General features: G+C 41.0%; 1 protein-coding gene across 1 annotated transcript; it reads left to right on the top strand.

Annotated features, from left to right (window-relative positions):
- The first annotated feature begins 24,985 nt into the window (after positions 1-24,985).
- Positions 24,986-50,927, top strand: npffr1l2 (neuropeptide FF receptor 1 like 2). The gene is made up of 4 exons (XM_053610225.1): positions 24,986-25,380; positions 44,438-44,810; positions 47,852-47,951; positions 49,916-50,927. Exons 2-4 carry the CDS (start codon positions 44,462-44,464, stop codon positions 50,901-50,903), a joined length of 1,437 nt encoding a protein of 478 aa, XP_053466200.1. The 5' UTR covers positions 24,986-25,380; positions 44,438-44,461; the 3' UTR covers positions 50,904-50,927.
- Positions 50,928-72,089: the final 21,162 nt, after the last annotated feature.

Below are 72,089 nucleotides of genomic sequence, written 5' to 3' on the forward strand. Positions count from 1 at the left end.
GAGAGCTGAAGGGCTGCAGTTGGTTTACAAAAGGCAGTAGGCTTCTTGGTGCTTACAGATCACAGACAGCCTGGTGCTTTTGACGCTGTCCTCTAGCTCTTTACCTCATGTTGAGACGTTGTACCCAGTCACAACATGCTACTAATACACGGGCTCTAGAGACCGTAGGTCTTCAGCCTACCTACATCCGCATACTTACCTACTTTTTTTTTTTTTTTTTTTTAATGATTATTATTTATTACATTATAATGACTATGTCGATTATTGTTATTGTGCTTGCTGTAATTGTTTTTTTGTTTGTTTTTGTTTCATTTTAAACGATTTGTAAATAGAAGAATAAGATTTTATAAAAGCACTTTTAATCTTGATTTTAAGGAGGAAAAAAAAATGACGATAATGGAATATTGACAACTTGAATCCTAATTTTTTTTTTTTTTAACGGAATTTTATTGGGAGAGATAGAAATGTAAATAATTAAATATTTAGGTAAGATTTATTTAACTGGTGAGGAATAAAATCATGAACGATTCTTTTTTCGGGTTTTTTAGCCGTCAGCATGTTAAGCCCTCGATACTAGAAGAAAGCTGGTCCTGGTCAGTACTCTTTCTCTGACACTTACGGGCCCTGCTGTGTATCCTCTGTACTTAGTATACTGCTGTTCTTTAAATATTTTTTTTTTTTTTTTTTTTTAAGAAGTACTGTACTTAGACCGATACCTCTGAACAAGCACCTATAGCAGCTTCCTGTTTCAACACGTGGCCCAGACAGACTTGAGAACGAAACCTACAGTGATGCAGTTGGGAGGTTTTCACACGGTATATCATCACGTGACATGATATCGCTAGAATCCCGTACAACATTTGGTCAGACATGTGGTTTGAGCTTAAAAAAATTCAACAACAACAAAAAAAAAAAAATCAAATGAATTTCATATTTAAAAGCCCTCGTTCAAATGAAAGGCTGTGCATGTTTCTTGCACTGTAAACGGATTTTCAACAGGACATGTGATTTTACACCATAGCAAGTTTCATACGTGTAATTTCTTCTTAAGGTGCGAAACTCTTTAGATGGTTGTGTTTCAGGTTTGTGTTTTCTTGAAGCCACTTGATTTCATATTTGACAGACGTTCGATTTTTAACCATGGTGCTACCTGTAGAGGTCACTGTAGAAATGCAGAGCATAGCAAAAAAGCTATGTTGTTTTCAAAAAAAAAAATATTTATATGAGCCATTGTTTCGGGTTTAAATGTATAGGAAACGTCGATGGTGCTGACTGCGTTTTCAGATTTTCCTCAGTCATATTGAATGATGCTTACGATGATCATGATTTCAAAAGCACTCGGATGTTTTGGCAGTTCTCTCTCTCTCTCTCTCTCTCTCTCTCTCTCTCTCTCTCTCTTTCCTCCCCCCTTAAACCTAATTCCAAAATGGTACTTGAAGCAGATACTTAGAATCAATGATATTATACAGGTAGAAAATTTAACCTTGTACGCTATGGAGATGAATAGACTGTTAACCTTTTTTTTTTCTTTTTTTTTTTTTTTTCTCCCCATTCTCTTGATTATACCCAGGCATTCCTTCCTTCCTTCCTTCCCATCTCGCACAAACACACTCAAGATCAAATGCTTTTTGTCCCCATCTTCTCAGCACTCAGCATCAAAATCATGATCATGCCCAGTTTTACTTATTAAATAATGACAACAACAACAAAAAAAACAAAAAACAAATAACTGGCAGCTACATTCCTATTAGTTAAAAGATTGTTATTGGTTCTATTGTTTCCATGTCAAGTATGCAGTATGTTTTAAGAAAAAGAAAAAAAAAAGGAAAAAAAAAAAGTTTTTCTTTTGTTTGGTCTCTCCTTGTAGCTGTTTGGTGTATTATGTGAATACATAGTGTATGTGGTTAAAAACCCACAATACTGTTTTATGTTCTTTAAAAGTTAAAAAAAAAAAAATGAAATAAATAAAAGTAACTTTGCCTTCTTGTATTGCTTCATAATCCCATCTTGCTTGCGAATTTGTAACGACGATAAAAGACACAACGCTAATTATGACTCTAGCTAGCTGTCGCGAATACCTACCGGTTCCACCTCCGACGGCCGCCGAAGCACCTGGTGTATGTTCCGTCCCGAATGACCTTATAATTACTCACTGCGTATTGTATTTTATCTATTAAACTCCAGCTTATAGTAGGAAGGATTTTTTTTCTTTTTTTTTTTTTACACCAAGAACTTCAACAAAATTAAGAGTACACTGACAGTTTTTTGTAGAATTTCAGCCGCATCATAACTCGTAACGTAGGTGAGATCGATCATAATACAGCGCAAAGCGACACCGTCACCGTCGTCCGATCGGTAATACAATCCGACATAAACATCCGATGCAGAGAAGCGAATGCGAACTCGATCTGTGTTTGGACGATGATAAATTACAGCGTTACGTTTAACGTATTTCCTGGTGTACTCTGCCAATCATCTCAATTTGATCCATGGCATGTATCCCCCCAGGGAGCGAGTTCATTTCACTGTCTTATCTTATAAATACCTTTATACTTACTGCAAATGTGGACTTCCAAATGTCATGACGACGACAGCGAATGGACCGTCATTTTTGACAAGCGATAGCATGTGAGAGTTTACACGTGAAACCGGACGAAACACTGCCACCTACAAGTCTAGTCCTCCTTATGATTAATATATATTGTATGCCAGAGATACCCTTAAAATATACTACAGATATGACGGAAGGTACTATTGTGCAAACTATTCCAGACGTTTGCTGTGACCTTGACCCCATTTGGATCAATTCCAAGATCTAATCAGTTCATCAGCAGGTCATATATATATATATATATATATATATATATATATAAAATATATATATCGTACAATCACCATTCAACCATTTGTTCTTGAGATACATGTTAACGAGAACCTCAGATACTCGTGGATAGTAGGATACTCGTGCAAGAAACCTTAACCCTCAACTGTTCAGCTGTATCCTGTCGCAACTGCAGGTCAGTTTGGACAGTCAGTTGGCTGATTTTTCCTCACCATTTTCAAGGAGAAAAAAAAAAAGGCTATTCTTTTCTTCTGTAAAGAATTTCGAACTGCCTAACCAGTTCAAAAACTAGCCACATATGTAGGGATTAGTTCTTGTACCACTATCAGCATGAACAAAAAAAGAGCTGATGCCCCCAAGTGGTCATGTGTAATAACTTCTGCCAGTCTAAAAAAAAAAAGGCAAAAAAACCCCCCCAAAAACCTAAATATTTCATACAAGAACATTCGTATGTAATAACCTGGGGTGGACAATACTTCAGTAATAGTACTTTTTTACTATACTTAAGTAAGTAAAGCATAAATACAACAAAATAATACTGAAGTATTACTGAAATCGAATACGTATCGATCATAATTTCAAGAAAAGAAAAGGAAAAAAACCCTTGTATTTAGACTAAAAATCTCAAAGGCCTCTTCTCTTATCCAGCCAATGACTGTATGGTGTGAACTGAATAGGGTCAGTTTAACATCTAATTATTTCAAGCATCCAGTTAAGTTCATAAACGTAGAAAATATATATATATATATATATATATATATATATATATATATATATATATATATATATATATATATATATATATATATATCAAGAACTGTGCCAGTTCCTCATCAGCTATGACCTCCTCGTGCTACACAGTGCAGTTCGTGCTATACCTGTCTACACTGCTAAAGCGCAGGAACTCGGGTTGAAATCTAGTTCTGCTAGTTGGCTAACATCGACTAGCTACAATTTAAATCTCAACGCCAGGTTGGACTAGCTTCAGTTCCACTAGCTACCATAAGTGGCTAGGTACAGTAGCATGTCAGATTATAGCTAACGCTAAACTTGCCAACTTACTGAGAAAATCATCTCTCACTGTTTTAGATTCACAATAAAAAGTTACTTTAAACATTAAAGCACGACTATCGTATGTCGATCAGTTAAAAACATTTACTTTTTAAATAGAACAAGTGTCAGACGTTTGTCCTTCCCTGGTAATGACTATGCACGAGCAAGTATGCGTAACGTTTTGCAGATCGCTTCTATGTGTAAATGATTTCATTAAAACCAGCGCTTCGGATAAAAGTCGTAGCTCTACGTTTACTATATTAATGCCAGTTTATAGGTATGCTTATACAGTAAAACAAATCTACTAACGTACAGTTATGTACTCATGTCCCCAAGTGGTACTTGACACTTGACTCTCATAATTATATATATATATATATATATATATTATGTAATTATTATATATATATATGTCATAATTATTATATATATATAAATCAATTTACTACATAAACCCTCTTTTATAAATCCAAATCCTAGTATTACTTTTCAGAGTTGTATTAAATCTAACTAAGCATGTGCTACAGATCTAGGTGTACTACCATGGGCGTCCACGTGATGGCGTCAGAGTCATTTCTCTGAGTGTAAAAGGAACTGTGAGATTAGTTACGGATTGATTTCTTCCCAGTCACAAGCCATTTACATGACAAACTCAAACAGTTTCCGAGTCAAATCTTGTACAGCCTACACAGCAAATTTTAAAGTGTTAAATTCACACTCACACTGTCAAAATGAACACGCATCCAGAGTTTATACAGGTCCTCACATAATAGAGTTAAATTTACACTTTAAGTAGTGTTATTTTTTTTTTCTACACTCTCATAGTGATAAAAAAAAAAACACTGTAAGTGTTCACTGTTAACACCATTGGTGTAGGTTTTTTTTTGTTGTTGTTGTTTTTTACTCCTCACAGGCTCCATTTACGCTAAACAAGTGTTGAGTCTACACTAGCGGTGTCAATAGCTCAACACTAAGGGAGCTATTTTCAACACTAAGTAGCGTTCATACCCAGATTGAGGTAGTTAAATGTAATCTACACCCTGTATGCCTAAAAATGCATGCCTTTCAAATGCGTGTACTCGTACTAGTTAAAGAACGGCTAACACATCAGTTGCTGTATCAAGTTGAACTTTTATTTTCAACACAATATCTTAGATGTAACAGACCAGCATGAATTGACTCTCAGATGAGATTTCGAAGAGTGGCTATTTGCGCGCAGACTTTGACAAACAGAAACACTAACATTTAACCTAATTCAAAAGCTTTGCACGTAATTCCTTTACTCTGGGAGACTCACTGGTGAGACCAGTATCAGTGTTGTAGATTGTAGTCTAGATTGTAGTGATTGTATATATATATACACGCACAATAAAATACAAAAATACACAGAAGCCGGAGCAAACATACAATACAAGAAGACAGAGCAAATCTGAAACTATGACATCACATTTATTCATTCTAGGTAATGTATTTTTACAGTTAGTTCATATTAACTTGTGTAGTGTACCAGGTAATGTAGTTAACCAATACAACAAATTGAACCTTATTGTAAAGTGTTTCCATTATTATTATTTTACTGCATATTATTAAGAAATGGTAAAAGAATTCGTGGAAACATTTCCATTAAAGCCCATTTATAATGCATTGTAATGGCATTTTATTGGTAGTGGTGTCTAGAGCAGGGGTTCTCAAACTTTTCCAGGGCAAGGCCCCCCAAACGGTATTAACGTTTGACCGAGGCCCCCCTTTTGCAAGATGTCTTTAAAACACATTAAAAATACAGAATTCTGAATATATCCCCCTTTTATTTGTTTATTTTTTTTATTAATAATTACATCTTACATCACATTACATTAGGAATTGATTGTGTGTGTGTGTGTGTGTGTGTGTGTGTGTGTGTGGTTGTCTGAGAGTGAGAGTTTATTTTTCACACCAAATTGTCGAGGCCCCCGGGCGCCCCCTGGCGGCCTCCACTTTGAAAACCACTGGTCTAGAGCGCCTGTTGCCCTGACGATTGGATCACGTGGTTTTTTTTTTTCTTCTTCTTCAACTACAGTACTGGTTCAGTGCAGTGACAGAGTCATTATTTAAAAAAAATAGGGGCTGTAATACTTTTTACTCGTGCACGTGCTCCTGAAATCATTTCAAAGTTTGCACACATCTATTTTTAGTCGCGAATGCGAGTGAAACGCTCACACTGTCCAGCCCTGCTTAAAAAACACGTGAGAAGTGAACACGAACAGTTCATATCATACCTGGCCAGGACATAAGCGTTCAAAGCGCTTCTTCCCAGCCGTTTCGTGCTGTATTGACTGATATTTTCTCTGCACTGTCTACATTTAGAGAAGAGCGGAACACGCGCGTCACGGAAATTCCGCACGAGACTCGTCCGCGCGTTTCATTTTAAACAAGAGATCGCGCGTTTCTGAGTTCTGTTCACTTACACTTCAACTGTCAGAGAATATTCCAGAACGTCCTAATGTACGACTCGATCGAAATATAAGACAAATCGCATTTCATGGCCGTCGTCTGCCAGCGCAACAGGAAGCGGGGAAAATGACATGCTGCGTTATTTGCGTTAATATGTTTTAACGCGTTAAACATCAATCACGTAAATTAACGGGCTGTTTTTTTTTACGGCAGAAATCCTAAAATATAACAAAACCCAGGTCGAGTGAGAAACCTGATAAACCCAACCTTTTAAAACGCTTCCCTCAATCTGCCAGATTATTAGCCACCTAGCTAGCTGGCCTCCTGGCTCCTGTCGGTTCTCCGCCGTATGAGCTAAAAGAAAACAATATTAGCACCCTGGCCATTTTTGGAAAACTTACATGTGTTATTAGAAATTTTGAGAAACTTAAATCAAATATTAAAATGGATACGGATTAAGCGGTCCAAAAAGTATTACGCGTACACTGCAGTAAAATGGCCTACGCGGAGACAGAAATGCGGTGTAAGTGTGAAATTCCTGCTTTTAGACACGGGGGAAAAAAAAGTAGACGTGACACGTCGAGACGTACCAGACGACTTCTTAATGTTTGAGAAAATGTGAAACGCGGTTAAACGATACACTCACAGACATTAGACTGACTTTAAATCACATTTTTATAGCGGTCAGTGATGAGCCGTTGAGGACGGGTTCAGATAGCTGGACAGGCTTCTAGTTAGCAACTACACAAACGATGACAGATAATCCGTTACAATTCAAAAATTTTCGCTGCATCTGAAATAATTGAATTAACGGTACATGTATAAGTATATTTCCACACAGGAAGTCTATCAAATGCAAACTTTTAAGTCGTTTTACTCACCAGTTGTTGTTTTTTTTTTTTCCCATCCTCTGCGAAGCGAGAAAAAAAAAGATGGCGTCCGGAAAATTCTTCAGCGACAGGGCGGCATAAATACCCGGATGTCGGGAATAACACTGGCAGGTGCTGGTTATCTATAACTCTGTGATTTTACGCTGATGTACACCAGCTCCTACACTCACAGAGTTAACTTCTCAAGATCTTACACTAGAACTTCAACACTTCGCTCTGAAATGCCTTAACCCTGGGAAATTAACACTGAGGAATGTGCTGTGTAGTTAAAAATGGAGTCTTCCTCTGTCTTTTTTGGACAGGTGAGCTTGGCAGGGACGTACGGTACACCCGTCCAGAAGAAGCCTTCATGTGTCACACATTGAAATTCTTTCTTCGCTTATCCCAGCTTCTTATGAGTCATGATATGGCTGAACCCCTTGAGGTTCTCGTGATATTTTATTACAGGATACACCACAGCGCCTCGACTCCGAAGGTGTGCGCTAACTTTCGGTAAGCTCCGACAGAAGTTCCAGCTGTAACTGAAATGATAGGCTTATATGATTTCTGTACCAATACCTCGTCATATCTATAGTAACAGATCATTTACAGGGACCCGGCAGACGTCACACATAATCTAAGACTAATATATGGAGGGGGTGGGGGAGGGGGAGCGGGGGGGGGGTGTGTTTAACAAAGAATAGGTGATATGATGAAGTTCATTAACTTCGAGAGAGAGAGAAAAGGAGATGCAGGGGGAGATGAATGATGATAGCTGTCTCAACGTAAACAATAAGAAGAATCGACTTGTCTTGCAGACGTCCCCATCACGTCGAACGTGACGGTTAACAGTTCAAGCGAGACGTTCAGTAAGACGTGTTCTTTTTGAAGTGGAATAACACACTTCACGTTATGTCGTTGTATGAAAACGATCGACTTGACGCACCACCCTGGCCCGGATTATTTTGGTGTAACGGCATGGTCCGTCGTGTGCCGTTCCTTACTTTGTTACTATTACAGGATGGCGATGAAAAAAGGAAAGCTACATCTTTGTGGAAGTTATTAACTGCTAGCTCTCGGATACTAAGAAGAGCTTTATTAAAGGCGAGGTAGACTCAGAGAGCAGCGGTTAAGCCTACAGATAAAAGGCTCATAGACGGTGCTAGTATTAAGAGTAAAAGATGAACATGTGGAGTCCCTAAAGTGTCTGATTCGGAGGTTTAACCGTAGCGTTTAAGATTTTCTGACCCATTGCTACGGCGATAAGGGTGACATCTGAAAACGAGGAATTTCTATTTAAATCTACGTTTATTCATTTAGCAGACGCTTTTATCCAAAGCAAATGAGGGAATACTAGCAAAGCGGAGAACAATACTAGTAGAGCTACCCTGCAGGATCTTTTAATTGAGTTCTAGAGAAGCAAAGTGCGCAGAGTCGCGGAGTAAGAGCCAGAGTAAGTTTCTTATTTATATATATATATATATATATATTTTTAATAATGTGGGGTTGGTGTTTTAGGGGTTAGTTAAGTTCTCACGGAAGACGTCAGTCTTTAGCTGTTTTTTGAAGACGGTGAGAGATTCTGCGGTCCGGATTGAGGTTGGAAGTTCATTCCACCACTGAGGGACGGTTAGTGTGAAGGTTCTGGAAAGGAACCTTGAGCCACGCTGAGTAGGTAGTACTAAGCGTCGGTCGTTAACCGATCGCAGATTGCGTGAGGGAACGTAAGCCTTCAGGAGAGAGTTGAGGTAGGGGGCGCTGTTCCAGACAAGGTCTTGTACGTGAGCATCAAGGCCTTGAGTTTGATACGGGCGGCTACAGGAAGCCAGTGGAGGGAGGTGAAGAGGGGTGTGACGTGCGCAAGAACCCCAAATTGACGTCCCAATGGCAGGTTAGCGCCTTGCACTGGTGTGTGAGTGTGTGTGAGTGTGTGTGTGTGAATGAAGACCGTGTAAAGCTGTAAAATCATCTTAATATGCAAAACCCGAGGCACCTGCGTCATGTGAAAAGACTCTACTGGAAATGTATTAATAAATAAAAAGTGCCACTCCAGAGATCTGTTTCAGCTGAATTGTGCGCCACAGTGGTGCTGATCTCAGCATCAGAATACTGCCAGGCGTGGCTGTTCTTTCTCAAGACTATATTTTTCCTCACTGACTTCCTTTGCATGCAGGGCTTAACACACACCCTATATTTCTGTGCCTCAAAAATCCATTGAAAATCCTGCACACACACCACAGCTATACTACGATTACACTGTGAGTTATGGTAGACTACGTGAAACGCTTTCTTCAACAGGTCTCGGTACTAGTAAGCGTCGGGCGGGGGGCGGGGGGGTGTGGGGGGGGGGTGCGCTGCGTGAGAATTTTCTGCATTGGAGGGTGTATTTCACAGGTTTTCGTCTGTGCATGATTCAACCTCATGCATATGAGCAATCATCATGCTATATAATTATTGCAGACCATCAATCACGGTATTCATCAATCTAGGGCACCTCCGTTTGATTAGAACGTGCTGATCAAGAGCATTTTTTGATTACAGACAAATTCACACACTCACACACGCGCGCAAACGGTAGCAGAGCTGCCATCCGAGGCGCTAGCTTGCCATCGGGATCAACTCGGGGTTCAGTGTCTTGCCCAAGGTCACTTTGTCATGTGGAGTCATGTGGAGTCACGTGGGCCGGGAATCAAACCACCAACCCTACGATTAGTGCACGACCCGCTCTACCACCTGAGCCACAGCCACCCACAAGAACACTATGAAGAATGTATACGTACAGTATATACATTAGCACTTTGCTGCAAAGCCGTTTTTGGCAATTAAGAGCTTCGAGACATTTAAGATAAGAAAGTTTTATAGCGTCGTGGTTCAATTTTGTCCCGTTCCGCTCAGCAAATCGTTTCCGATTCCCAAGGTTGAAAGGGTTCTGCCGATGAACTGGCGATTCAAAATCTTCCATAAATTTCCCGTGCACGGGGTTTCGGAGTTATTTTGCGGTCGCCGTTTCATTGAAACGTCCACCGGTGTTTCTCACAGGTTGAGAATTTACTTGTGGTGGAGGTTTTTTTTTTTTTACGTGTGACGGTGAGGGTTCCGTAATGAACTACTCAAACAAAGGTTTATGAATAAACTATTTACTTCAAATGAATAACTACTCAAATTAAACGACTCTCTATATGGCAAGATAAATAACTAAGAAATAAATAACTACATATATTAAGAATTCAGTTTAATTAAATTTTATTTGTATAGCGCTTTTAACAATAGACATTGTCTCAAAGCAGCTTTACAGAAACATATAAAGACACGATACGGATTTTAAGTGTGAATTTATCCCTCTTGAGCGAGCCGGTGGAGCCGGTGGAGAAGGTGGTGAGGAAAAACTCCCTGAGATGATATGAGGAAGACACCTTGAGAGGAACCAGACTCAGAAGGGAACCCGTCCTCATCTGGGACACAACGGATAGTGTGAAAGTAAAAGAAAGTTCATCATACATGAAGTCTGTTTGTTGAACTAGTCCACTGTTCACCAAAGGAGACCTGAGGGTAAAACTGCATGTAGTAATTGCAGTCCCAAGGCCATCGCAGCAACCGTCGTCCCAGCAACCGCAGCGAGAACGTCCATGTGGAATTGAGGTCCAAAACCATTTCCGTGGTACTTCAAGCGGTACCGTCCTCAGCGATCTCCAGGCTGTAGGCTCCAAAACACAGGAACAAAACACAGACTGATTTTTGATGAACATATCATCATTTCAAAATATGTATTTACATTATGGCAAAAAAAAACTTTTCCAACGCCTCTCTGTAGGGGTATGCTTCAGGGGCATGCTTCAGGGGCAGGTCCATTGATAGAGATTCTGAGGCACGCAGTCAGGTGTTCGGGCATAAACCAATTACATCGGGGTAATGGTGGCTTGACGGTTAAGGCTCTGGGTTACTGATCAGAAGGTCAGACCTCAAATATATTTCCCCCAAATATATTCGGATGTGTCGGGTTAAACCTCCGGAACCAGAAGCCCACGGGGAGCTCCTTGATCGTTCTTATCAACGTGAACAAAATTGCATCGAATTGCATAGCGCATGTTATGCTGTAGAGTGTAGACTTCTCGCTAGGCAGGAGATCTTTAGAGGAGGCAGTGGGGAAATGCAGAGGGTGGAGGTAAACTGCTCGAAGCCCTCCAGGCAACATCTGAGCTGAAAGCAAAGCAGACGGAGACCTCGTTCAGACCTGTTCTCTTAATAAAAAAGTTATTTTATGTTAATTATGACTTTCTTCCTAATAACACAAGAGACGACGCAATCGACAGGAGAATCATCACAGTTAATGGAGAACATTTTGTTCCTACAAATCGAATATGTTCAACTTACTCCAGCTAACGTTAACCCTTTAGTTCAATTACAGATTTAACAGCCGAAGGAAGCATTAACAATAATGGACCACAATTAAAGTTTTACTTTTGTAACTTGAAATTTGATTATATTTGAACGTAAACGTCACTGAAGTGCTCAAACGTGAAATTACAATCGAATGTTTTGTACAACTGTCATGAAATCGACGTAATGGAGGTTAGGATGGACGCAAGTGCAGGTAAGAGCTTTTAATAAAGAGAGGCAGGCAGACAAGTCCAAATCATGAGACAATAGCGTGGTCAAAAACAGGCAATGGGTCAAGAGATCTGGAAACAGGGTTAAACGAGGCGAGGCAAGAACCGAGAACGAGAAATAAGATCAAAAAACCGTGAATCAAAACGAGGAACAGGGTACAAACGTTTGGTACGGTGATAACACTAGCAAAGAGTGAATGCCTCAAAAGTCCTTTTAAACTGTGGTGTGATTGTGCGTGAGATTGGATACAGGAGTGCGTGATTAGAATGAATGAGTGTTCTCTGAATCGCGGTCCATGGCGGCCATGCTTATAGGCCACAAGTGCAGGATGGGAAATGTAGTCGCTGGTTTGCTGTGATATGACAACAATCAAGTATTTAATCCCCCACATACACCCTAGAGAGGACAAGAAAACAAACTGACCTTCTGCAAATAACCAACACGCAAATGTAACACAATGTAATTTGTAAATTCAACAAAATATAATACATTGCATAACCTACAGTTAAAAAAATTCATTTCAATTCAATTTTATTTGTATAGCGCTTTTTACAATAGTTACCTAGAATTGAGTTACATAGAATTTCATATGTTAACAATAATATCATTCATAATAATGTTTGCTAAAAAACATAAAATACAGTATACTTCAGCGCTGTTAAATATAAACGAAGGCAAACATCAAAGGTAACCACCTTTAGGTAACATCAAACAACATTAAGCACTCTGCGACGTACAGCTAGACAGGCTTGAGGGTGAAAAATCTGACGAAAAAAACCCCAGTTTGGGCAGTAAATGTGTTTAACAACTGGCTTAAAACGGTGGAAGAGGTATACAGTGCATCCGGAAAGTATTCACAGCGCTTCACTTTTCCCACATTTTGTTCTGTTACAGCCTTATTCCAAGAGGGATTAAATTCATTATTTCCCTCAAAATTCTACAAACAATACCCCATAATGACAACGTGAAAGAAGTTTGTTTGAAATCTTTGCAAATTTATTAAAAATAAAAAAACAAAAAAAGCACATTTACATAAGTATTCGGGGATAGTCGGGCTATCCAAAAGAAAGCGAGGTAGTCGGGCTATCCAAAAGAAAGCGAGGTAGTCGGTCTATCCAAAAGAAAGCGAGGTAGTCGGGCTATCCAAAAGAAAGCGAGGTAGCCGGGCTATCCAAAAGAAAACGAGGTAGTCGGTCTATCCAAAAGAAAGCGAGGTAGACATTCTATCCAAAAGAAAGCGAGGTAGTCGGTCTATCCAAAAGAAAGCGAGGTAGTCGGTCTATCCAAAAGAAAGCGAGGTAGTCGGTCTATCCAAAAGAAAGCGAGGTAGTCGGTCTATCCAAAAGAAAGCGAGGTAGTCGGGCTATCCAAAAGAAAACGAGGTAGTCGGTCTATCCAAAAGAAAGCGAGGTAGACATTCTATCCAAAAGAAAGCGAGGTAGTCGGTCTATCCAAAAGAAAGCGAGGTAGTCGGGCTATCCAAAAGAAAGCGAGGTAGTCGGTCTATCCAAAAGAAAGCGAGGTAGTCGGTCTATCCAAAAGAAAGCGAGGTAGTCGGTCTATCCAAAAGAAAGCGAGGTAGTCGGTCTATCCAAAAGAAAGCGAGGTAGCCGGGCTATCCAAAAGAAAACGAGGTAGTCGGTCTATCCAAAAGAAAGCGAGGTAGACATTCTATCCAAAAGAAAGCGAGGTAGTCGGTCTATCCAAAAGAAAGCGAGGTAGTCGGGCTATCCAAAAGAAAGCGAGGTAGTCGGTCTATCCAAAAGAAAGCGAGGTAGCCGGGCTATCCAAAAGAAAGCGAGGTAGCCGGGCTATCCAAAAGAAAACGAGGTAGTCGGTCTATCCAAAAGAAAGCGAGGTAGACATTCTATCCAAAAGAAAGCGAGGTAGTCGGTCTATCCAAAAGAAAGCGAGGTAGTCGGGCTATCCAAAAGAAAGCGAGGTAGTCGGTCTATCCAAAAGAAAGCGAGGTAGTCGGTCTATCCAAAAGAAAGCGAGGTAGTCGGTCTATCCAAAAGAAAGCGAGGTAGTCGGTCTATCCAAAAGAAAGCGAGGTAGTCGGGCTATCCAAAAGAAAGCGAGGTAGTCGGGCTATCCAAAAGAAAGCGAGGTAGTCGGTCTATCCAAAAGAAAGCGAGGTAGTCGGTCTATCCAAAAGAAAGCGAGGTAGCCGGGCTATCCAAAAGAAAGCGAGGTAGTCGGTCTATCCAAAAGAAAGCGAGGTAGACATTCTATCCAAAAGAAAGCGAGGTAGTCGGGCTATCCAAAAGAAAGCGAGGTAGTCGGTCTATCCAAAAGAAAGCGAGGTAGTCGGTCTATCCAAAAGAAAGCGAGGTAGTCGGTCTATCCAAAAGAAAGCGAGGTAGTCGGTCTATCCAAAAGAAAGCGAGGTAGTCGGGCTATCCAAAAGAAAGCGAGGTAGTCGGTCTATCCAAAAGAAAGCGAGGTAGTCGGGCTATCCAAAAGAAAGCGAGGTAGTCGGTCTATCCAAAAGAAAGCGAGGTAGTCGGTCTATCCAAAAGAAAGCGAGGTAGTCGGTCTATCCAAAAGAAAGCGAGGTAGTCGGGCTATCCAAAAGAAAGCGAGGTAGTCAGTCTATCCAAAAGAAAGCGAGGTAGTCAGTCTATCCAAAAGAAAGCGAGGTAGTCGGTCTATCCAAAAGAAAGCGAGGTAGTCAGTCTATCCAAAAGAAAGCGAGGTAGTCGGGCTATCCAAAAGAAAGCGAGGTAGTCGGTCTATCCAAAAGAAAGCGAGGTAGTCGGTCTATCCAAAAGAAAGCGAGGTAGTCAGTCTATCCAAAAGAAAGCGAGGTAGTCAGTCTATCCAAAAGAAAGCGAGGTAGTCGGTCTATCCAAAAGAAAGCGAGGTAGTCAGTCTATCCAAAAGAAAGCGAGGTAGTCGGGCTATCCAAAAGAAAGCGAGGTAGTCAGTCTATCCAAAAGAAAGCGAGGTAGTCGGGCTATCCAAAAGAAAGCGAGGTAGTCAGTCTATCCAAAAGAAAGCGAGGTAGTCAGTCTATCCAAAAGAAAGCGAGGTAGTCGGGCTATCCAAAAGAAAGCGAGGTAGTCAGTCTATCCAAAAGAAAGCGAGGTAGTCGGGCTATCCAAAAGAAAGCGAGGTAGTCAGTCTATCCAAAAGAAAGCGAGGTAGTCAGTCTATCCAAAAGAAAGCGAGGTAGTCGGGCTATCCAAAAGAAAGCGAGGTAGTCGGTCTATCCAAAAGAAAGCGAGGTAGTCAGTCTATCCAAAAGAAAGCGAGGTAGTCGGGCTATCCAAAAGAAAGCGAGGTAGTCGGGCTATCCAAAAGAAAGCGAGGTAGTCGGTCTATCCAAAAGAAAGCGAGGTAGTCAGTCTATCCAAAAGAAAGCGAGGTAGTCGGGCTATCCAAAAGAAAGCGAGGTAGTCGGTCTATCCAAAAGAAAGCGAGGTAGTCAGTCTATCCAAAAGAAAGCGAGGTAGTCCTGCCATTTTCAATGTCAAATGTTACAATTAATGGAAACGTTTAGTTTAATTTAAATAAACAAAGCATTGCCGAAACAAATATAGAAATAAATCAATTAAACATAATGAATAGAATAATTAAATGGAAAAATAAAATGAATAAACAAACACTGATAGCCTACTTGCTCAGGTTTTTTTTTCATTTCATACTGATATAAAAATAGAACAAATAAATAAATAAATGAATAGGCCTTCTTGTTCAGGGCTTTTCTATATTTATTACTGTAGAAAAGACAACAAATAAATCTCTCTCTCTCTCTTTCTCTGTCTCTGCAGTAATCCGTATAGTTTTAAAACGACGCTGACACATAGAGGCTCGAGATGGGATGCGTAATAAATTAGTTCCACACACGAGAGCGTTTTACGGTCAAAAACCTGACAAACGTCTTGAATTAAAACACCTGAGCAATGTCTTGAGGTGTGGAAACTGTGGTATAAGTGGAATAATTGACTCCAGTCCTTTGAATTGTTGGAAAATAACCAACACGTGCATTATTTTTCGAATAACTCAACGGCCCGTCGTCTTCATCAATCAGTTCGGTGTTGTAAAGATCTTGCTCGGTTCTCCAGGCTGCGGTTCTCGTCGAGAAGACCAAATCTCCTCAGCAAACAAGAGTGTTTGCTCAGTCACAATGGCTGAGGTCATAGAGAATAGACCTGCTAGAATCGATAATAAATACAACCAAAAAAAGGCTGTATAAATGACCTGATAAAGCAGTTAATTCGCCCGACAACAAACATAAAATTCGTTTAGAAGTCTGTGTATAATCAGCTGCCTGAAACGTGGCTGGAAATGCTGGTGGTTTGTTACAAACCCAACTAACTGTGTCAATAAGATAAAGTTTGCTAAACTAATTTTTGCTAATCATATTTTCCATTTCATTATATCCACTATCCAAAGTTTGCATTCGAAAGCATTGCAAACAAACAATTTATTTCAATTTGGTGTTGTATAAAAGGATAAACAATATGCTTTTCCCACACAAGCTGTGAGTGGCAGCTAAACGTTAATACTATGCCTGCCATCTCTTCATGGAACTCGAGCATGAAGCTTTGCTGTGACGTATATTTCATGGCTGAGGTCCATGTGCTATTATTATTATTATTATTATTATTATTATTATTATTATTATTATTATTAATGCACCTAAGCTTTTCGTTCATTGTTTGTCATTTCTGGACATGGTATGAAAAGAGTTTCTCCCACTGGATGAAGAAGTCCGGTACTTCAGCTTTCAAAAGGAAGGGTCAGAAATGACCTGAGGGCGTGCAAGCACAGTCCACGAAGAGAAAATACTTGGATCTTTTAGTCTTTTAGATAAAGGTACCAATGGGATATCGTTGGTGCTCTGTTATTGCCCTGGTGTGATTGTTGTGGAGTATTGGAACATTCAAAAAATCCCATCATATTCCGTTTATAAATGCCAACAAATTGTAAGTACAAGCTGTATATTTGGTGTAACTATCACATCTACGACGTTTTTCATTGAACTTTAGTGTCATGTCCCAGCAAACCAGTGACTACATTTCCCATCCGGCACTGCGGCCTACAAACATGGCCGCCATGGACTGCAATTCCCAGAAACACTCAATACTTCGCAAAGTCATTGTGTTCATGCAGTCTCTTTATCTTGTGGCTGTGAGTGCTGGGAATTTGATGCAGGAGTGCGTGATTAGAATGAATGCGAGTGTTCTGGGAATCGCAGTCCATGGCGGCCATGTTTGTAGGCCGCAGTGCAGGATGGGAAATGTAGTCATTGGTTTGCTGTGACATGACATATCGATCGCAACCATTCTGCCTTAGTGTTCTTACTTTTTACTGGTTCACTTCATGGAGAATGAAATAGCTTATATCACATTTACTATAAATCAGTAGATGTTTGTTTATTTTGTTTACTCATGAAAATTCATCGTGGTTTATTTAGACCCTTCAACGTTATCTCTCAAAAGGTTGCAATTATACAATTGTGTCCTGGTTACGTCTTGGAGCACGGTTTCACTCCATTTTAAAGCACTGGGCATCATTTATTCAGGTCTTGTTTTGTTTTTTTAAACATAATTATTTAATGCCATATGCAGTTTGTATCTGTTTTCTGTTTTAATTGCATAATAACATCCTAGCCTAAGCCATTAATATGAGGATAATTGACGGTGAAGACGGGAGCTAAGGCATTCTGCACGTTTCTAAATCCCCTACATATCTAAATAAAAAAAAATTAAAAATATTTAAAAAACATGCTTCGGTCATTCTTTGGAGAAGACAGATGCGTGACAGTCTATTTTCTCGACCGATTATAATAGAGACTTTTAGAACAACAAGCCATTCCAGGGCTATTTTAAGTTGGACAAAGAACTTCGATGTTTTCCTAGAGAAAATCGCTACGTCTCGTGCCGTTGTTACGTGATGACGTACGATGGGTCATCTTATTGGTTGCACTTTGAAAAGCTTCCGAGAGGTGCGCACCATGCGAAGGCGGTGGGGCGAGTAGATTTGAGTTTTTAAGTTCATCGTTTCATAGTTTAATTCGAGGGTTTATCAACCTTTCCTACCGACTCGCAAAATAAATGTAATGCAGTTCACAATGACGTATCCGAAAGAAACTGAAGATGCTAGCTTGTGAGCTACTTGTTGAGTTTGTCACGGCTGCAAACACGACGTGATACGGGAAAACTCGATCGTTAGATACATCAAAATAAAGACTACGGCTAAAGTCATTCCCTTCCTGAGAATTCATATCCATTCATGTCACTTAGTCTGTATTAATGCTCTTAACCAGCTATATAGACCAAAATACAGACTTAGGCTCCACACTAGAGCTTGCACTGTCCCCGTGGGCCACCTGATCAATCTGTCATTTATCCACCGATTACATTCTAGTCACTCTAGATCATTTGAATGAAGTTGATCACACAGTTGCGTAAGAATTAAAGTGAATAAGAATGTGATTTTCACAGACGTCCACTGGTCTTACACGGAGGAGCCCTGTATCTAAACAAAATAGTCTGTGTAGGCGCTTCATCCGTCCCTCGTCGCGGCTTCCTGTGTGTTTTTACAGCGGTTTTAAGTATAGACACTGTCCTAAGGCAGCTGTACAGGAGTCTGGATATAGATTTAGAGCTCTAATAAACAAGCCAGAGATGACAACGATAAGACAAGAAAAGGAAAGAAAAGAAAAAACCCCTAAGAGGACAGGAAGAAGAAAGCTTGAGGCTCAAAAAGGAATCCGTTCTCATCTGGCTGACACCAGATAGTGGGAGTAAAAATCATTACTTTATAACAGAGCATACTATTTAATTACTTGCAAACAGTGCAAACAGTGACTAAAATGCACACTGCTATTTCTAAACCTGCTCTCTGACTACCCCCCTCCCTCCCTCCCTCCCGCTCCCCAAAGTGTCTCAAAAAAAGCCTTCTGGCCTCCGACAGCAACGGATAATTTTGCAAATTGTCTAAATTATGGCTGTTAAACAGGTACTACCATGATGTATTTTCACATAGATGTGGTTTAAGATGGCGCATAACTCCAAAATAGATAGCACCATATACACCATATACTATGGAAAAAAGTGTAGCTATAAGATCACTGGTCTCGATATTCCAACTTTTTCACTCTGAGACCTACAGTTAAAATCATCCTTCCGTGTTATAAGCAAACCCTGTGCTAGTTGTGCCCAAAATGCCAGTATAAACATTATAACTGCCTCCAAGATCGCAACTGATGAGGAGATCACACCCGTGTCAGTTATAGATAGCTATAACATCTTACACTAACGTAGCAGAGCTCCAGTAGCTACTTTTTCTGAGCAGAAGTTTGTGGTTGGCTGATCCTCTGCATATTGAACGACTGATTTTCCGCACAGTCGTACCGCGAATGCCGAAGTCTAAGGCTTTAATTATATTAGAAAGCCAGGAGTGCGAATTTAAAAAGAATCCAACGCCTGTATAATTCACAATGGGGTTTGTGTTCCCATCACTTTTTAAAAAAATGCAGTCTGTTAAAATATTTACTTAGTGCCAGAAACTGATTCAAGCACTTACTGAAAATCCCTATTCACAGTGACAATACGATCATATTATTGTATCATGAACCTACTCGCATTTAATTACAATCATAACACCGAGACATAATACTGCGAATTAATAATTATACATTTAAATGGACAATTTATTCCGGATGTGTGCACGCTTTGGTTTGTATTCTGTTTTTTTTTTTTCCCTCCCATGCAGCGACCACCATCATAATTAAATTTGAAAAAGCCTACCAAGCATCCTCTGCCCTGATAATACTATTATTATTAATGATATGGGCAGAATTATGGAACGTTGAACCCATCCAAATCTCATTTTTCTTGCGTTCAGCTTATGACATTTCCAACTACAAAATATTTGCACAGGTGGGGCTTAAGGGAGGATCCCCTGTGCAAGCTGTGTGTGGAGATGGGCCACATGGCACACATCCTGGGAAGGTGTAAGGCTGAACTCTGCCAGAGAAAATGGTGGCAACATGATAAAGCGCTCGTGTCATTCACGCATGTCTAGAGCGGAAGAAATGTAAGAAATGCCAATTCCCTGTGACACAAACTGTCAAATTTGTTTGAGAGGAGGAGAAAGAAAAAAAACCAACAACCTACCTAGAAATAACAACCTACAGCAACGTCTCAGTCAGAAGAGGTTAAGAAAATCCTCATTAAACTGGCAATCCTGCGTGAACAGGGTTGCAAGCAAGCTTTTGAAAAGGAAAAACAACAAATACCAAGACCGACTGCAAGAATGCAGGGGAAAAGGATGGCAGACATGGCTTTTCCTAGTCGAGGTTGGCTGCAGGGGATTCCCTTGCACAGTCACGGTACAGAATGCTAACAACCACTGGAAGAACAGGGAGGGCGAGGAAGGCAGCAGAAAGAGTCTCTTGCTAGCTATGAAAAAAAGGATGGAGAAACCAAGCTGGAAGCCAGGAAATGATGTGCTACCACTGCTGACCTGTTAACGAGAGAGTGTTGTGGTTCAGGGTTAAAAACATCTGATTAATGTTGGGCACCCCCTGAAGATATCACGTCCTGGCCAAGGCGTCAATCAATGAAACAAATGACGGAAATGGAACGCTGCTGTAAAAAAGAAAGTTTTCTGAACAGAAAGATGGTGTACCAGGTTTTTCAGGAGGCTTAGAATGAATAAGAATGATATGGCATCAAATGGGGACAGGGTGGCTTAGTGTGTAGCACGTTTGCCTTGGGGGTCAGGGATTCGAACCCCTTCTCCTCCCTGTGTGCGTGGAGTTTGCATGTTCTCCCCATGCTTCGGGGGTTTCCTAAAGGTACTCCGGTTTCCTCTCCCAGTCCGAAGACATGTTGTAGGCTGACTGGCAATTCCAAATAGTCTGTAGTGTGTGCGATTGTGCCCTGCGATGGGTTGGCACCACGTCCAGGGAGTCCTGTGCCTTGTGCCCCGAGTTCCCAGGGATAGGCTCCAGGTTCCCCACGACCCTGTGTAGGATAAGCAGTACAGAAAATGGATGGATGGATGGATGGATGGATGGATGAATATGGCATCAGATTCAGACGGCAAAAATGGAAGGAAGAGACCTGCATGTCTTATTCCTTGACCTAGTCAGTGCTGTTGGATTCACCCCACAGTCTCTTCTGGACAGCATTTGAGTTTTTATGTGTGCCAGTGATCATCACAAACTTCTAAAATTTACAGTTGTGTCTCATGACATCAGTATACACCACATCATGGCTTCATCTGTGAACGTAGGAATAATGGCAGGATGCACCAGTGTGCCAGAGCGTCTGCAGTATGCACAGCATCTACCTCCTATTGGTGCCGATATGGATGACATGATGACTGATAACTACCATCTTATACACAGAAAAACATCATCCAAATACAACACAGGCTTCGATGAAGTTCAAGCCCAGGAGTCAGAGGAAAACTCACAGATTCTAAATCGACAAAACACCAATCCCAATGGTGTCAGCGCTCCAAGTTAAGAGCTTAGGGTGTTGGTACGATGCAAGTCTCAAGAACTCGGACCAGAGTGACCAACTGAAGACGAAACCATTAAAGTCCATGCAAACATCGACAAGACGCCATTTCCTGGAGAGTCGAAGCTTTTCATTGATCTCCCACCTGATGTGTTCTCTGACAGTCTGAGGTTACAATCACCAAAGCTGAGAAGCTGGCGAGAACAACCAGTTCATACATTAAGAAAGGGCTTGGACTCCAACGGTGCCTCAGCCTTTATGGAAACATGGCTCTGACTCTAACAGGACTAAGGTGAGGCTCAACATCACCCTGACAGTCTCAAGACACCACTACGAGTAGCCGCTCACTTCCAACAGGAAGGAAGTGGAACCCGGCTGAGGCCATCCGGCAAGCGAAAACCGCTCTCAGGCGCAGAGATGTAGTCGGTCAAGTACAACATGAAAGAGGTGGTCTAGTCATGGCAGCAATGTTTCTCTTCTTCCAGGAGTAACTCATAGCCACGTGTGGGTGACAACGTTGATAAATGCACTATGCATATCACATCACCGGCGGGTTTTGAGCGAAACAAAACATGCATTTAATATTCAGAACATAACAATAAACACTTGTTTAGGACAAATTAGTTCCTTCACTACTACAACCAGGCTTTACAAAAAAATCCATTCAGAGATTTCACACATTATTTCACTTCGGGGGCGAGTGAGACCACGTGGTTCGACATCTACGACAATTGGCCACTGAGAATATAGAGAAATATCCTAGTTGCTGTCTGTTTTTTCGAGTGCACCGAGTGCAATTCAAACTGAATCGAGAAAATCAGGATCCTGCTGCTTCTATTTGAATGACCCTGTGAAGCCCTAGTTGAATCATGAAGTAAGAAACTGCATTAGAAGCGGTGAATTGTATTGTAAATGAGGTCAGGAAGAAAGGTAGAAATGAATAAAAGCTAGCGTCTTTGAAGGAATGAAGGACAGACGGTACTTAGTCAAAGGATTTTTTTCAGTATGTGACTATGCGCTATTGAAGTTCATGAAGATTTCTTTTAATCTGTGAGATATTGGACTTGCCTTTGCCTGTCTATGAAAACTGATCTATTGTTCAAATAAGTGAAGAATAGGTTTCCCTTCCAAATGAAAAAGAGGAAATGATCTTAGATATGGCATTTTGGCAGAATGGGATATTTAAAAACAAATTGCCTGATTTTTTTTCAAGATGAGTAAAATGACCGCTCTTTACTCATGATCGTCAGTGTTATTTTAAAGCCCTAACTTTTATTTTTCTATCTTTATTAGTCATAGGAATAATGTTTGGTTTATGGTCTCGGGTATGGGTTAAGGATTAAAGGAAAAACTCGTCCCTGAAACACATTAAATATGTTTCTATTGGAATATTTGTGAGGTTGTCTGTGGTACTGACATCACAGGGTGACGGATTTTCACTGATAACGGTCGGGTGCCTCGCCTAGTGCCTAAAAACCAAACAACGAGAGCTTCTTTTCTCACTCACCGTTTTCCAACAACGTTCAATGATCAATTTAAATGAATTTTACCACGTCATTACGAGAGTAGAGACGGATGCAGAGGCATTTTAAGCGTTTTATTTGAGAGGCAGGCAGACCAATCCGAATCGTGAATCAAAATCGGTAAACGGAACACAGGCACGGGTCAGGTGATCAATGAAAAACCCAGGGATAAACCAAAATACACAAACGAGCAAACGAAACTAGATCAATAACTTATTAGAGAACAACTAGATGAAACTAAATGCTCGGCAAAACCCTGAACATTACTTAGCACTGAACACAGAAAGACAAGGGTTTAAATATACAAAATAGTTTATAACTAAACTTGGGCAGCCCGCCCACGTAGATTAAGACCCGGCCAGGTAGATTAAGACCCGCACAAGTAGATTAAGACCCGGCCAGGTAGATTAAGACCCGCACAGGTAGATTAAGACCCGCACAGGTAGGGTTAGACCCCGGCCAGGTAGATTAAGACCCCGGCCAGGTAGATTAAGACCCGCACAGGTAGATTAAGACCCGCACAAGTAGATTAAGACTCGCACAGGTAGATTAAGACCCGCACAAGTAGATTAAGACCTGCACAGGTAGGTTTAGACCCCGGCCAGGTAGATTAAGACCCACCCAGGTAGATTAAGGATTAAGACCCGCCCAGGTAGATTAAGACCGGCCCAGGTTAATAAAATCCGAATTCCAATTTTTCAGTCAGTCACAGAGCAGACACAGTGTTTATAAGTGTAGCATCCATTGATACTTGTAGCAAGTGTTGATAACATGCTTCTGGCAGAATTCTGGTTGGATATCTGACCACTCTTCTTGGCAGAACTGATAAAGTTCAGTGACGTTTGTTGGTTTTCTGGCCCAGACTCGACTTTAAAGCACAGTCCACAAATTTTCAACAGGGTTGAGATCAGGACTTTCGGAAGGCGACTCCAAAAGCTTATTGTTAGCCTGCTTTATCCATTCCACAACCAGCTTTGATGTGTGTTTGGGGCCAGTGTCCTGCTGGAACACCCAGTTGTGTCTAAGTTTCAACCGTCTGGCTGACGGTTTGAGGTTATGCTGAATAATTCCAAGGCAGTCCTCTTTCTTCATTATTCCATCCACTTTGTGCAATGCACCAGTTCCACTGGCAGAAAAACAGCCTCAGAGTGTAATGCTACCACCACCATGCTTAACAGCTGCTACAGTCTTCTTGGGGTTGAACGCCTTACCTTTACTCCTCCATACCTCTGGTCATTGTGGCCAAACAACTCAATCTTTGTCTCGTCTGACCATAAAAAGTTCCTCCAGGAGGCTTTTTCTTTGTTCATACGGTCAGCCGAAAACTTTACCCGTGCTTGAAGCTGTCGATTTTGGAGCAGGGGCTTCTTTCTTGGACGGCAGCCTTTCAGTCCGTGGCGATGTAAAACCGGCTTGACTGTCGACAGTGACACTGATGTTCCAGCAGCTTCCAGTTCATGGCAGGCCTGTTCCTTGGTGGTTCCGGGTTTTTTCCTGACCATCCGAACCAATTTCCTTTCAGCTGAGGGTGACAGTTTGGGTCTTCTTCCAGACCTCAGCAAAGTGGCTACGCGTCCCAATAACGTCTACTTACGTACAATTGTTTGAACTGATGATCTTGGAATCTGTTTAGAAATGGCTCCAGGAGACATTCCTGACACCATCCTCTTTTTCAGATCTGTACTGTGCTCCTTGGACTTTCCCAAAGCACCGTGTGTCGGTCAATCCAATGAGTGCTGTCAAATAAACCCTTTTTATGTTGGCACAGAGAAGCTGCCAGCTGTAGTCAATCATAATCACTAACAGGGAATTAAAAGGCCTTGGTCTTTGCCAAATTAAAGGGCATTTTGGAGCTTTCAGCACCACTGAATTAATAATCTAAGTGTTTGTATGTATATTTTTTGACCCTGTATGTATAATTTGGGTCCTGTGTTGATTACAGAAAACCCCCAAATGAACTGAAACTTGTGAACCGAATTGTTTTGTTTTTTATTATAATTAAAGATGTATGTCGTACAATCATTCTGCCCCAGAAAAAGAAAAGTTTAAGCCCAATATTGCCATGACATTCATGTCCATGATGAGTGCGTGTAAACTTCCGACCGCAACTGTACTTAGGCTTTGATTTATTACTATTATGGAAATTTTGCTCATAGGTATAATAGTGCGAGGGTGCGTGCTTGCATCCATGGAACTGAGTGTGCTGCTGTGTGTGTAGAGTGTGTGAGACAGACGGGGAGGAGAGGAGAGAGAGAGAGGGACGGAAAGGAGGTAGTGAAACGAAGAGAGAATGACAACGTCTGAGAGGATGGGAAAGAGAGAGAGAGAGAGAGAGAGAGAGAGAGAGAAAGAGAGAGAGGTGAAGACTGACCAGAGGGTTTGTATGTAGTCACATAGTCATTTAGACACATGGAGATGGATGATGGAAATCCACTAAGCAGACATTGATGGAGACGGATGGAGATCCAGTGATCTACAAGGACTAAAAAAAATCAACAACAACAACTGATTATCTACATGTCGGCTCTGAAACAAGTTCCGGAAAGTTCTACATCTTTCTTTAACTGAAGGTAAGCAGCAAAATTGAATCGTTATCTTGTGGGACCATTTACAGTTCATTTCACCGAGATCAAATGAACTGAAGATAGATAGATAGATAGATAGATAAATATATATATATATATATATATAGATAGATAGATAGATAGATAGATAGACTGGAATTTAAATAAACCGGAGTCATAATCTCCATTAATATTACCTTTTGTTTTCTTTTCTTTCTTATTTCTTCAGGAAATGATTTGGTTAGAGGAGATTTGGGTGCAGAAGCCTGAGACCCTGAATCTTGTCTTGATGGAATAAAACTAATTTTATTTGATACATTTTTACACATTACCAATTTATATCAAATAAAATGGTGACCTGTTTGATTTAGTTTTCTATTGTTTATCCAGAGAGAGAGAGAGAGAGAGAGAGAGAGAGAGAGAGAGAGAGAGTGGTTAGCCTTATGCTAATTTCATTTCCCATCCTAATTATCTCAACTTTTCTCACCATTTATTACCGATGTGGTGTTTAATTATTATTATTTTTTTTAAATTATTATTATTTTTAACTGCTCATAGTTAAACATAAACATGTTCACACAGCTAAACGAGTGCACTCATGTAAAATACATCGGATTTCTCGGACGCTCTCACCTTCCTCACAACAGGTGCTGTGACTTTGAGTGTCACGCGCTCGGTTTGGTGCTTAAAAATGTGTTTCATGGAGACGGACGGTTCCATCGAACACTGGAGGGTGGATTGGGGGAGGAACGAAGGGTACAAATTCGGCGGTGGTGATGGTGAAACGTAAACGTACATGTCCATGCTAATGGACAGGAAATAATTGAAGCTACCTGAGCTACGAGGCATACAGAGTGTCTAGTTCTGCTGTTATTATAATCTTCACTTTGCCTCGTTTAACTCTGACACGAACAAGATCTACGAGCCAGATCGTCAGAACGTATGGATACAGGATCATTAGGATCATCTCTGGCATACTGGGATGGAGAGATACTGTATATAGATTATACCTTGCGGAGAGGAATTGGTAGAATGAATGCCAAGGGATGCATGTGTGTTTGTACTACATCCTGTAGGCTTTGCCTCGACTAGACCAGACTAGACTAGACATTGTTGTGGGGCTTTTTATTTTATTTTATTTTCACTACAGTTCTTTGAAACTCCACTCTAAAAAATTGTAGGTTACAAATAATTCAATCCAGGACAATTTAGAAACCGAGCACAGGGTCCACTGTACAATCCTGCAACGGGTTGTTTATTCATCAGCTGTTACTTGTTTGAACAAATATACAAAAGTCCAATTTCCAACAGTACATATTCGGGGTACACTCAGCCTGTTTGGTTTTCCTACGCATTAGTTTGTTTGTGCTCGCCTTCCTTGCGTTTTGAGCATCGGACTGGTTCTCAGTCCCAGTCCCAGGAGATCCCCGCTATGTAAAATCTACAGTTTTCCCTGCCAGATCTTTAAATCACTGGTTATCTACCAAAAGTCCTTGTGCAGTTCCTGTGTCCTCATTATTTCTTCAGCTTGTACTGGGCCACACTGATCAAGCTGGATCCAGACACATTTTATTTACACAAGAGCATTTACACAAGAAACGTGGTGTTCATGCAAATCCAGTTAGTGAGGAAAAATAACCGCTCATATCCTACAAGAGCTCCGACGTGTGTAAATTTATATTTATATATAATCGCTAACCCGCTAATGTGAACCGCAGTCCCAGGAACCACACGCTTTGCACATTTTTGTGTTTTCTGAGTCCTGACACACCAGTTTCAACACACGAAGGACAGTCACATGACAAGAACACTTACTCTTTGTTCCAGCGCCACTATTTTTCCATTGTCTGCATCTCATTGTTGTTGTTGTTGTTGTTGTTCCCTTAATCAGTGGTTGCGGTATTTCTTTGTTATTGGAAGACTAGCCTGTATTGCTTGTATTTTATGAGCAGTGCTAGGATCTTTGACAGTGAATCTGGGAGCAGCCTGAATAAAACGACCCCCTTTTCATATCAGTAAACCTCCAGTGCGTCAGGGAATCAAGGGATGTTGCGATTTTTAAGATTTCCACGTGAAAAAAAAAATTCAACAAAAGTGTGAAATCAGGATCAGAACCCTGAAGAAATATAATTGCCCAAATGTTTGCAGTGGCATTGCTTCCATCTAGTAAAGAACAGACATCAGATATTTCTCGCTGGGTTCTGAAGCCTGGAGCTGATTCACTATTATTATTGATTAAGTGGCGTCTGCTGTTTCGGTTATTTGACCACAGAACCACCAAGTTTTATACAGATATGATAGTTTCCTTTATAATATCTACATGACTGTGCGACGTTTTTACGTAACGGTTTAAATAAGAACGTAACCGGGACCGTAACCACGGTTAAAATGTTAACGAGGTCCATGTTGGAGAAATGTGTCCTAGTTATTATACACGATGCCCAATACGTACTACGTCGATTGCTCATTTCTAATCTCCGACATGTTTTACTTCCATTCTATCATAAACTGGTCTGAAACCAGTTCGACCATGTCATTTCATTGAGTTCAATATTTCTGGTTGTTGATTTCTGAATTCCGTTACACGATATTACGTCATCAGCACATTGGTAATAATGCGCTTTATCGTGCTTGCAGTGTGATATTAATGACTCGGGTTACACAACTAACATCGCGCGTTTATTTATAGCCAACCAAAGCGCTCGTAGTCTGTGTTACAACTGAGTCGCTGATTCGGCTAGCGATGTTTTAAAAATTAAACCCCTGAGGGATGTGATTAACAACTGGAAATTTTGTGACTGTTTCTCACAAATACACAACACAACACTAACGACGGGTAATGCTTAGTGAATCGAATGAGTGACTCCTGTTGGTCGAAGCCAATCGAAACCATGCTTTTCAGAGTCTAACGCTGATCAATTCCGTTAAATGCCCCTGACCTGAGGAATACTCACATGTACGGAATGCTGTGTTTTCTAATCGATCTCTTCCTCGTATCCCTGGATACTCCAATTCTAGCATGTAGATTATTTTCCACAGGGTCAACAAGAGTTGTAATTGCATATACATGCTGTTAATGAGCTGTAAGGTATGTTCAGATTGTACCACTTGGGCAGACGGGTTGTTGACCATGACCGTGAGCTCATACCACGGTAATTAGCCTTTCAGAATCCGTTTTCTGGAATAGCTGTAGGATGTTTTACACCTACTTGGAGCTTGATTAGCGACGCTGAACAATACAATCTGAGCCCCTTTGCGGAATCTCATTTGTGGAAAAGATCAAAAGGATGTAATTTTGCTATTTTGTGTCATGCTTGGCACCATGCTTTAGCTGTTTCTATGAGTACACGGTGTTAAAATAACTATAATAAACTTGTACCCACACACACAAACCAGAACATCATTTATTGAGCTGTAAAATTATATATAAGCGCTGTGTCCTGTTTGGGTTTTTTTGTGTGTGTAAGTCCTATGTAAATTTTTCCTGTATTTTTAAGAGAATTATCATTTTAATTGGGTCTGAACGTACAGTAGGCCGGTATGCAGGGTTTCAGTAGCATAATCAGAAAAGTGCTATACTGCTATATCTATTCATTACTATACTAATTACTAATAGTAAATTTTGAATAAAAGTGTATGCATTAGCTCATTATCTAATGAGTATAGAGGCTCTACCATGAATGATATCAGGGTAAATAATTAATAATAATAATAATAAAAAACCCCAATATAAACTCTCTCTATACTCTCTTCTATCGTCCTTCAGAAGGAAAAATACAGAAATGCCATTGCAGCATTTGTTATACAAAATGAACAGATTTCTTTCCCCCCAAGAGATCTTTATCAGCATCACACTGATCTAATTTTAACAGGATTACAAGAGAACCTTAAATACTACACTCTAGAGCTGGGGTGGCCAATCTTATCCAGAAAGGGCAGAAGCCACAACCGATAGTCTATTAAAAGCCAAGGTCAACAGGTTGTGAATCCTGCTTGACTGGAATGAAAACATGCACCTATAATAGCCCTTTGTGGATAAGACTGGACACCCATGCTCTAGAGGGTACTCAGTAGGCGTACTCCAGTCCAGATTTGAACAAAAGGACAGTCGAATCCCTAATAAAAGAACAGGATCTAAAAATCTTTGTGCTGGTTATCTGACACCTGGCGTATATGTATAGAGGTTTGGTGCGTATCGCTCTCCGGTCCTAACGTAACAACGTCTCGACGTTCGGCGTCTGTCAAGTCGCTGATTTGTTTTGCCGAGCGGCATTAGCAAATTAGCGAATTAGCCAAATTCGGAAGAGCTACGAAAATGGCCTGTTCCAAATGGTCAGATCCAAAGATAAAGGAAGGTTGAGAGTGAAAACTGTGTGTTTAAAGATGAGTGGACAGACACGTGTAAGCTTCGTTTGCAACGTGACACGGGAGATTGTTAAGAGCGCTGACGATCAGCACCGGCAGGAAACAAAGCACATGTGTTTTGAGCAACGTGACCCCATGAAGACAGAGGTGAGGTGTGTGGACCTTCAGCTCAGGGGAAAATCGGTAAGAGGACCACAAAGATTTGGATTTGATTACCCCTGCTAGGGTTAGGGTTAGGGTTATGGGATTAGGTTCCCTGAATAGAGGGAATGTTTTCAGGCTAACCAAGAGTACTGCTTGAGTTTATATTAATTCCCCAAAATATTGTAGCGTCTGCTTCTTAGACTCTATTCAGATGATCGTCTCTTTGTTATCATGAAAAATCAGACTGCATGCTTCATTATCTGATTATGTCCCTTGCACATAGTTTTATTCAGAAATTTGGCTTATTATTACAGTGTTTGCCTTGGCACCTACACGTAACTCTAATTGGTGTATTCCAGGTGCTAGATAAAGACTCACTGGAAATGACTTAGACACCATTTACACTTGCTTGTTTCAAGAATGTTAAGTATTACCCTACGATTAGTGGGCAACCCGCTCTACCACCTGAGCCACAGCGGCCCGTTTATATATATGGTGAATGCAAAGGAAATCGCATTTTACACAGCTAAGTTGGATCACTAATGTCAGAAGATCATGTAATAAATGGTGATAATCAAGCATCCATATCTATCTGGGCAAAAAAAAAATAATAATGCAAAAAGGGAAAAAGCACATGGACCCATTAATGCTAAATAATAGACATGGATATAGATAGTTTGTCCACTCAGTAGCTAGTATGTACAAGTGTTACGTCACTACTGGCTACGATAACAGAAGTCTTGCATTCTTCCATATATAAAATGAAATGATTGGAGTGGGGTGTGGGCCTGTGAGTAAGCTGTTGCTTAGGCCAACGTTATACGCTATATACGCTCTATATGCTTAGTCATGTGTATTCACAACTTGCGGACTAACGTAGCGGATCGCATGTGACACTTTTCGGTTTGTTATTGTTATTATTTTAGTCATTATTATTATTCGAGTGTAGCGTAGACTGAAGTGCATTGTAGCCACACATAAATGCATATATGACTCCAAGCCACGTCCAAGCAGTAAAAGCTTTCCCAATACAGGGCACACCTTTTTCTATGAATGCCAAAGATAAATAATTAAATATGAAATATATTAAGAAAAATGATCGAGTAACTACAAACAGAATCAACATTGGGAAATGATTGTTGAATCCTTTTGTTGCGGAAATAAGTAAATAAATAAATAAATATTACGGTGATTTTACATGTGAAGGAATGTTTACAGTGGGATGATATCCAGTGGTGAAGTGTGGCCAAAAAATACCCTGAAAATTTGTGAAATCTATTACAAAATTTAAAAAAAAAAAAAAAATTAAGAATTATTACATACTGAGATGACAAAAAAAAAAAGAAGATAACTGTCCCTAAACTTTTCCAGACGTTTTCATTTCCAGTATCATGACCCCTGTGTTCCAGGTGTTTCCGTTTAGTTCTAAAGGATCCCTTTTAATATACTTCGGTTTGCAATAGGAAAGATTTCTATGAAAGAAAGACATTTTCTTCTATGGGTAAATCTTACCAGCAACTTTGTCCAAAGTAGATATAATTCCAGAGCTAGTTCAAGGGTTAAGGGAAAGTAAAACACACCGACGTTCGTAATGGCAGAGAAAATGTCAGCTATTTGAATGTCTTTCATTCTGTAATATATATATATATATATTTTTTTTTTTTTTGAGTGATGTGAATGCCAGATTTGTATATTTAAAAAAATTCCTCGTGTTATAACACATAATACCAAGGTGAGACCGAAGTCAATTGGGCAGAGTTTCTTGTACGGACCGAGTAGGGTTTAAACATGGCTTCAGAAAAAAACAAATGAATTCTCCTAGTCCTCATGGTTTGAGTCATGTTAAAAGTTAAAGTGAGCGCAAAGAGCATGATTAGCAGGTCTAACTTTTCACAAAATGTAATTCTTGTGAAATTCACTGACCTTTGCTAAATATTTTCCTAACTTATGTAACTCAGATGGTGGATAATGCCATGAATTAGCCCGTTAGGATCTAGGTCACACACATATGCAGAATTTATGACTTTACAAATATGGTTAATAAATGAATAGGATTCTCCACGGGAGTTGAAGGCAGCTTGAAAACACCATTTTCTGTTTACACTAGCGAGCGACAGATGACCGCTCAGGTTCCTCAGCTTCCTCAGGTTCCTCAGGTTCCTCAGACCAATTGTATGAAGTGTTTGGAAAAACATTTTTTCATTCTCCATTCACAAGTTTAGTTACAACCCGCAGTTAGTTCCTATATACTGCGAATCCTGATGACGCCACAGCCATCCATGGGAAGCATTCAGGACAGTAAATTTTGGCTGTGCTCTGTGGGTGTGATCTGTCGAATCACAGTGACACTAGCCAATTATATGCTGCCCTGTGATGCAGTAGCAGGTCAAAAGTTTTGCTGGCTTCACACTCTGTCATGTTAGTCGTGGTCATACGGCAGGGAAGATAATTGGTTAGGTGAGTGGGAGTTGGCCGGTGAGGAAATTGGGGATAAAATGTGGGGAAAAAGTGACATAAGAAGCTGAATATTGAAGTTTCTGCCCTGAGACATAAATCTATTCATGTGTAAAGTCCATCTTGAGAACAGAGGGCTCATTTTCACTTTCAAACAGAAAAACTCAAGATCATTTCATCTAATTCATAGGACCTAATACCATAATATCAGCACTAATGACCTACTGTGAGCCTTAATGTGCTCACTGAAACCTCAGTGTCTGTTACACCAAGTCTCGCTGCAGGTCTTCTGCAGTCACTCGAGGGTTTTTCACAACCTGCCTTCTCAGAAATCTGCTTGCAGCCATTGATAGCGTCCTTTTTCTGCCCCGTCCGGGTATTTCATACATTTTCTACCCCTAGCCAGTTCAGGTATTTCATGTGTTCCAGCTCAAGCACACCTGGTGCAACTAATAAAGCCCTTGAGACAACACCTGTTCTGCATATCTGTGCTGTTGTGAGGGATTCTATTCAGGGGGTGAATACTTTTGAGACTGGAGAAGTCATTATAAGTTGCATTTTCAGTTGAATTTTGGGAAACCGCTTGAAGCGTTCGTCGTGATGAACTGTTTCGATCGCTTTTGTTTGATCTGTTCGTCGCGAACAGCTGAACGTCTGTACATTCTGACAATAAACGCGCTTTGCACTGGGGCTTGAACAAGTTTGATTGCGACCGTATTAATAAACTTCCGAAGTTCGAACCACCTGCTGAGAGCCAGTGTAACGTGATCATGTCCAAACTGAGAAGGAATTTGATGGGTTTTGAAGTATGTTTTCAACTTTTCTTCCTGCTTCAGGGCAACGTCGTTTGTGCCAGCGTGAATCATCACGTATACCACACACACCAGATTCTCTCCTTTCCTAGAACACGCTCAATTCACCACTTGACATTTCAGAACGTTTACTCGAATTGAATGAATATAACTGTAAGAGGTGTGAAATTTCGCATTCCTTTTGACAGAATTTTTCTTGGACAAACTGGCTTGTCTGATATTGCTCTTTCCTGTTGGTTAGAAATATATAGTGTGGTTTACAATTTTGTAGACTTACTTCGGTGAGTGATTTTGTGCCCTGAAGAAAAAAAAAAAAAACTTTACTACCAACGTTCAAGTTCAAAATATGAAAAATAAATCATCCAGGTGGCGCTGTGCTGCCTCGGAGAACCACGTTTCCCAGTTTGATCTAGGAGTTTTTCATGTTCTCTCAGCATCTGTGTGGATTTCCTCTGGGTGCTCTAGTTACGCCCATTTGGTGTAGAACTGGGTATGTGTGTGAGAAGGAGGACTCAAGAGACAAGAGGCTTTTGATGGAGGTTTGCCCCTCTTTTTATTTTTCTTTCTCTTCGTTCACCCACGAGCTCGTTTCAGTGTGCATCGTTCGCATACGTTACACCAATAAAACTCCAAATGAAAAACTCATGGCTGTGTCCAAGTTCAAGCTCACGGTGAACATATTGTGCTTGTGTTTGTGTCGCACACATCAGTTCTGTCGCTCTCTGACTCACGCTGTTCTCCATGAAAGCACAAACAAATCACTTAAGTGACCAGGAGGGGAATACACACAGGTGAGTTCCTGTACTCAGTGGGGAAGAGGGTCCTTCAAGGGTTGCTTGGATAGGTGAAGGGTTCTTAGCTGCCTGAAGAATTTCCACTTAGTACCTACTTGTAGTTGTAGGGTGTTTTCACCCTGGTCTAGGGTCGAGGTGTAACATAAGTAATAAAATCAATCAATCAATCAATCAATCAATCAATCAATTAATAATGAGGTTGACACATGCTTCTTTCAATTCTTTGATTTCTTTACCAATTTAATGTTGGAAAGAAGGAAATAATCATAAAAAAAATAAAACACACAGCAAAATCCCTCGTAAAGCGAATCTCTTCAGGGCTAGGCAAGGCCAACATAATAAACAAAACAGCAGCTAACCTGACCTGTATCAATGTAAATAACCTAACAACAGAAAAGGTACTTCAAAATAAAATACAGAGTCTAACTTAACTCCTTCGCTAATTCAAAAACAGAGAACAAAAAGTGAAAATAAATGGCGCCCTTACAGCTTTCATTATACAAAGAAAAGAAATATTTACACTGTGTTACAATATATACAAATAAGGCGTACACTCAGCCACAACACATAAGGCAAGAAAAGGAATTGGAAAATACATTACACTGCATTACATTTACGGCAGGCGTACTTATCCAGAGCGACTTACGATTATCTCATTTTTTTTATACAGCTGAGCACTTGAGGGTTAAGGGCCTTGCTCAAGGGCCCTGCAGTGGCAGATTGGTGGGAACTCATGACCGTCCGATCAGAAGTCCGATGTCCTAACCACTGAGCTAACACTTCCCAAATACAATAGCATACCATAATAAGACCATCTTAAGAAACACAATCCAATTCAACGAATCCCTTCCTTCACTCGTACACGGTATAAACAATCAGCGAATTCACTCAAGCACCAAATAACATTCGTTAATTAATCGTCACCACACTATGAGAGAGCGAGAGAGAGAGAGAGAGAGAGAGAGAGAGAGAGAGAGAGAGAGAGAGAACACAAACCAGCACAGTACGTCTCCGGACGTGACTTTTACATAGGATCTATAACGCAAACTGAAGAATGCTTTATGTCTGTATTTCACCAACGCATGTACTGTAGCATCTAAAAACATAAGCATTGCGAACCTTTTTATTTTTTAAAAGTGGACCTTAAGGTCCTTGTGGACCTAAAGGTCCAGGTTCTCTGGTTTGTCTCATATCTCAAAAACCTGCCAGTAGGTGAATCGGCTACACTAAATTACCCCCCTCTGGATATTCCCACATGACATGCACTCATTGTTACCGTGATGAGATCATTCTCCCATCCTGGGGGTATTTCCACCTTATACATGGGAATGTCTCTGGATAAACCAGTGGCATCCAATCCAGGGGGTATTCCTATCTTGCACACAGTGTTCATTGGATAGGCTCTGGATCCACCATCGGCATCCCATTCAGGGTGTATTCCCACCTTGTTCCCAGGACAGGCTCCTGACCCACCACCACCCCCTGCACCAGAATGAAGCTGCTACTGGAAATCAGTGACTAGTTCTAAGTAAAGATACACTTGTTCGTAAAAGATACATGCAACCGCACTGACAGGGAAAGGATTCAATGTACCATGACCCACGACCGGTTTGTTGATGTCTCTTTCGTACTGTGCCGAAAGCAGGGTCTTTTCTCCTAAAGTTTATCGAGACAAGGAGATGGGTAACTAATGGAACGCAGCAGGCACAGAAACAATTGGTACCGAGGAAAGCAAAACTCTATGAATAATAAAAAATGTGAAGCTCCTGACAAGCTTGGCTGATTAGAGTCTGGTCTAAGGGAAATGAACAGGTGTCACTGGTAAGTCAGTGGGTGATGCTGACACCTGATAGTCCGCCCCCGAGAAAGCCACAGGCGGAGGCATGACACTGAGCACATCGCTCAGTTTGAAATTAATCATGCATCCTAGTACATTAGTCCTCAGTAATTAAACGAGAACTGGAGAAAGTATGAAGACTTTATAATGGCTGTGTAGAGTTCAGTGAACATGGTCCAGATCGGCGAGATGTATAATTAGGTGTTCGCTACAGTATAATTAGGATATTATAAGTTCTCATGTCGGATCAAAATCATAGCGCTCCCCACTCCACCACCACCAGCACCAATCTCGTGCGCGCAAGCCCATATTAATTACCGTACATTGACGTGGAGGGTCCCGGAGAGGCTGAAAAGGAGCTGTACATTCTGAATGAGAAAGCACGTGAAAGATCATACCGCACCCGGTATTCAGGTCGAGGAGAGAAAAGAGATTATCAAGCTTTATGCAATTCTTTTTCTTTCTGAAAGAGAAAATTATTTTGATTTTTTTTCCCCCCACTTTCATTGTAGTCCTCGGAAAACAGAAACATGGAGGTGGGTTTGTCAATACTGTAGTACTTGAAGTGTGTGTATTTGTGTGCCTGGGGGAAAACAAGAAAGAATGAAAAGCAAGCTGGCGTGTAAGAGAGAGAGACTCTGTGAGGATGATGGAGTGATATCTCACCATACGGCTGCGGCTCAGGTGGTAGAGCGGGTCGTCCACTAATCGTAGGGTTGGCGGTTCGATTCCCGGCCTGCATGATTCCACGTGACTCCACGTGACTCCACATGCCGAAGTGTCCTTGGGTAAGCCACTGAACCCCAAGTTGAACCCCTTGTATGGCAGCTCTGCTACCATTGGTGTGTGAGTGTGTGTGTATATGGATGAATGAGAGCCAGTGTAAAGCGCTTTGGATAATAACGCTATATAAGTGCAGACCATTTACCATTGGAAGTTGTTGATATATATATATATATATATATATATATATAACACAATATATTGAGCTCTCATAGGTCTGTTGTGTATATCTAGGATGAGATATTGGTGGGTTTCCCTGTAATATAGAACTCATAACAGATCAGAAATACACATTTCGAACAAGACATCGATTCTCTTTTCCCGTCCAGTCCCAGCATATGTGCAGTTACGTTTCTGGGTGAAACAACGTAAACGTAGCTCTCTTATCTAAAACACAATTTTTCTGAGGTAAACATTAAAAAATGGATTAGCCTTCCAGCTTCCTTGCAGCTTTGAAAGAGATAGCGTGTGACATTTGGGAGTTCTAGATATAAATACATATAGTACTGTGCAAAAGTCTGAGGCACATGCGAAGAGATACTGTAGATGCCTTCAAGAATAATGAAATGAAACGTTTCTACATAAAAATAAAAAATACTATGAAGAGCAGTAAACGGTAGTAAATGAAACAAAGCCAGTATTTGATGTGATGAACCTTCGCTTAAAGAAACACGTTGTAGTCTCAGGTACAAGGCGTGCAGTTTAATAAGGACATGAAGTGTAAGTTTTATTGAACATCTTGCAGAACCAGACGTTTTTCTTTTTCTGGAGAATTTGACTGGGCACATTTTCTTCTTATTCTCGCTGCAAAACCCAGCAGCCGTCATTGTGTATTTTGGTCTCTTACATAATACGCTGCTTTCTTTACAGACATACGGGGACACTGTATTAGTGCATTTTAATTAACTAATTTGCATATCAATGTGGGGATTGTGATGAGGTTATTAGACACCGATTTTATTGTATTCACTTGTACCTGGAGTGTCTCCATGAAGTACAGTGCATTAGCCTGTATGGCCATGATAGGCCTGTTCAGCCTTATTAACTTATTACATTAGCCAGTAGCTCATGAGTCATGCATGTTAGAAAGACACAGGTCAACTGTATTTGTCTTTTGGCTAATTAGCTTTAAAGTCAAGGCACTTAGTCTTCTGTTCATCACCACTCACCCCCAGATAACCCAAAAAAAACCCACAACTGGGATAGGAGAGGGGAGGAGCTGCTGTCCGTGTGTCTTACATTGCCGCACAGAGACGCGAGGGGAGAGAGGGAGGGAGATGGAGGGAGACAGAGAGGGAGAGAGAGAGAGGGAGAGAGAGAAGGACAGAGAGGGAGGGAGAGAAGGACATAGAGGGAGAGAGAGAGGGACAGAGAGGGAGACAGAGAGGGAGAGAGAGAGAGGGAGAGAGAGAAGGACAGAGAGGGAGAGAGAGAGGGACAGAGAGGGAGAGAGAGAGAAGGACAGAGAGGGAGGGAGAGAGAGGGAGAGAGAGAGGGACAGAGAGAGAGGGACAGAGAGGGAGAGAGAGAAGGACAGAGAGGGAGGGAGAGAGAGGGAGAGAGAGAAGGACAGAGAGAGAGGGACAGAGAGGGAGAGAGAGGGAGAGAGAGAGGGACAGAGAGAGAGGGACAGAGAGGGAGAGAGAGAGGGACAGAGAGGGAGAGAGAGAGGGACAGAGAGAGAGGGACAGAGAGGGAGAGAGAGAGGGACAGAGAGAGAGGGACAGAGAGGGAGAGAGAGAGGGACAGAGAGAGAGGGACAGAGAGGGAGAGAGAGAGGGACAGAGAGGGAGAGAGAGAAGGACAGAGAGGGAGGGAGAGAGAGGGACAGAGAGGGAGAGAGAGAGGGACAGAGAGAGGGAGAGGGAGACAGACAGAGAGAGGGAGAGAGAGAAGGACAGAGAGGGAGAGGGAGACAGAAAGGGAGAGAGAGAGTGGGACAGAGAGGGAGAGGGAGACAGAGAGATGCACGTGCTGACTGACATACAAACATTTTTGTGCAACACCATGTATTTTTAAAAAAATTTTATAACTTAACTATAAACTTTTAATGAACAGGTTATAATTAAGGTTTAATGTTGTGGCATGTCCATGGGACAAGTTAGATCCTGCTATCACATTATAGCCACTATAAACACCGTTCCCTTACCAGTATAATACCAGTATAATAGCAGTATAATATCAGTATAATATCAGTAAAATATCAGTATAATAACAGTATAATATGAGTGCTGCAAATGCAGAGAACCCTTCCATAAATGATAAATAAATCTCTTCCAACAAAAAAAAAACCCTCCATTATCAATCATTACATGTTTTTCTTTGTTACACACCACAGTTTAAAAAATATGTTTATTATTCTTAGATCATGTGGATCGACCACCATTACTGGTTGGTAGCTGTTACTATAGAAACAAGAACACATTCGAACATGAATATAAACCTGTCATTTATGTTTCAGTCAGAAATACTGTACAAAAATAATGCACACAGTGGGGGAAATAAGTTCTTTTGTTTTCAGTGAATATATTTCCACTGAGGTTATTCACATGAAATTTTCCCCAGACATCAGTATTAACTCAAGAAATCTGCAAATATAAAGAATTCACAACATTAAAGTCCATCAAACTGAAGAGGAGAGTCCACCAGCGTGGACCTCGAAATGTGAAGGATCTGGAGAGGTTCTGTACGGAGGAACGCTCTCAGATCCCTCGCCATGTATTCTCCAACCTCATCAGCGTTATAGGAGAAGACTCGGAGCTGTTATCTTGGAAAAGGAAGGCAGCACAAAGTACTGACTAAAAGGGTGCCGATAATTGTTGCGCACCTATATTTAACGAAGATATATATATTTTTTTGGATAAACCCACGTTGTGTTTGTAATTGTTTGATATTCACGAGTGTGTTTACCGCAAGCACAAACCGGGACGGTGTTACAACAACACGTCTCTGATCTTTTGACAATCTGCAAGTACATCATTCAATTCCTCTAACAAGCAGCCACGTACACAACCGATCATTCACAACTCGTGGGTTCATGAACTTTAAATCATGAACTACATTACCCAAAACGCATTGCCATGTACTGTACTTTTAACTGAGACCTTGCCCCTCCTCAGAATGCTTCCCACTGACTGGAAGAAAAGGGGGAGGAGCCGGGTGGGGCGGGGCGGGGCGGGGTTCTATACCAAAATCGGCTACAAACAAAAAAAGACATAAAACATCTTAGTAACCAAAACCAAAACCCCCTTCTAATGAAATGCATCGTCCGTTCCTACATCTCTCTGCACCCCATTAAAAAAAAACACAGCAACAACAACTACTTTCACACCATTACGACTTACGTAACCCTGGAACGGTTCGCCATGTGGTTGGTTTGAACTCCGCATCACATTAAACGGCTCTGGATAAGACCATCTGGTACGCTTTGATGAAGAGGAATGCATTGATTACCCGCACACCCTCAATATATATATATATATTTTATACAAGAGCAAAACAAACACTCCTCTGTGAGCGGCAGATCTGAAATACGCATCCAGAGAATACAGTTATTTGGATGAATAAATTATACTCCATCTCAAAGTGTGCGTACAAACAGGCCGTTATGTTCCCAAAACAGCACTCTGACCCGACCGTCGGATTCCTCGAAGTGCGTTCAGATGCCACGCATCGGACGGACCGTTATTAACGTGCGCTGTGTTGACTGAAGCAGGATGGAAATTGGTTTATTTATAAAGCAAAAACCATCATCCAAGTCCGTAGCAGGGGTGAAAGAACCCGCAAGCAGAGTTACGTAACGGGAATACCGAAGTGTACAGAGGTATAGCTGCGCCACGTTATATGGCCAAAAGTATGTGGACACCTGACCGTCAGACTACGTCAAAGAGAATGATTTACGTGAGCAGGACATTATATTTAATACCTTAAAAAGACCTGCGATTTCTCTCTCTCCGTCTTTCCGTTCCTTTCTGCCCACCAGTCACACGTTTCGCCTTGTGAAGAGCGACAAAGGTGCGAAAAGATAAAGTGTGGCCGTGCGTGTAGTCTTAATTAGATCCTGGAAGAGAAAACGTCAGTCTGTTGATATCCTGTGAAGGAACTCTGACAGCTGGTGTAATTAGGAGATATATAATTCATGCTATTAATATCACTCCAGTTTAAAAATGAAAAGATTTTTTTATACGCGAATCAGATTCTCTTTGTTTCCGATGTTCTGAATCTCTTTTGGCAGGAAAGACAGCAAACTCAAATATAATTCCGTATATCATAAATGATTAGTGGCGCCGTGAGTGCTAACGCTAATATCATTATTCAGGTTATTATTCACAGTACCGTTAACCGTTTATTACTCTGCATACAGGGTAGTGGAAATGCTCTCATGGGGAAATTTCTCATGAATATGCCTTTTATGCAGGAATTGCTTGTATGTAGTATGTAATTACGTAGGAAAACAGCCGATATTCCACTTACACCACGACAATTCGCCAACGAGTACAATTTATAATTTATTCATGAATGACACCATGCTTTTTAACTCTTAAAATGTTCATGCTAACGTTATACGTAACGTACAGGATTGTGCCGAGATTTTGCTGCGTTTAAAAAAAAAAATAAATAAATAAAATAAAATTTGTGATGCAACTTTCGTTTTTTGTGGGGGTTTTTTTTGGCGGGAAACGACTCGAAATCGGCGAAATCGCAATCGCGCGAAAGTCCTTCACAGCGATGTCCGTTGGAAAATGAGACCTTTCAGCTGTACTCGTGTGCGACGACGACGTCGCGCCACGTCCCGGCCCAAACCCGCGGAAAATCCGCGTTAACTTTGAAACATCGCGAGCTCCTCCGAAATCGCAAAATCCTGGAGGGACTGGTTATAGCAGCTATAAACAGACCACACCAGCCTCACTTAATTCTCTCTCACGAAGATTTGAATAAATAAATAAATAAATAAATAAATAAATACATAAATAAAGCAATCCCAAACGCTGTTCCAGCACGACGATGCCGCTGTGCACAAAAAGCGATCTCCGTGAAGACGGGGTGTGTGAAGGCTGGAAGAAGGCAGAAGAACTCGAGTGTCCTGCACAGAGCCCTGACCTCAGTCAACCCCCATTGAACACCTTAGGGATGAACTCCTCAACCGACTTCAGTGCCTGAACGAACACAAATCCCCACAGCCACACCCCGAAATCTAGTGGAGAGCCTTCCCGGACATGTAGAGCTTATTATAACAGCAAAGCAGGAATAAATCTGGAATGAGATGTTCAACAAGGTGTGATGGTCGTGCGTCCACATACTTTTGGCCTTGGCATCTACCGGAAAGATCATGATGTATGAAGAGTCACGTAGCAGTCAGGCTGCTACAAACATCAACCTAGTTTTTTTTTCTTTTTCTTTTTTTTCTTTCCACGGCCTTATTTCTAATCTGTCTGTATTGTTTACTGGCGATTCAACTGAACTCATTAAACGCAAATTCAATAAATAAATTGAAGTTCGGCGGAGTCGAAATGGAAAGTTCTCTCGTTTTTCCAATGTAGGATGCTCGACTTTTACTTCAGGTTAAGATACACGGAAAAGGAAAACAGAACTTTACGTGTAGTAGAAAATAATGTTTTCTCAAACCAGTCATAAATGACAGAGGGACGCAACCTTGCGATCAACATGCTAGAACTGTAGTATTCGCGATGCTCGAGGGAAAGACGGTCAGTCATGTCACTGGATGTGTGACTGCATGATGAATTCGATAGCTGTCTTGACTTTTTTTAATTTTTATTTTCAACATATTAAGTATTGATGTTGTTATTGTCAGCCTTTAGATGTCGGTGCTCATTAATCTGTTAATAAGGACAAGCTTTCAGGATCGTCTGAGAGAGAGAGAGAGAGAGAGAGAGAGAGAGGGAGAGAGAGAGAGAGAACCGATTTCTTAATCACAACCAAATCACCAAAAATCTTAATGATCATCCGTCAGTGTTGTTTACTCAGGCGTGTGTGAAATGTCAAGGATGTGATTACTCCCACTGAAAGGAAAAGCGTAATAGGTCAATTATCATTCCAGGAAGAAGATTGCAGCTTTCAGTTGTTTCTGCGTTCTCAGATCGGTGTGTTGCGATAAACTTTAGCTATTAAGCACTTCTGACTTTTCCTACCATGGTGGCAGATTCAACTCAAACAAACCCCTGGAGGACATCTGTAATCCTTTCTTTTTAGTGTCGCTCACGTGTGTTGTAGTTCCTTCCCGTCCTCCACGTGAGTCTACAGTGCTGTCGGTCAAGTGGGGTTTGCTCTGTTTTATTTATCGCAGCGGATCTAACAAGGTCAGGGCTGGGTAGAAGACCTGAGGTGGGTTTGCGTCCGGGTGAAACGTATTCCTGGATTAGCTCTACATGTAGGACTCAGTTCAGGCTGCCCTGATTGAGCTGTTTCACATGACAGGTGTTTACATACAGTCCACAATTCACTGACGCTCAAGAAGGCGACATGATGCATTAAAAGCCAGGGGGGTGTAAACTTTTGAACAGGGTGATGGGTGTAAATTGTTATTATTTTGTCTTCTGGGAAACATGTAAATGTCTTATGTAGTTTCTGAAAGGCTGTGCTAAATGAAAAAAGTAAGATCTTTAAACAAAATAATAACAATGTACTCCGATCATCCTGTTCAAAAGTTTACACCCCCCTGGGTCTTAATGTATCAGTGAACGTTCGCACCTTGTGTAATAGTCGTGTACGAGTCCCTCGGTCGTCCTCGGTGGGAAAAGACGGATCTGGACATCATATAGCCGCTGTTGGAAAGGGGTCAAATACGCAGAAGATGCCGGAGAAGTAAAGAATGTGGAGGACCTGGAGGATTTTTCTGAAGAACAGTGGGGAGGTTAAGTGCTCAGGACAAATAAGAGACTCGTGAAGAACTCTCACAGAACATAAACACATCACGTCGCGGATCATCCGGGTAACGGGGTTACACGGGGTTAATAATCCAGCGCGTGTAAACTTTTGAACTGGTTCATTTGTGTAAATTCAGTTATTACTGTGTCTTGTGGATTAACATGTAAACATCTGTCATGTGAAACAGCGTCTTCGGGGCGGGAATAAATAAACAACATCATGCAATTTTTATTATCCCTCCTATTTAAAAAAAAATGATGAACATTTTTGCAGATTCTGCACGGCGCGTGCAAACTTATCACCTCGACTGTACTTTCATTTTCCCTTCTTGCTTATTTTCCTCTGAAAGAACACATGCAGTTTAGTTCAACTAGCCTTAATAAATTATTAGTTGCAAGCGAGCAATATCAAAACAGGAAGAAAACAAATTTAATGAGGAATCCAGGGTAATAAATTATTATATTTAAACACTGATTTATCAAAGAATGTAACATTATAACATATGAAATGAACCATAATGGGGGGCGGGGGGGGGGGGTGTGTGTGTGTCAAAAGACCTTCAACCATGACGTTAACCTTGTTTTCTATGCTCCGAACTGAATCTGGTAGCAGTTAACAACAACAACAACAACAACAACAACAACAACAAGACACTACTATGAGAAAAATGTTGTCAGTAAGTTTGAAGATTTTGTGAGTAGCCCTGTCTATAAAGCCAGTGAGTCTTCGGATGACTTGCGTAACAAGCTCAATCAAATGTCTCTTAGAACTACTGATGTACTGGTCCAGTATTATAGCAGAGCTATGAAGTTGTTCTGCAGTCACTACAACATGACTGATTACAACATCAGGACAGGAGTTCTTCAGAGAACACTGTGTCTCCACCTCAGTCTGTACAAATTTCCACATCAAAGCAAACATTCTTAACAGTCCTGGCGAAGTTATATATTTATTTGTATTGAACGCTCTGTTTCTGTGTGTGTTGTCAGGTCTCGCCTGGTACACACACAGTGATGAATTCTCTGGATATGTGGGACAGCATGCCTTTAACTGAGGTGTTATCCGATCTCCAGACGAATTCAAGCCTCCTAAACGTCTCCACCAGCAACACCACCAACCTCACCAGCATCACCTACTACCCGTACTACCAGCACTCGCTGCCTGTGGCAGCCAGCCTGACCGTGGCCTACCTCTTCATCTTCCTGCTCTGCATGGTGGGAAACGGCCTGGTCTGCCTCATCGTGCTGGAGAACCGGCGCATGAGAACAGTCACCAACCTGTTCATCTTTAATCTGGCCGTGAGTGATCTCCTGGTGGGGGTTTTCTGTATCCCGACTACGCTGGTGGATAATCTTATCACAGGTAACAGTTTGCGAATAATCCTAAATGTTAAATTACCATCGAACTTACCGTTGCGTAAGGAATTACAACAACAACAAAAAAAAACCCCACTGTGTTGTACTGTAATACAAAAATTATAATTAACAGGGTGGTGTGATGAAGCGTGGTTACGGTTACATGTCCTGAAGGGTTTTATTCCTCTTATAACACACTATACTGTGGAGGGGCGAGGGGTGGCACGGTGGCTTAGTGGTTATCATGTTTTCCTGCACCCCTGGGGTTGGGGGTTTGATTCCCGCCTCCACCCTGTGTTCAGAGCTTGCACGATCTCCCTATGGTTTGGGGGTTTCCTCCGGTTCTCCAGTCCTACCCCCCCATCCAAAGACATGCATTGTAGGCTGATTGACATTTATAAATTGTCTGAAGTGTGTGAATGAGTGTGTGTGTGTGTGTGTATATATATATAATTGTGCACTGCTATAGGTTGGCACCCTGTCCAGGGTGTCCCCTGCCTCCAGCCCAAATACCATAAAGGTAAAGGTTTCATAATAAAAAAAACAAGGGGGGGGGGGGGGGGTAAAATTACACCGACCCCTTAAATCTCATCATACCTGCTCAAAGGGAAACATAATCCATTAATATATTTTTTAAGATGCTTTCTACCAGTGTGTCAATTCATGGAGAACTTGTGAAATATAAAGTGAGAGAATGGGTGAGGGAATGTGAGACAGAGAGAAACGGCAAACTGCAGGTGTCACTTCCTGCTTTGTGTGAGCTGTGCGAATAATTTCAACACCATTATCCTAAAAAGAGCTACTCATCAAACCAATTCAAGGGCAAAAGCGCTCCAGAGAGATTGCACATGAATAGATGAAAAGCAGAAAGATTACCATACTCTATCTCTAATGCTCAGGTACTGCATTCAGAGTTACTTCATATCGTACCTCAAGCAACAAAGGTGAAAGACAAAAACGTGGATTCCTCCCATGTTCAGATTTTGTTAGCAACAATCTAGCCACCAAACATCCGCAACGAGTGATGAATATTTTCCTCCTCTAAACGGCGAACTGCATAGTGAGTGTTATAGATTTAGCAAGCTAACGTGCTCGATTCAAAGCAAATACTCATATATACTGTAGTACAGGGGTTCCCAAACTTTTCCAGTGCAAGGCCCCCCAATGGCATTATCGTTTGACCGAGGCCCCCCTTTTGCAAGATGTCTTTAAAACACATTAAAAATAAAGACTTCTGAATATATCTCCCTATTTTTAAAAATTAATAATTACATCTTACATCTTTACATCACATTACATTAGGAATTATATATATATATAAATCATGTATTTATTTATTTTTGACACCAAATTGTTGAGGCCCCTCGGGCGCCCCCTGGCGGCACCCAAGGGGGCCGCGGTCCCCCACTTTGAAAACCACTGCTGTAGTACACTGTAGTACTGTACAGCAAAACTCATTTAAAAGTAAAGTGCTACGTTATTCGCTGTGAGCGGCCATTTTGAGTTGACGTCACTTGCTGAACTCGGAGTTGAGGACACCATCCCGAATTTCCAAGTTGATGGAGGGTTTTCCATGTTTTTTTTCCTAGTCCAAAGTCGGAAATTCCAAGCTTTCGTCGAAGGCAACATTACATCGTAAAAATATTTGAAATTTGCTAAATTTCCTTGCCCCCCCCCCTCCCCACCCTAATCCTAACCCTGTTTTCTAAATTCAGAACAAAACAAAAAAAAACCTAAGTTTGTAGGTAACCCACACTCATGGAATTATGCATAGTCTTTTTTTTTTTTTTATAGCTTAATTTAGAAACCTATTTTTTTTTTTTTTTTGGAGTTTATGATAGAGTTTAAAGTTACAGATAGAGTTTATGATAGATTACACAGGAAAAATTACACGCAAAACATCAACTTCCAACAGTCTGTTCTGTAAAAGCCGTTTTCTCTGAAGAGAAACGTCTTCACATCAAAATAAATAAACAAACGTTTCAATTATCATCCAAAACCTTTTTGGTTTCCTCGAGTCTGCAAATTTACGCACATTAAACGAAAATTAAATGAAATTTGCATACATTTCCGTAAGAACCCTTATTTGTCTAGCGCTGTAACTGGAAATATCAGATGGCTGATCCGTATTGTGTGATAACGCACAGAAACTTTCCTTTTTCAAACTTTTCAAAGCAGTTAAAGTGCAAAAGAACGGCGGAAAGAACGCGGCAGAATGAACTTTGATGAGGACTTTATATCACGTCATCACGGTTACGACTAATTATCATTCCGAGGCCTCGTGAATGAGCGGTCGTTCCGTTTAAAGCCACTTCAGCTTCAACATTCCTCCAAGAATATATCGACCGACTGGGTCTATAATGACCTACTAACTGCTATTTCCAAAGTTCTTGACTTTTTGGGGTATTGTTTCTCGTCACCGTAATTCACGTAACCCGAGAAATCGTTGAACAGTGATGTATGTTATAGAATGTAAAAAAGGGAGAACGTCAAGAGGTTAGAATTTTGAAAGTAACTTAAGGTTCACGCTAGTTGTGCGAAGCAGGGGTGGAAAAAAAAGGACCGTGAAATCACACTTCCAAAATATTTCAACCTAATGACCTTCTGGTCACAGAGCTTCATCTTCTGCATGTGCTACCACTAACCTTCAACTTCACTGAGCACCGTACAGACTTTCAGTCATCAAAGACGGCAGCGCTCGGCTAAAAGCACGACCACTACAACTCCACTTGGTATTAGACAGAAAATTGCGGACGATGTAGTGCGGAGCGAGCCGCAGCTGGTGAATCATTGTGCGAGTGTCTGGCTATTATTAGTATGTCTTTATTAGAAGTGAAGGCAGAACTTCCTGAGTGCAGTCTTCATTGTCTGCTTGCTAGCACGTGCAGGAACACGTGCCTCTGCCTTCTGCCTCATCGCAGTCCGGATCACGACAACTTCCGGAAGGGAAAAAAAATAAAAAAATAAAAATAAGTAGATTCGTATTCTCAGGAAACAAAATCCGCCCTTCGTGTCTGGTGATACAGTTTCTTTTTTCGTTTCCCTCAGGTTGGCCCTTCTCAAACACGGTGTGCAAGATGAGCGGTTTGGTGCAGGGAATGTCCGTCGCAGCCTCCATCTTCACTCTAGTGGCCATCGCCGTAGACAGGTTTGTCCTGGCAGGCTTATTTCCTGCCTGTTTTGCTCGATAATAAAATAATCAATGGTTGGATACGAGGATAAAAGAGGAGCCATGGCGCCTCCTAATAATTGCATCTTACTGATATAACACGTCCCTTCCATCTGAAAGCTGCATCATCAAAAGGCTTTCATCTACATAAAAGAAATATTTATAATAAGCAAAAAAAAAAAGGATAATTTTGTTTGTATGCGTCACCGGGTTCCTTTTTTTTACACCGTGTTTGTTCCCTTTCAAGTTACCTACTGATTAAAAACAACTTGTTAAAAGTGTTGAATAGATTGGAAATATAGAGAGGAGCATACGGAGAAAGTAAAAATAGTACGGACTTTGGCGGTGGTACGTACGGCGGAGATGAAAAATCTACACACCCTTTATAACATTACCAAAACACACCATGTGAGATCTTTTTATAGCTTTGATGTGATACAGCAACCTACACAATTCAAATGAAAGACAATGTTTTGTTTTTTTGTTTGTTTGGGGGGGAGGGATAAAAGAAAGAACTTACAATAACCTGGTTCCGTTCATTAGTGTCCACACCCCTTAACTAATACTTTGTTAAAAACACCTTCTGCTTGTTATAGAGCACTCGGTGTTTTTGGCTAAGAGTCTACCAACTTAGCGCGTCTAGATTAGGCAATTTTATCTCCCTCTTCCTTGCAGAAATGATCTGTCCAGCTCTGTCAGATTGCGAGTGAATCTCCTGTGCGCAGACTTCTTCAAGTCATTCCATAGGGTTTTTTGATAAGATTTAGATCTGAGTTCTGGTTGAGCCATTCCAAAACATTGATCATCCTCTGGAGCCATTCTGTTGTTGATTTGGATCTGTGCTTTGGGTCGTTATCATGCTGGAAAGTGACTTTTTTTATATATATATATATTTTTTTTAATCTACATCTGTCTAACAGAGGCCTGAAGGATTTGTGCAAAATAGTTTGGTATTTGGAGCTGTACATCATTCCCTCCATGTTGACTAGAGCCCCAGTCCCAGCTGAAGAGAAGCAGCTCTGTAGTATGATGCCACCGCCACCATACTTCACTGTTGTTTTTGCACCAAATATATCTTTTAGAGTTATGACCAAAAGGTTCTACCCTTGGTCTCGTTAGACTAGAACATATTTTACCACATGGTTTGGGGTGATTTAGGATTTAGGCAAGCTTGAATTTGGAAAGGGTTTTCCTTCTAGCCACCCTACCCCATAACCCATAAACTTGTGAAGAATAGGAGAGATTGCTGTCACATGCAGCGAGTGACCAGAACTTTCCAGATATTCCTGCAGCTCCTTTAATGTTGCTGAAAACTCTTGAGGAGTTTTCTTCTTGCTCTTTCCGGAATTTTTGGAAAGACGTCCCGTTCTCGGTGGTGTCACTGCGGTTCTCCGTCTTCTCCACTTGTTGATGACGGACTTCGCATTGTTCCACGGTACATCTGACGCTTTGTAAATTCATTTGTAAGCCTCTCCTGATCGATGCCTATTGACAGCGAGATCACGTACATGCTTTGTAAGCTCTTCAGCTTCAGCGGTCGGAAGAAACAAAGATGAAACAGCTTATCTTTATTTGGGGATAATCAAAATCACTTAAATGATGACAGCTGCATGATTGAATTTCTTTTGAACATGAGGGTGAATGGAATTAGTTCATTCAGAGCACAGTCATACGCTCCAGTATTAAAGGGTGGGCACGCTTGTACACCAAGGTTATTGTCAATTTTTTTCTTTTTCTCTTTTAACACCAGAAGTGCTTACTTTCACTTCCTATTCCTATCTGCTTACTATAAAGTAGCACTCACACCAAGCATCTGAGGGAGAAAAAAAATGTCACTATCATTTTCAAGGGTTTTGAATGGTACAATTCTCTGTATTCATAAGAATGTTGTAGAAGAACATCAGTTCCAATTAATCTTGAGTGCATCTTATAATTCCTTTTAGGTTTCGCTGCATCGTCTACCCTTTCCAGCCCAAACTGACCTTGCTAGTTGCCAAGGTGACCATAGCGATGATTTGGGTGCTGGCATTGGTGATTATGTGCCCTTCGGCGGCAACGCTGACTGTGGAGCATATCAAGCATCACTTCATGGTACACAACCTGGATTACAACCACACATACCCACTCTTGTCTTGCTTCGAGAACTGGACCAACCCTCACATGAGGAAAGTCTACACCACAGTCCTGTTCGCCCACATCTACCTGATCCCACTCACAATCATCACGCTGATGTACGGCCGCATCGGCGTCAAGCTTTACACCACATCGGTCATTTCTGTGAATGAGCAACAGGAAAGTGGCGGGGGTCAGAACGCTGCCAGACCGCTTATCTCGCACAAAAAGATCAAGGTCATCAAAATGTTGATTGTGGTGGCCCTTCTTTTTACCCTCTCTTGGCTCCCCTTATGGATCCTCACGCTCTTGACGGACTATGGAGGTCTGGACCAAGAGGAACTCGAGTTCCTCGCCGGTTATGTGTTCCCGTTCGCACATTGGCTGGCTTTCTCGAACTCCAGCGTTAACCCAATCATCTATGGCTACTACAACGAAAACTTCAAGCGAGGCTTCCAGGCCGTGTGCAGGACCCATTCGTGCTGCTGCTGCTGTTTTATCATGCCCACAGGGAGCAGAAGGGTTCACAGACCAGGCAGGGAAGACAGGAGAGAGGTGGTGGCGAACTCAAACTCTATGCCCTTTGGAGCCAGAAACAGGGTATACACTGATGGTAACTTAAAGAACTCCAGAGCCAGCATGGATGAGGGGCAGAAGAGGGCTGGTTGCAGGCTCAGCAGCTCTGCCAGCATGGATGACGCCAGATCTGAGATGGCCATTCAGACAAAGGGGGTTGCAAGCCAAAAAGGACTGCAAATGGAGGACCTGGAGAAGATCAGTCCCATTGGCATGACTGTGAGTCAGGCCTGGGACCAGTAGAGACCAGTATGCAGCAACAGTCATTTAAATTGTATTATATTATTTTTCAACTACGGCCAAAATCTACACACAGACATTCCCAGGATGCATAAAGGGGTGCAAATCAAACAGGCCTGCAGACAAAGGACTAATAAGATCAACACCATTTGCATAATGGAGTCAGACGTGGAATGTTTAATGGATATGCTTTCAGCCGCTGTAATTACATTTTATTTTTTTAAAAAAAGCCTAAAGATTAAATACAGAACCAAAACAAAAAAAAAAAAAAGGCTTCAAGACCAAGATGAGAAAATACTTGAGTAAATGTGCTTCGTTGCGGTACTTAAGTAACATTTTAGAAGATTATTGCGAATGTTGAATAAAATGTACTCTAATTTAAGTACATTTTTAAGACAAAAATTTACTATATACTCCTTAGAGTTTCATTCTGACCTTAAAGCACTGCCAAAAATGCCATTAGATATTTCTCTCACCCAGCTGCTATGCCAATCATTTTGGTTTTCGCTTATGTAAATGGCTGTAATTATTATTATTATTATTATTATTTATATTATAAGACGTTAAAGAAATTACAGCTGACACACACACATGGACAAGCTTGTGTTGCGTCTGTGATTAAGCCGTGCAAGATGCAGGATTTAGCAAATATTCGTACACGATGACATGGCTCCTCCCATGGAAAAAAGAAATATTGGCCTTTGAAAATTTTCCATCATGTGTAAAGAAGCACATCGAATGAATCAAGCTAGATTTAAGTTTGCTAAATTTGCTAGCTAGTTTTGTTTTTATCGCTAAGGCCAACTTAGTATTTATCCCAACAAGGTTATTAAACATTATCTGACCGGAAAGCCAAATACTACTGTATAATAATTTGTCAGCAAAAGTTAGCAGAATATTTATGAATGAATTATTTTTTACAAAAAAATATATAAATTATATATATATATATATATGTATGTATGTATGTATGCACTCATGAATACTTGAGCACGTTTAAATGTAGATACTTTTAGACATTCACTTAAGCAGATTTATGCTGAGAGTGTCTTTACATTTACTCAAGTACAGTTTCTCTACACCTTTTTCCACCAGCAGTGACCCATCCAATCAGCATTCCTGGGACAAATAAACGTTATCTGTGTTGATAAAAGGCCCATAGCATGACCACAGAACTATTTACACTTTTAAAAAGGTCATGGACCAAAAAGTCGATATAAGAGTGGATCTTTAGACCTTTAGAAGATCAGTTCAATTAGCGTGACTGTGAATCAGCTGAGAGACCATCAGCAAACACCAGACACTGTAACCCGAGCAACTACAGAGTGAGGCCAGACGAGCACAAAGTGGCACCTGCAGGTTTAGCCGCTCGGTCAGCAGGGATGATGCCAGGTCCGAGGTGTCCAAAATGACAAAAGGGCTCGTGCTGTAAACAGGACCGCAGCGGGAGGATCTGGACACGCTCAGTCACATCGCAGTGACTATGAGTCAGGCTTGGACCAGTAAAAGGACACAAATTCAGGGTTCAGCAACCAGACTGATCAAATGCTGAGCCTCGTTTGCCAAATGGCATCACTACTGATGAGATGGACACTCTGAGAAAGGTTTTTAGGAGAGCTATATATATATATATATATATATATATATAGAAAGAAATCATATTCTAAAGTGATGATTAATTCATCAGTTATAGATTCTTTTCCCCGATGTGTTTAAATATCTGGTAAGGAGCATGATGGTGTATAAATATTCCGATATTTCAGAATAGGAAAGAGGTCCATTGTTGAAGCTCATGTCGTACTGTTGTATCTTTTTTTATTATTATTTCTACGTTTTAAAGCGCTTTTCATTTGAGCCAAGAAGTATTCAGCAGTCATTGTGTGCATCCAGCTGTTCAACCTGATAATGGGTATTTTTCTATTTTGTCCAAAAACCCATTGGAAATGGATTGGAGGGTGTTATGAAAGCTGCACAGACTCTTCACAGGTATCGTGCTTGCCTAGAGACTTACGATCAAGAGAGCAGGCTGTCATTTACAATCGCTAAGGAAACTCTGCTCAAAATCTGCAAGAGATTTATTTAAAGGAGTCGTATCGTCATTTTTTAAAAAAAAACGCTTTTTAAACGTTCATTATTTTGTTTACTGGGTGTAACAGCATAGGTTAACATGCTTTAACGTTAAAAAAAAACAAACGCATTATTTATGAAATAATGTACATTATTGCATTACCTCCACTCCCAAGCTGCCTTAAACGCTCCGACTTCTCCAAAGCCCCTCCTTCTGAAAAGCCCGGAGTGCTCTGATTGGCCAGCTGACCGGTTAGCCAAAAGCTTCACGTGCGTGTCGGAAATGTAACGCTCCTTGGCTTAGTTTAGCCTCCAAAGCTTCTCAAGCAGTTCTAAGCTCCTAAGCAGCATGTCGTCGGTTTTACCGTTTCAGTTCGAGCCCGATTCAGATTGAGAAAATGCCGATGATCACGTGGAACCAACTTTGCAATCACGACTTGAGCAGAACATTTCATACTGCTAAGTTCTTATTTTGTAACTCGCCCACCTTTCAGACACGACGTAAAATTCCGACGCCCCGCGAATCTGTGCTATGTACACAGCTTCTGTGTGTACACAGGTACTCATGCGATATATCTTTGGATTCTTGTGATTCGATTGATAAACCGTTTCAGGATACAGTCACAACAGCAGCTACAATCAACATCTCTGTCAGACCACCAACATACGAACAAACACTTAAAAACCCGAGGCAGCTTAGCAAACTTCAGCTAACACGATAGCAGAGGTCTACAACGGAGCCGCAACACAAACCTCCGCATTTGAACAGTCAATAGCAGATACTTCATAAAATAATCAATCACACGTACAGGTTCTGATTCATGAGCACCAGATTGTTCGAGCAGATTGGGAATCGTGCCACTTTTCAGGAGTAGCCTTTGTGCATAGCCTGCGTTGTACTCGCCCAGGTTCAGGAAGCTGTCCTCCGTAAAAAGCGCTGTGCGCAAGCAAACGTTCGGGTTGTACTGCTCAGGAACAGCGTTATAAATAAACACTAACCACTGATTCCGAATTTCGTCCGTTTTTGGGAAGGGGGTTTTGCTCTTGAACCGAAACACACAGCGTCTCCGCGACATGGCGCCTGAATTCATCGAAGCCTCACCTTCTTTCTTCATGGCTGCCTTTGGACGAGATTATTACGCTGTGACGTAGACGGTCGAGGAAGTAAATCCAGGACGTCGAATGAGACGTTTTAGGCAGGTCTGGAACAGTGTTCTCCAGTGTTAGATAGAATAAATCCCTTTGGGGGGAAATATGAGCTTTGGGACTTTACAGAGCTTATACATGCACAAACAGATACATCACACACCCAAAGAGAAGGAAAACATTAAAAATCATGTTATGAGCCCTTTAAGATGACGGGCTAGACGGGTGACGTTTCTGTCATCAAGTCGTGGATGAAAATAAGGAGGGAGATTAAAAGACAAATAAACTGGAGATATGTCTGGAGATATTTAGCAAGTGGTAGCAACTGGTTCATCGCAATGCGGACATTTAATTGGACGTGGATTAAAAGCTTGTGCCCGTCATGTAGGAAAACAAGCCTTAAATGCGAATGGCAGCCCAAACTCTCATTAGTAACATTATTATTTGGTGTATGCCTTCGTATCTGGTTTATCTAGAGCGCAAGGTTAAAAATAAATAAATAAATACAGATTCACTCAGGTATATCATGAAATTATAATCATGGACGTGAATGTGAAGAAATCTCTCTCATACACAGACATGAAGTCTAACGTCCCCTGTGAAAGTACTGACACAGCAAGGCCAATCCTGTTCCTTTTGCTATACACTGAAGACACTTGGCTTTGAGATGAAAAGGATCATGGCACCTCTGGTGGGAGAGCACCCAATTTGTAAGTGAACAAAAGTATTGGGACGGATAGTCTCAAAGTAAATAACATTTAATATTTGGTTGCATATCCCTTGCTTGCAATAACTTCATTAAGCAGGCATCTCAGTGACATCACCAAACTGTTGCATTCTTCTTCTTCTTCTTCTGTGATGCTTTTCCAGACTTGCACTGCAGATTATTTCAGATGTTGTTTGTTTTGGGGGGGTTTCTCCGTTCAGTCTCCTCTTCAGGAGGTGAAATGTTGCTCGATTGGGCCAGTCTAAAAGCTTCCACTTTTCCACTGCTGCCATTATTATGAGTCCCATCATCAATAAAGATTAGTGAGAATGTTCCAGAAGCAGCCGTGCAAAGCCCAAGCCATGACGCTACCTCCACCATGTTTCACAGATGAGCTTGTGTGTTCTGGATCATGAGCGGACCCTTTCTTTCTCCACACTTCGCCCATTCCGTCACTCTGGTAGAGGTCCATCTTGGTTCCAGAACTTTTTGTGGACTGTCTCTGTATTTCCTTGTGAATTCCAGTCTGGTTTTCTGATACTTACTGCTGAGGAGAGGTTTGCATCTTGTGGTACGACCTCTGTATTTCTGTTCTCAAAGTGTTTTTCGAACGGTGGATTGCGATTCAGTAATTCCTGCCTTCAGGAGGTTGCTGGTGATGTCACTGACTGTTTTTTTTTGGGGGGGGGGGGGGGGTTTCTTCACAGCTCTCACGATGTTTGTCATCAACTACTGTTGTTTTCCATGCTGATTGACAGTACACAAGTGGTTTCTTTCTTTTTCAGGGCATTCCAGATTGTTGTACTGCCTGTTCCCAATGCATGTACGATGGCTCTCATTTATTTCCCCTCTTTTCTCAGCTTCAGAATGGCTTGCATTTTTTTCACCCCGCCTTGCTGGGCCATGCATGTATTTATGTACCTTTTATCTATGCATGTCGTGCATCACCTGTCTCCTTTGCTTTGTTTTTAAGAGCAACTTTCCACAAAACTCAATCCTGGTTGATGTTGGCTTTTAGATGTCTGCTTGGTGCATCACGCCTTTTGACAGTAGAGAGCCACTGCTGTGCCCTTGAGCAAGGCTTTTAAACTCCAACTGCTCAGTGTGGAGTACTTTCTTCTCCTGTTGCTATGGATAAAAGCATCTGACAAATAAATGCACAATAATTTGCTGAGCTTTCGATCAATTTTAATGATATACATTATGCATGTGTTTGATAGACCATATCTCTGTAGGTTGCTAGGCAAGGAGACAGTAATGTGCATGGGACCAGGTCACTAACGAGAATACACTGTGTGAATATATTCGCTGCTTACCTGGCTGGCTAGCCATCGAACAATTAGGTCTTATTGCAATTGACAAGCCGTGATAAATTATTCACACACGTTGTTGCAGCTTTTGAGGTCTTTGTAAATGGCCCAAACTTGAAAGCATGTGGCAGTAACGTAATCCTGAGCTGTGTGGCGTTTCTGTGCAAGTTCTCCCAGTGTCCACGGAAGGTTCCTCAGAGGTTCTCCAGGGTCCTTCCACATCAGAAAAACCACCATCAGGCAGATCTTAAAGTGTTTAGAGCCCTGACATGCACAGTATTTCCATCCAGCGTGTGTTCCCTGATTTTGCCCAGTGTCCCTGGGATACTCTCCATCTCCACCACACCGTTTAACAGAATAAAGCGATTGCTATTAATACTATCGTTAAAGCTGGTTGTGTCAGTTGAGAACACGTTCTCGCCTGCAATACTGAGCCGATCATCACCGATAAATAACCGCATATTAATATTACTCATTATTTCTTGTGCAAAAGTCTCCCTTTGTTGAGTTTATCTCCGTCTAAACGTTCTCCGGATGAGATTTTCTAAAAGTAGACCGCTTTCGAAGGCGTACATTGCATTACAGCGTTTTTCTTTACATGTGCCCAAGCCCTTTGTGCAGTACTTTCTTTCTTCTTCTTGAAGAACGAGCGTGACGTCCCATCCGCAGAAACACCAGATTTAGCTGTGACTGCAACCCTGACCTGTAGGATTTACATGACGCATCGTTATAAAGTTTATAAAGCGTGAGTTTCACCTTTAAGACACGACAGTGCACAATCCCTGCTTTAAACTAACCGTATACGCGAGCTGGAGCATGTGCATTTAAGAATTCTAGACATCAGTTATAGAGGTACGGAATGATACAGGGACCAAGAAAGGACCGACTTAACCCAAACTAGATTTCCTCACCGCTTCTTCGGGGAATATTTTAGGTCTCCCAGAATCAAGATAACACTGTAAGCCTTTTACATCCTGGAAAAAGTCCTTGCAATAGTTATCCCACTGCAAGGCACCAACAAAAACATTCGCACCTCGAGGTATCGTCAATCCAGATACCTGCACGTTTTTGGGAGGTGGGAGAAAACCGGAGAACCCAGAGGAAACCCACACAGACACAGTAAGAGAACGCTAAACTCGACACTCGACATTACTCTGAGCTCAGGATCGAACTATTTAAGCTGTAAGGCAGCGACGTTATGCAGTCTCTACACAAGTTCCACTAAACTTGCTTTGAAGTTTAATTATATGCATGACGGTATTGTGGACGTAGCGCACAATATATGTGCTCTCCTTCTGGGTTTTTTTTTTTTTAAGTTGTTTTTCATTAAACGATTCCCTTAATTTCTCTGCACGTATTCAAGATGTCAAGCTGTGCTTTGTATAGCGCAGAGCTGTCAAACTCAGGACAAAAGGGACTGGCTTTAATTTATTGTTAATTGAAGCAGAAAGCGGTGAATAATGAGCACAAGCGCATGAAAGGCCTGAGAACGGCTGTGCTTACACAATGAGAAAACATTTATTGTGAGGGGGGGAGAAAAAAAAATTAAAAGGAATAAAGCTCAGTGTTTTTGTGCTCAGTGTATTTCAATACCGTATGCAGTAACACACCAGCTTGCTCTACGTTATCGTTTTTCAAAAAACACAAAAAAACAAGGAAAAAACTATAAAAAAAAACACATTTAAAAACTTGTGTAATTGTCGATGTGGTGAAGTTTTCTGTAAGGGGATGTTAAATATTTTCGGAAGGAGTCGCCAGTGTCAGCGTCGTGTAACAATCGGATGTATGTTTTTACGCTTTTCTCGTTGACACGAGGTTGTTTTTTTTTTTTTGTTTTTTTTTTGTCGTACTAACTTCATGAGGAACGGGAACTACTGCATTTTGTTCCTCAAGATGTTCCATAAAATCAAATGCAACTATAAATGGAAAAAAAATATATATATATATATTTTTTTTAAAAGTATAACGTATCATTCTTTAATAAATAAAATATTGTAATCGTTGTTAAATTACCGTGGTTTAAGAGACATGAAACACTTCAGGACGTGTGTCGTGGGGAAAGAATCAACTTCCGATAAGTAGCTGTGACTCCACTTCACACTTCACACTTCACACCACACGTCCCTGAGTATTCTCACATAAAAGCACAACATGAAAGGTTTTATTCTATACAAAAGCACACGACACATTTGTTTGACAGTTAATACGAGTGCTCCGTACGTGTATTTTATATCAAAGGCTCCGCTTTGCACTCCAGACGTGTTCGCCTTCAGTAAAGCACTGGTTTACAGGTCGCTCCAGGCAGATTTTAGCTTTCCTTATTTAAATACTGTTCTGTATCTTCTTTTTTCTTTTTTTTTTTCTCCCGGCAATAACGGTGATTAAACTCTAATGAGCTGTAATGAAAAACTAAGAAACTGCAAATTGGTTGATCTACCACGAAAGGTTCTTCTTTCCAGACTTGCTTTTTAAACGAAAACTTTTTAAACAAAGCAGCTTCTTGTATTTATGTCAAATAAAAATCAAATGAACGAAATAAACACTTAAATGAATAATTTGGCTTTTTTCCCGATTACACGAGTGTAGGTCTGTTGTACGTGATGTATAAATGTTTTTTTTCCCCCCCAAAACAGTTCTTAAATCATTCAATATTCTTAATAAACATTTCACAGTTAATGCGTAAGCTGCTGGTTCGATTTTCAAATCGGAAATATTTAAACAAAAAAATGTAAAAAAAAAATAATAAAATACTGGGAGTGCGAAAAAGTCCGACTTGTATGATGTAAACTTAAGCGGTCGGCCGAATGCAGGTCCGTGATCCATGTTGGACTTTATTTATGGCTATGGACTTTAGTTATGGCTATAAAGTCAGTCATAAAAGGGGGGGGGGGGGGGGCGTGAACCCCAGTAACAATGACCAAAGCACAAATCAGTTAGATTTCGCGATCCTTACAAAAAATCGATGCTTTTTTTTCAGTTAAATTTAAATGTACTGTCAGCGGGAACAAAAAACACACTTTTCCAAACTCTATAAAGATAGAATTCTTCGGATGTGTAGTAATGGAATTGTTCTATAAAATAGAAAAAATTTTTATACTGTACTTTCTACAGAAAGTAGGATTTCCTCTATTGATCACACTGCTGTTTTTAGTTTTATACAGTAAGGGTTGTCGTGAAGTGAACAACAGAAATACGGCCAGACGTTCACTTCAAGAGAACACGAGGAGACATCCTCTACGTGATAAATCGTTACTGCAGTCGAGTTTTTAACGTTATTTTTCTTTTTTGTTAAAAGAACCGAACCAGTCGTGTTGTGTATCGTGGCATTCGTGCACATCGTTCTGGTTCAGCACCTGAAATTCGAATTTCAACATAAAAACAACCGACTAAGGTATTTTAAGTCAATCGTTCCTTTCCGGTTTATTAGCAGGTATGGATTTCCCCGAGTGTAAACAGCTGAGCGGTCGAGCGAGCATCACAATGAACTCTCTCTCTCTCTCTCTCTCTCTCTCTCTCTCTCTCTAGCAGTTATGATGATCATAAATTTGCGATTCTTTTCCAAAAATGCATTTATACCAAAGTGATGTTGAATTCTGGACTCTGAAGACATTGACTCGCAGTCGTGATTAACGCTCTCGTTCTAATGCGTTATCGTCTCTATAGCAGCAGCTCGGTCAGGGGGACTTGTACAGTGGAACTCCACATAAATAAACGGGTAAAAATAAATAGATACACGTTCTTCAATGGTTCTTTACAGCACCATAGGTTCTGCAAAGAACCTTCTCCTTGTCACGAACGATTTTTCATTGTGTGTGGTTCTTGAAGTTGAGCTGTACGGTTCTTTGGAGATTAAAGACGTTCTTTATGGTTCGTTATAGGTCCTTCAGAGCAATGTGTCGGTTCTTCAAGGTGTCATCACTTAACAGGTTAACGTGAACCCGACTGTATAAGGTTCTTTGTGGGACCGGAAAAGGTTCTCCTGGCAGGCATCACTCTTAAGAACCTGTACTTTGGTTCCTTAAAGCACAAAGTTTAAAAAACATTTTTTTTAATGATAACATGGTTCCTTGTGGCGCTGCCGTGAAGAACCATTTCTGGGTTCTTTCTCCTCTTTTTTTTTTTTTTAAAGTGTGTAATCGTTGATGTGGTGAAGTTTTCTGTAAGTAGACGTTTATTTAACGTTTATGGGAGGAGTCTCTAGCGTCAGTGCTTTGATTGTTTGTATTTTTAAGTTTTCCAACATTTACAGGACAGGCGACATGTTAAAAATGACAAGTTGTTTTGTTTTGTTTAGTTTTTGGGGTTTTGTTTCGTTTTGTTTTTTTCAAATTAACTTCGAGAGAGAGAACAAATATCGGCTATATTGGAACAGGAACTAACTTGTTTTGCAGTATGTTCCACAACATTAAACGTAACTATAAATGGATAAAAAAAAAAAGAGCATGAAATCGTTAATAAATGATGTAAAAATGCAGTTTTCACATCATCCTGTTGTTGATGATCGTTCTATAACGTGAGATACCGTGCTTTATTCCTTACATGACAGGACAGAAAGACTCGTATCAGCTCCGTGAAGTCTCTCATAAAAATCCTTCCATCTTACTGTAGAGAAGCTCTTCGCCACACATCACACTTTTAATACATTCTTCTTGTTGTTGTTGTTGTTGTTGTTGTTTTTATAATTACATTCTGGAAAAGATCTGAACTGTCAGACACAGAGAGGTCAGCGAAACCTTCACTTCCTACCACAGTTTCTCAAAAAACTATTAAAAAAGAGAGAGAGAGAGAGAGAGAGAGAGAGAGAGAGAAAACATGAACAAGCTCTCTCGCTATAGCACCAGCATGAAAATGTGATCTCTTAAGTGATCATTTGCTATTCATTTAAATTTCATCACTCGTTCCGGTCTGTTTCGTGCGGTAGGAAATGTAATCTGACTGTCCGTGTCTTCTCAAAAGTTTTCTGCCGTCATATTGTGTACGTGTGAAAGTATCTGTAATTGTACAGCGGTGTTTGTACTCGTAATAAATGAGTTTGCGATCCAAGTGTCTGTGTCGTTGTCTGTATCTACACTTCACTGGGAAATTTAAATCAATCTGTGTAGGACTCTTAATCATATACATTGTTGTATATAGATTCATCTTTGGATCCCCAATGAAATATTGAAATATGAATATATATATATATATATATATATATATATATATATATATATATATATATATATATATAATACAACTGCATGCTCTTGTCGCATTCCGGCATTTCTTCAACAGCAGCTATCAAGCTATCAATCTAGCAGTAGATCGAGCATTAAGTATTAAGTATATTAGATCGAGCATTAAGTATTTAGTATTTACTGATTTTCATGCTATTTCATTATGGATTAGATTCGTGCATTTCATTTTCACTTCCTCTGCAAGTCTACATCTGTGTGAATTTTGATTTGCACAGCGTGTTATCGTTCCTCGTTTTCCCCCACCGCTGTTCATCTAAACTTCCAGTGTACTACGTTTTAAACTACAGCCTTTCCCACGGATAAATTTATTCGCCGCCGGGGTCAAAGCGTTCAGGACTGACGCTCCGATCGGTATAAAAATATATTTTGTTTGTTCGTTCGTTTGTTTTTTGCGATTGTCGCGATCAAAACTTGATCTTCCTGCGGGGGTTTTTTTTTTTCCAAAATGTGCAATTTGCTGTGATTTTTGTGTGTGTGTGTTTTTTTTAGTAAAACTACTCGAATCGGCGAAGTCGCAATCACACGGAATTGTTTCACGCGCTCTTTCATAGTGATGTTTGTCGGTAAACTAGACTTTTTGGCTGTACTCGTGTTCGACGCGCGTGAATCGAAGATTCGGCTTTGGCTGAACGCGCATATTGATGACACGTCTCGGCCCGGACCTGCTGAAAATCTGTGGTAATTTTTAAAAAATTGCGGGCGTTTGCTTGATTTTGCGGTAATTTCTGCGATCGCAAAATCGCAAAATCGCAAAATTGACTGAAAAGCTCTTTGAGCCCTTAAACAGTGAGCCGGAACGTTACACTGGCAAAAATAGGTGGAGTAATCGAACATTTGGGTGATCACTACGGGTGAAGAACTTGAGTCTGGACTTATTAGCATTTATACTTGGACTTGGGAATTGGTCTCAACAGACTCTTGTAATTCCTTTCCCTAGAAAACAGCCTAATTATTGGAACAATCCACTAATGAAGCTAACTAGCCTCCATCTTGACTTGGTGTTGACCTTCTTAATACAGACCTCTGTCTTGACCTGGTCCTGGTCCTGATCTACAGCCATAGAGATTCCTCATTCCGTTTCGACAAAGAATAAATAAATGACGAAATTGTCCATCCCTGGCTGTTGAAACAAGGTGTATATGAGTACCAGTTGTCTTTCTCACCAGTTGCATCATCAGCATTACCACGAAACATTCAATATGTGACAAAATCTTACGGCCAGCTGTGCAGAGAGTCTCTGGAATGATTAAAATGCCACCACAATGTGGCATAGCTCACCAAATGATGGAGTTGGTGCACGTCCAAAAGCGCGCACGCCGCATCATTCTTGGGTCGTTAACTAAAACTCATTACGCGCCCTCTGCCTTAGCACTCTCTCTGACAGGAAGACAGAAAACAGCTTAATCATCCCTCAGTTCAGGAACTGCCCACCAGGGGCACTGTAACTGAGGGGAACTCGGAATAAACGTGATTCCACGAACACGAACTGAAGTTCCCCAGAACGTTTCCACGTGGTCTTTCTCCACTAAAAGGTCAACTAAAATGAATGCTTTCCGCCTTGATGGCGTTCCAGAGTAATGCTTACTGGCAATTATTGTTCGCGCTTATTACGTATTTATCATCGTAGTTATTCGAATATTTTTTAAAATGTAGATTTTATAACGCATCTTACCATTTTTACTCGAGTGTAATGCCTATGCAATAATAACACTGGGGCGTTTTTTTTTGGAATATGAATAATGATGGTCAGGATCTTAAGGCACAATATCTTAAAAATCAAAGAGTTACTGTATATATTTCCTATATACAGTCTGTTCTCCGGATATTTCAACAGTACTCGTAATTTTAAGAAAATATATAGCTCAGAGAAACATTTCTTTAAAAAAAAAAAAAAAAGTGATTATAATGGGGCGGCTGTGGCTCAGGTGGTAGAGCGGTGTAGAACTCCACATGACTCCACATACCGAAGTGTCCTTGGGCAAGACACTGAACCCCGAGTTGCTCCCGATGGCAAGCTTGCACCTTGCATGGCAGCTCTGGTGTGTGAGTGTGTGTGTGAATGAGAACCAGTGTAAAGCGCTAAGGTTAAAAAAGTGCTATATAAATGCAAACAATTATAATTCTCCCTGTTCACTACTGAAAACACACAGCCCCGGTCTCAGGTTGTAATGAAATTAACATTAGTGCATAATTAAGGTCAGGTCAAGGCAAGCTTATAAATAAAAGCGAAATTAGAAGGTGTATATGCGTATATGCTCGGTTTATTCGTTTATTCTAATTTTCCCATTAGAATTTTCTCAAGAAAATGTCAGATCAGTATGTAGAGTAGCGCATGTGCTTAATTAGAAAAAAAACATCAACAACAACCCACTCCCTAGTTTTACACACAGTGCTGAAAAATGCATCTTTCTTGTTCCACTTCATCGTCGGGAAAAGTTTGAAGTTTGACAGTGACCTAGTCCTTTTAACGTCAACCTCAAAAAGCAACTCAGACAGACGAGTGAAAAGAGCCCTGAGTACAGTTGCGATCAAAATTACCACCCCATCACCCACCCACCCACCCACCCACCCCCACCGCTGCGAATCAGGTTTACTGTCAAAATGTACAGAGACTGTCAGCGGTGTGCGCTGAACAAATCGAACAAAAGCGATTGAAATAGTTCGACACGGCGAGCGATTCAAGTCTTTTCCCCAAATACAACTCATAAGGATTTCTCCAGTCTCTCAATGATTCAACCCCCTGAATAGAATCCCTCACAACAGCACAAATATGCAGAACTGGTGCGTTATTCGTTTGATTCCCTCAAAGCAGATTCCTCCCAAAAGCAGCAGGGAGAAGTGCGTATTCAGCGATTCTCTCAGCTCCTTACTGTCGGGTGTAAAAACAGCTCGTTCCTGTCAGTACACATTGAGAAACATTGTTCTCTAAACGTAATTGTACCATTGAACCATGGACTCAAGAACTATAACTACAGTACACCTTGTTCCTTACTTTCCACACTGGAAATGAGAAACAAATCTGGGTTAAAAAAATTCCATCTATCGTCACCTTCGACAATCCACCCTCCGTGTTGCTCAGCGGGTTTGTTCCAAGAACAGGAATGTGATGCTATCATGGGGACAGACTCACCCAAACTGGACAGAAAACAAAACAGCTGGTCTTTTTCCAGTCTTTAATGGTCCAGTTTGGGTGAGTCAGGAGTAGAACCCAGTGTGGTCTTCTGCTGTTCTAGCCCGTCCACCTCACGGTTCGATGTTCTGTGCATGCCGAGATGCCGTTCTGCTCAACACGATTATAAAGAGTGATTGATTCTTGACAGCTCGGACCAATCTGGCCAATTTCCCCTGACCTCACTTCTCGACGAGGCGTTTCCACGCACAGAACCGTCACTCACCGTGTTGTTTATTGTCGGCAGCGTTCCGTGTAAAACCCGTGTGAAAATCTCAGATCAGCCGTGTTCTGAAATACTCAGACCAGCCCATCTGGCACCATTCTGATGTTCGATGCGAACGTTGAAACTCCTTGGATAATTACACGAATGAGCAGGCGTAGAGGTGTTCTAATACAATGGACAGTGCTCGTGCAAGTCATACTGAAGGGTCGGGGGGGGGTTTTTTCGGAGAAAGACACGGTTACAGAGTCCATTTTTATTTATTTTTTTAGCTTGCAAATGAAGAATGAGATGTTTAGAATGCCAGATTATAGCCCTGAGTCTCCTCTGACAAAACACCAAGAAAAATTAACCACCAGCTGTGCCACCATGACGCTCGTCACTGAATATAATAATATTCATTTATAATAATAACTGTACTGGCATGGAACAATCTGTACGACAATGAACAATCTAGTTTTAATTACAAGTTATATTAACAGCGTGTGCTCGAGCTGACCCGGATTAGGTGTCAAACTTGACGTTAGTTCCAATCCCACCGAGTTTCACCTGAACTACTGTTGAACAAGAAGGGATAAGCCTTGACCTGTTGTGCAGAAGAGTTAGCGCGGTCAGTATCACAAATTTGCTCCTTCGATATTGACTATTCAAAATATTGCACATCCACCCATCCATCCATCCATCCATCCATCCATCCATCTTCTCTACCGCTTTATCCTTTTCAGGGTCACGGGATATTGCACATTTGCTTTCTTTATTTTTAATTGTTCAAAAGAATAATTATTTTTTTTTAAACATTTCCAAATCAGGACCTCACTGTAGTTCCCTACAGCTACATTTAGCTAAATCCCTTACGCAAATGAACATCACACTCTCAGAAAAAAAAACGTTTAAGGGGTTCTTTGTATGGTTAAGGGTGCTGATCTTTTTAAAAGCGTCCCAGTTCTGAACCTTTTCAGACATGAAAACACTCTGCTACAGGGTTAAACATGTATCTATGGAAGGTTCTCCCTCTGGGTTCTACGTGAGACGCAAATTACACCTCTAAGGATTTTAGGTAGCAAAAAAAAAAAAAAAAAAAAAAAGAATTACCCATTTTTTTGGTTCTTTTGGGTTGAAGAAAGTTCAGCCAGAGAACGTTTTGAAGAACGTTTTAACGTGTATTCATTTCTACGTCATCCTCGAACACTTTTATTTTATTTGTCGGAACGTCAAAGCTAACGTCTCCTCGACGACGGTTTTTACGTCACTGGAAACGTGGTGCGAGGAACGTCCTGACAACGTTGCGCGGATATTTCTCAAACAACAACGCATTGATGTTATTTTTGGAACTTTACAAATGTCACCCTCTGAGAACCTGTCGGATGCGTACTGAACGTTCTGCTAACGTTCTCCGCATACACGCATAATTAAAATCGCATACAAACTAAAGGTACACTGATGTATCAGTGATGTCGCTATGGGCCGTCGGCCGATAGTTTAATAACATCCGATGATCGGGGCCGATTATATCCTGTCGATCAAAAGAGGGCGGGGAAACACATGGACACATTTCCTCCCCCAGTCCAAAGACATGCATGGTAGGCTGATTGGCGTGTCCAAAGTGTCCGTAGTGTATGAATGGGTGTGTGAGTGTGTATGTGATTGCGCCCTGCGATGGATTGGCACCCTGTCCAGGGTGTACCCCGCCTTGTGCCCCATGCTGCCTGGGATAATCTCCAGGTTCTCCCGTGACCCTGAAAAGGAGTAAGCGGTAGAAGATGGATGGATGAAGAAGGTATAAAAGGCAGAACTATCGGTATCGGTTATCGGTATCGGCCATAAAACCATATCTTCACTGGAATTGTAATTAATCGCTGTTTGCAGCTCAGAGGATGATCTCACTGCGTGGTGCCTTTTATTGAAATGGAGAGGCTCAAATCCACAAGGAGGAGGTAAAAGTTCACCTAAAAGTTCAGGTCTCGGTAACCTCAAGCATCCTGTGATTTAAAAAAAAAAAAAAAACAAAGACAGAAAGAAAAAAAAAACGCCAGACGAGAAGCAGAGATTTTCCCCGAGGCTTTCTGTTGTGTGAAAGTGCTTTAACACGCTCGTCTGAGAAATGTCATTTATACAGTGAGCGAGAGAGTAGAGCAATCTGCCTCAGGGCATTCTGAAACAGAGCTGATAAAAATCATTTTAAAATCAATTAACATTCAGTCCTGAAAGTGAGAGAACGCTGAAGTAATGACATGGAGGCATGACGTGTGGAATCACACGGAAGCACGATGTAAGGAATAAATATAAATAAATAGAAACACACCACGTCACGCTGTTACAGTAGGATCATCAGTGGTGTGGTGGTGTGATGAAGCAGATGTACTGAAGTGTTTTATTTCTCTTATACCGCAGAAATTTACCAAACGATCACAATGTTTTTACTGAATATAACACACCGTACTTTTTAACTGCGTGTAATTATATTTAATGTTATGGAATATCTGTGAAACAGCTTCCTGTTACAGCTCCTTCCGCTTTCGTAATTTTTTACAGGTTTTTTTTTTTTTACCATTATTAATTAACACATATGGAATTATACAGTGTTACATGCTACGGTTAATGAAAAAGAGAGCGAGCGAGCGAGCGAGCGAGAGAGAGAGAGAGAGAGAGAGAGAGAGAGAATATATATAAACACATGTACCGCAAATTAGAGGTTACACAAAGATTTTCACTAATCAACCAGTAATTAAAAAAAAATGTAAATACGCGAGTATATTACATTTGTTCCCTATTATTATTATTATTATTATTATTATTATTCGTTTTGTTTTGTTATTTTCATCACATCCCTAATGTGTGCATGTCGACTCGATCAACACTTAAGACGATGAACGATATATTTTCAACCCCACTGTGATGTGTCCCAAAGTTTTGACATTTTTTGGTTGTGTCGTGCCAGAGTTTCGGATCCCGCTACGAGTGAGAGATATACGAAACGAATGACGAACGGAAAGACAGAACGAGAGACTACGTGACCTGGACAGAGGTTGAAGGACGGGGTGGGGGAAAAAGAGAATGGAGAAGAGTCTGTCTCCGCCGAGGTCAGGCCGATTGCTTTGGCCTTTTCACTCGTCCCAAATGAGAGTCATCTGTGTGCCCTAGCCTCATCGCCCCCGCTGTCACACGCCAATCTCTGCAGATTACAGAGCGCTGCACGAGTAATCACAAAAGCCTTGATGGCACGAGGGTTCTCTCTGCCGCAGGTACATAAGTCTCCCTGTTAGGATGATTGCTCGAATCAGAGCCGGGCTGATTGGTTAATGACGCTCAGATGCCTTCTGTTATTCAGCCATTCATTTTAAAAGCCTCTTGTATTAGCTGCCATTTGTCATTTGGGATTGATTATCTCTCACTCTCTCTCTCTCTCTCTCTCTCGACCCCCTTGTCTTGGTTGACACAAATGTTGGAAAGCTTCCCGCTTCCCATTGAATTCTCCGATTCTCTGAGTGTGTGACGTGAATCTAGTGACTACACACGATGCTTAATTTCACATTTATTGACCTGACTCGAAATCTCCAGTTAACGTTATAATGCATATTGTACTTTTTTTACTGTACTCAAGTATTATTTTGGTGAATTTATACATGACTTAAGCATTATCCCCCCAAAAAATAACTGTACTCTTATTTAAATCCGTTCATTTTTACTCCTTACATTTTTGAAGGTCTGTTTTCTCATGACGCCAATGACTGCACGCTGTATATCAACAGAATTGGTTCCTGTACATTGTTTTCCTTTTCCCTCTCAAGCAGGGGTGTCCAAACTTCTCCGCAAAGGCCAAGCAGAAGAAGCCACACCCGATTCCACCTGTTTAATTAGTTGATCTTGGCTTTCAGTAGACTATCAGGTGGGGCTTCTGCTAGGCTGGAATGAAAACCTGCCCCCACAGCAGCCCTTTCTGGATAAGATTGGACACCCCTGCTTTAAAGGATCCAATCAAGCTAATCAGTGGACAAAACAACTACAATGAATCGTTTCAAATCGTCACCTACTGCGATCTTCGCGTGCTACGACATTTCGTTAGCGCTATAGCTGTCCGTGTGGGTTTGAAAATGGATAAGTCACCATGTGAGGCTGTAAAAGAGTTCAAATGATGCGTCTCCTTGGCCGTCCGAGAAGGCATCTAATTTGTATAAGCATGCTGAGACAAGGTTTGCTGATTTGCTAATGTTACCTGGCTATATTTAATATAGTTAGCATGTTTTCTTTGCTAACTCCAGGTCAGACTAGCATCGATTCCAGCAGCTAATATCAGTGGCTAGGTTTCAAGCCAAAGTCTAGCTAATAGCAAATATTGGAAATTGACAGGGATTCTGTATCTAAGCGTAATTTCTCAGTCCTTTATCCACCCCTGGTATTGGAAGGATGCTCAGTATGAGCAGACGGTGAATAAGAGTCCTGGGAAGATCACAGGACAGTGTTTATGATTGATTATTAGTTTCCATTATCCTGCTGGCTAGAAAGCACTTTAAAATGGATCTAAAAGATGTTCACAAAGAGGTCTCTGCTCTTAATCCACAAACTCAGCGTATAATAAGAAGATATTTTGCTGTTATTTGGGCACCAAGCTTGGAATGATTTTGTCTGTGATGTTTATTTTTCTTGTCTATGCGCACATCAGCAGATAAATGCATATTGGATTCATTTAACCGCCAGCTGGGAACTTCTGCATCAATCGACATCAGTATATCTGTCATGTTCTCGCTAAAATTCACTCGCCGTCATCCACGGAAATCGTTTTCTGAGACTGCTGGCTTTATCTCAAATAAATAGATCCCTCTTTTGTTTAAATTCATGTTGAGATCAATACAAGGTATGAAAAGAAATCAAATTATGATGCTAGTCAGAACCAGCTTTTGTGTTTATCCTGTCACACTGCACTGGAGTGAAAGTGAGTCTCGGCTGCACCATGGAGACTCGGTGGGAGCAATGGAAAGGGGAAGAATAGGACTAGGTACTGTAGCTTGATAGCATCCTGTTACAACAACTTACAGGGAAAAGTAAGCACCGCATACTAATCAGAGCAGCTGTTGAGGAAGTGAGGGTCAGTAGGGAAGTAGGGGCGAGACATCAAGGTGCCTCGGACAGATTGGAGGAAGCTGTAGAGAGAATCGACCTCATGAAAGGATTTATGGTGGGCAGAACCACACTGCATCCTGATTCAGCCAGACTATGATGTCCTGCCCCAGACAATCCAACCTGCATTGTTATGGCCTAGAGGAGACACCAGATTATCCTCTCTGCCACAGAAACGGGGACCTTGGAGCACATCTTAACATAGACTGCTGTACAAAGATCGTGGAGGGGGGCTGATAAACCTGACGGCACGACCAGTTACTCAAAACCATTGCGGACACCGTTTGCAGTGCCATTTTCATCTGCCGCAAATCCAAACCCTCAAAGCCTTCCATCTGTTTTGTGAGACCTGACGACAAACCCAAGATAATGCCCCAAAGCACCATCACGGCTTCTCAACACGCCTCAGGATTGGCAACTGATGGTAGACATAGGGAGGCAGCTCACGTTCCCTCAGCATACTGCCACAACGACTCTGAGACCAGACATTGTCCTCGCATCAGAGACAGCAAAGAATGTCTTCATGCTGGAACTTATTGTGCAGTGGGCGGAGTGAATGGAGGAGGCTTTTGAGAAGAAGAAGAAGAAGAAGAAGAAGAAGAAGAAGAAGTAGTATGAGGGCTTGATCGATGAGGTGCAGAGGCTTTACCGAGCAGTCACTCTGCAGGGAATACTCTGTACACTGCATCACAGGGAAAGAAGAGGAGAAGAGCCTCTGTTTGGCATCTATAACATCACAGACGGCACCGAGAAAGCCTTCAGGTGGTTCTGGATCAAGAGAGCTGATCCCTGGGGGTCAAGCTGAGGCCTGATCAATCTCGGCTGGGTCGCCTGGACAACGGTGTCTAATGTTCTGAGACCTGAAGACCCTGAAGACATACATCACTGATGATGGGTCCTAGTCTAGCATCAGAAGAGGTGACTTTACAACAGTTTATTGTTTGTGTTCAATCTAAAACCTTTTAAGATCCATTTAACTGTCTATCATTGGAATTCTGTCATCTTTTCTGAAGAAGATGATGGGATGATGGTTAAACTGGGACTGGGAGTGACGACAAGGTGGATACAATACCGTTCAGTGTATATAATATTACATGAAGGTCTGAACATCGATATCTTGGAAATATGATTGGAAGCAGTTTCCTGTATTTCTATCTCTGTCTTGAAGGCTTAATTTAAACGTACTGCTTTTGGGATGTCAGACATTTCAACTGTCCCTTTCTCACTTTTTTTTTCTGGTTTTGGCATCAAAATGAAAATATATATATATATATATAATAAAATAATAAAGATAAACAACACTATAAAGCATTTAATCTTGCTAATCGCAGGGTTATATGAATGCGTTTCTATAGTAACAGCTCGTTCACACGGCAGATTTTCCACATAAATGGACCTGACACACTACCTGACCTCACTAATGGTCTCGTGGCTGAATCGGCAAATATGAACATAATCATTAAAACAAGGCATTGGTGGTGTGTATATATATATATATATATATATATATATATATATATATATATATATATATATATATATAAGATGCAGAGGACAGAGTGAGATGGAGACGGACGATCTGCTGTGGCAACGGCAGCAGTCGAAGGAATAAGAAGATGGCATTCATTATTTTGTCTCATTAAAAATCAACATTTTACAGTCACCATAGCCAGTGCAATGGAGGTGAAACTCCTCAGGTAATAAAGAAAATATCATTAAAACGAGGCCTCGGTGAGTTGAAAAACCGTTAGATGATACAAAAAAAAACAAAAAAAAAAAGTGAGAAACTGACATTTTTTTCCCCCTCCAGCACTCCTATTCCCCTGAGCTACTGTATGAGTTACCTTTAGCTAATATACTTACTGCAAGGAGAAGAAGTTATCAATGAAAATCCAGCAGTGATAAACATGTAGAAAAGAACTCAAACTAGGAAGTACAAAAAGAAGACAGAAAAAGTTTCAAATGTTGATGTTAATAATGTTAGATATAATCAGGTATCGACATAAACAGTTTCAGTGTATTGCATCCACTGATAGTTCCACCAGCTCTGCTCGTCATGGAGACAATACAGCGACAGCTCCAGGGCTAATGACCATGCTAGCTACGACGCCAGGCTCCCCGGGACGTCTCCTGAGCTAGTTCATCATCCACACAGCACCGTCACGGCCCCAGAACTGACCATCGCAACTCAGTCTGCAAATCTTGCACGAATAGCT

This window comes from Ictalurus furcatus, chromosome 22 (assembly GCF_023375685.1).
Source record: "Ictalurus furcatus strain D&B chromosome 22, Billie_1.0, whole genome shotgun sequence".
In the NCBI taxonomy this organism is placed as follows: domain Eukaryota; kingdom Metazoa; phylum Chordata; class Actinopteri; order Siluriformes; family Ictaluridae; genus Ictalurus; species Ictalurus furcatus.

Excerpts from the sequence above, each read along its gene's own strand:
- npffr1l2 (XM_053610225.1), top strand. The coding sequence starts at position 44,462 with ATGAATTCTCTGGATATGTGGGACAGCATGCCTTTAACTGAGGTGTTA. Across the intron at positions 44,811-47,851 it reads GGTGGATAATCTTATCACAG|GTTGGCCCTTCTCAAACACG; the intron begins GTAACAGTTTGC and ends CGTTTCCCTCAG. Across the intron at positions 47,952-49,915 it reads GTGGCCATCGCCGTAGACAG|GTTTCGCTGCATCGTCTACC; the intron begins GTTTGTCCTGGC and ends AATTCCTTTTAG.